General features: G+C 41.7%; 3 protein-coding genes across 3 annotated transcripts in view; all 3 read left to right on the top strand.

Annotated features, from left to right (window-relative positions):
• LOC110535716 (interferon-inducible GTPase 5-like) overlaps positions 1-5774 on the top strand; it is a 20198-nt gene extending 14424 nt beyond the window's left edge. The window contains exon 2 of the mRNA XM_036936618.1: positions 4949-5774. Within this exon, the coding sequence (XP_036792513.1) occupies positions 4949-5571 (623 nt within the window). The 3' untranslated portion in view covers positions 5572-5774. The remainder of the gene's footprint in view (positions 1-4948) is intronic.
• A 12509-nt stretch (positions 5775-18283) lies between these two features.
• Positions 18284-20744, top strand: LOC118937355 (interferon-inducible GTPase 1-like). Its single transcript, XM_036935503.1, has 2 exons — positions 18284-18901; positions 19021-20744. Exons 1-2 carry the CDS (start codon positions 18346-18348, stop codon positions 19428-19430), a joined length of 966 nt encoding a protein of 321 aa, XP_036791398.1. The 5' UTR covers positions 18284-18345; the 3' UTR covers positions 19431-20744.
• A 7066-nt stretch (positions 20745-27810) lies between these two features.
• Positions 27811-34628, top strand: LOC110535024 (immunoglobulin kappa light chain). The gene is made up of 6 exons (XM_021619906.2): positions 27811-27898; positions 28010-28377; positions 28786-28924; positions 29447-29752; positions 30134-30202; positions 33725-34628. The coding sequence occupies exons 1-6, from the start codon at positions 27862-27864 to the stop codon at positions 33859-33861; spliced, it is 1056 nt and encodes a 351-aa protein (XP_021475581.2). The 5' UTR covers positions 27811-27861; the 3' UTR covers positions 33862-34628.
• The last annotated feature ends 37461 nt before the right edge of the window (positions 34629-72089 follow it).

The raw sequence follows: 72089 nt of genomic DNA, 5'->3' as shown, positions 1-72089 counted from the left end.
AGCTGTATTCCACCTTAATAAGTAAACAAGAAAATCCTCATTAAATTAGTGACTAGATCAATCAAGAAGTGGTCAGATGAAGCAGATGCTAAGCTACAGTACTATTTTGCTAGCATAGACTGGAATATGTTCAGGGATTCCTCCAATGGCATTGAGGAATACACTACATCTGTCATTGGCTTCATCAATAAGTGCATCGATAACGTCATCACCACTGTGACCGTACGTACATAACCCAACCAGAAATCATGGATGCTGGGAGCTGCCGCTTTCAAGGAGCGGGACTCTAACCCGGAAGCTTATAAGAAATCCTGCTATTCCATCCAATGAACCATCAAACAGGCAGAGCATCAATACAGGACTAAGATCGAGTCTTACCACATCGGCTCTGACGCTCGTCAGATGTGGCAGGGCCTGCAAACCATTACAGACTTCAAAGGGAAGCACAAAAGCCCCACCACACTGCCCTTTCCCACCTGGACAAAAGGAACACCTATTTGAGAATGCTATTCATTGACTACAGCTCAATATTCAACACTACAGTGCCCTCAAAGCTCATCAATAAGCTAAGGACCCTGGGACTAAACATCTCCCTCTGCAACTGGATCTTGGACTTCCTGACAAGCCGCCCCCAGGCGGTAAGGGTAGGTAACAACAGGTCTGCCACGCTGATCCTCAACCCTGGAGACCCTCAGGGGTGCTTGATCAGCCCCCTCCTGTACTCCCTGTTCACTCAAGACTGCACGGCCAGGTACGACTCCAACACCATCATTAAATTTGCAAATGACACAACAGTGGATGTCCTGATCACCGACAACAACTAGACAGCCTATACGGACGAGGTCAGAGACCTGGCCGTGTTGTGCCAGGACAAAAACCTCTCCCTCAAAGTGATCAAGACAAAGTAGATGATTGTGGAGGACTGAGCACGCCTCCATTCTCATCGACGGGACTGCAGTGGAGCAAGTAGAGAGCTTCAAGTTCCTTAGTGTCCACATTACCAACAAACTAACATGGTCCAAGCAAACCATGACAGTCGTGAAGAGGGCACAACAAAACCTATTCCCCCTCAGGAGACTGAAACGGTTTGGCATGGGTCCTCAGATCCACAAAAGGTTCTACAGCTGTACCATTGAGAGCATGGTCCAAGCTGGTTGCAACACTGCCTGCTATGGAAACTGCTCGGCCTCCGACCGCACTGCAGAGGGTAGTGCGAACGGCCCAGTACATCGCTGGGGCCAAGCTTCCTGCCATCCAGGACCTCTATATCACGCAGTGTCAGAGGAAGATCCTAAAAATGTTCTATGTTCGTCAAGGTAGATAGGGGGCTGCTCCCTCTGCTGTTTCCTGTAGTCCACAATCATCTCTTTTGTATTGTTGACATTGAGTGTGAGGTTATTTTCCTGACACCACACTCCGAGGGCCATCACCTCCTCCCTGTAGGCCCCCTTGTCGTTGTTGGTTATCAAGCCTTCCACTGCAGTGTCGTCTGCAAACTTGATGATTAAGTTGGAGACGTACACTGCTACGCAGTCGTGGGTGAACAGGGAGTACAGGAGAGGGCTGAGAACGCACCCTTGTGGGGACCCAGTGTTGAGGATCAGCGGGATGGAGATGTTGTTACCTACCCTCACCCCCTTGGGGTTCGGCCCATCAGGAAGTCCAGGACCCAGGGTCTCGAGCTTAATGACGAGTATGGAGGGTACTATGGTGTTAAATGCTGAGCTGTAATCGATGAACAGCATTCTTACATAGGTATTCCTCTTGTCCAGATGGGTTAGGGCAGTGTGCAGTGTGATGGTGATTGCGTCGTCTGTGGACCTATTGGGGCGGAGAGCAAATTGGAGTGGGTCTAGCGTGTCAGGTAGGGTGGAGGTGATATGGTCCTTGACTAGTCTCTCAAAGCACTTCATGATGACGGAAGTGAGTGCTACAGGGCAGTAGTCATTTAGCTCAGTTACTTTAGCTTTCTAGGGAACAGGAACAATGGTGGCCCTCTTGAAGCATGTGGGGACAACAGACTGTGATAAGGATTGCCTGTAAACACACCCGCCAGCTGGTCTGCGCATGCTCTGAGGACGCGGCCAGGGATGCCGTCTGGGCCTGCAGCCTTGCAAGGGTTAACATGTTTAAATGTTTTACTCACGTTGGCTACAGTGAAGGAGAGCCCTCAGGTTTTGGTAGCAGGCCGTGTCAGTGGCACTGTATTGTCCTCAAAGCGAGCAAAAAAGTTCTTTAGTCTGTCTGGGAGCAAGGCATCGTGATCCGTGATGGGGCTGTTTTTTATTTTGTAGTCCGTGATTGACTGTAGACCCTGCCACATACCTCTCGTGTCTGAGCCGTTGAATTGCGACTCCAGTTTGTCTCTATACTGACGCTTAGCTTGTTTGATTGCCTTGCGGAGGGAATAGCTACACTGTTTGTATTTGGTCATGTTTCTGGTCACCTTACCCTGATAAAAGCAGTGTTTTGCGCGTTCAGTTTTGCGCGAATGCTGCCATCAATCCACGGTTTCTGGTTGGGGAATGTTTTAATAGACGCTGTGGGTACAACATCATCGATGTGTCTGCTTGGGGGGAATATACACGACTTATGGTTGAAGAGAATTGTCTTGGAAGATATTGCGGTCGGCATTTGATTGTGAGGAATTCTAAGTCAGGTGAAGAAAAGGACTTGAGTTCCTGTATGTTGTTATGATCACATCACGTCTCGTTAAGGCATACACCCCGCCCTCCTTCTTACCAGAGAGAGGCTTGTTTCTGTCGATTCGATGCGTGAAGAAACCAGGTGGCTGTACCAACTCAGATAGCGTGTCTCGAGTGAGCCATGTTTCCATGAAACAAAGAACGTTTCAGTCTCGGATGTCTCTCTGGAAGGCAACCCTTGCTCGGATTTTGTCTACCTTGTTGTCAAGAGACTGGACATTGTCAAGTTGCTTCAGCGATGTGCCCGTCTACGGAGCCTGGCCAGAAGGCCGCTCCGTCTGCCCCTTCTATGGCGCCGTTGTTTTGGGTCGCCGACTGGGATCTGATCCATTGTCCTGGGTGGTAGGCCAAACAGAGGATCCGCTTCGGGATCCTAATGACTCCAACCTAAGTGTATGTAAACCTCCGACCTCAACTGTACATGTACATACTACCTCAAATAACCGGTTCGCTCGAACATTGACACTGTACCGGCACCCCCCCTGTATATATTGTTATTTTTTACTGCTTCTCTTTAATTACTTGTTACTTTTATCTCTTAATCTTATGTGGTTTTTTTTAACTGCGCTGTCGGTTAGGGGCTCGTAAACCTTCTTAGGGATAGGCATCCTGTTAATGGGACAGTTGTAAATCATGCAGCGCCTTGTGTCACGATCACAGATATTAGAGAAACAACAAATGTCGATACATATAAGTGTCTTACATCGGCTGAAAGCTTAAATTCTTGTTAATATAACTGCACTGTCCAATTTACAGTAGCTATTACTTTAAAAAAATGCCATGCTATTGCTTGAAGAGAGCCCCTAACAACAAAACACTTTTTTCTATGTGATAGGTTTTATAAATTCACCTCTGAAGGTGAATTCACATTCTGAAATCTTGCTCTGGTTTACCATCCAGAGATAACATGAAGTGTCATTTTGTTAGATGAAAAAATATTTTTTTGAGTAACCCTGTATCTGTCACAAAATGTAGCTGTTAACCTTGTGCGACAGAAAACCTTTTCCTTTTGGACAAAAATTATATGAATAGGGAGAGTTGTGAAGTTGTGAAAATGAGTATATTGCAAATGTTGAACTTATAACATGGCTATTAGTACTGGAAAAGCTAAGTCAAAATCCAAGTATACAGATTTGACGATATTCTTGCAGAAAAATGTAATGTGAATGTCTCCTTCACGATTTGCCCAAAAGTACCTAGGTGACTTCACACTAAATGTCATGTAGTTGGCTCATACTTCAAGTTATTTGTCTGAAACTGCCATCTTGTGGACACCATCAGAATTACAAACAGAGTGATGGCTTGATGTGGGACCTTTTTGTTGCATTTCAAAAATGGTGGTAAAAAAAGACATTTAAACGATTGTTTTTTTTTCTTTGTATTTTCTTCTCCTACATTCAATTCACATTTGCACAAACGTCATAGTGTTTACTTTTAAATGGTACAAAAAATATGCATATTCTTGCTTCAGGGCCTGAGCTACAGGCAGTTAGATTTGGGTATGTCATTTTAGGCGAGAATTGAAGGGGGCTATCCCAAGCATTTCACTGTTGTATTCGGTGCATGTCAAATCAAAAGAAAGTTAATTTGTCACGTGCGCCGAATACTTACAGGCTCTAACCAATAGTGCAAAAAAAGGTATGAACAATAGGTAAGTAAATAAATAAAAACTCCAGTAAAAAGACAGTGAAAATGTGTCACCTGCAGAGCCTTGCTAGAAAAATGTGTCTAATAAAATGTGATTTGATTTGATGGAGTGCTGCATTAGATGACCTGGCCTCCACAACCACCCGAAATCAACCAAATTGAGATGGTTTGGGATGAGTTGGACTGCAGAGTGAAGGAAAAGCATCCAACAGGTGCTCAGCATATGTGGGAATCCCTTCAAGAAAAAGTGAAGCTGGTTGAGAGAACGCCAAGAGTGTGCGGCACTGTCATCAAGGCAAAGGGTGGCTACTTTGAAGAATCTCAAATAGAAAATATATTTTGATTTGTTTAACACTTTTTCGGTTACTATATGATTCCATATGTCTTATTTCATAGTTTTGGTGTATTCAATATTATTATACAATGTAGAAAATAGTACAAATAAAGAAAAACCCTTGAATGAGTAGGTGTGTCCAATCTTTTGACTGGTACTGTATACTAATGTTTTCTACTGCTAAACAAATACAAACAGAATTTGTTTTTTCATATTCTAGTTACTGTGTTTGTATTTGACTATACTTTGTTTTGCTCCTCAGGGCTTGAGGGTCTGGGCTCTCCTAAGGTCTTTCTCATCTCTGGTTTTGACTTAGGTCTCTACGATTTCCCTGACCTTCAGGAGACAATGGAGAAAGAGCTTCCTGACCACAAGGGGCATGTACTACTGTTGTCCATCCCTAATATAACCCTGAAAATCAACCAGAGGAAGAAGGAGGCTTTCAAAGCCAACATGTGGAGACTAGCTTTAGTATCTGGCTCTGTGGCAGTACTACCTATCCCAGGCCTTTCCATTGCTGTAGATGTAAGCATCTTGGTAAATGAGATCAAGAAGTACTATCACGCTTTCGGTCTTGATGATGAGTCCCTGCAGAGCCTTGCAAACAGAATGAATGTGTCGGTGGAGGAGCTGAAAGCAGTCCTCAAGTCACCACTGAACCAAAAAAAAATTGGCAAAGATGTGATTGTCAAGTTGCTTCAAAGTGCAGCTCTAACAGCGTTGACGACATCTGAGTACCTATTAAGTAACATTCCTGCTGCCGGCAGCATTGCTGCAGCAGTGATTTCCATTGGTACAACCTACTACATATTGATGAAGTGTCTGAACGAGCTGGCTGATGATGCACACAATGTTCTGATGAAGGCACTGAAGGCCAATGAGTGAGATGATGTTCAAGATTGAATTGCGATCTAGATCTGTGTTTGCGTTCTTTCTTGAACACTATCTTCAAACAAGGAAATGCAATCAAGGAAATACAGTTAAAAGTAGATAACTAAATTATGCAGCTTGAAAATAAATGTACAAATGTAATTGATCAAAGGGCCATTAAGGTCACAATAGTTTTAATAAAGGCAAGCATGATATAATGGTGTGGGGTTGTCTTTGTTGCATTCTGCTACCTACTGACTTTCACACTTAACAGCCTGAGCCAAGACACAGAGAGATTGGTGGGAGTAGCACTTGAGACGCCTGTCACTGAGTAGACTGATGGTCAGCCAGTAAATGTACAAATCAAATGTAATTGATCAATGGGACAGTAAGGTCACAATTGTTTTAATATAAGCTAGCATGATATACCATAATCTTACTGCATTAGATGGGAAATTCATATTGGGATATTTTTCCTCATAGTAAATTACTCTGAAAACACAGTATATACTCCAAAAATATACATCAGATTTTACCATTTAACTTCAGTATAATCTTTGTAATCCTAGACTTTTGAGAACCAAATTGGATGTGATTTGAAACTATATCATGATATTTAAACGTTGCTCCCTCTAGAAAGTGGATTTGAAAATAATCCTAGTTTAGAATGAATCAATGTTAATTGTACAAAATATTGTACAAGTTGTGGTTCTACATGGTAACATAAAAACAAAATAAATGATTGTCCAGTTCCCTAGGTGGCATCTCCTGAAACTCAGCTTTTTCTCTATTTTAGATGTATTCTGTAATCTCAGTGAATGCACATTGTAACTGTAATTACATTATCATGACATTCTCTTAGGTGCTTGATTTTAGTCCTGCATTGATGCCTGTTTAATGGTTCATCCGATGGCATAGCGACATTTCTTATAAGCGTCTGGATTAGTATCCCACTCCTTGAAAGCGGCACTGTGGGGACAACGTCGTGGATGCAGTTATTGATGAAACTGGTGGCTGAGGTGATATACTCCTCAAGCCATTGGATGAATCTCAAAACATATTCCAGTTTGTGCTAGCAAAACAATCCTGTAGCAGGGCATCCTTGTAATGTGACCACTTTCTGCTTTGGTTTTTGCTTGTAAACAGGAGGATATAATTATGGTCAGATTTGCCAAATGGAGGGCGAGGGAGAGCATTGTATGCGTCTCTGTGCGTGGATTAAAGATGGTCTAGAGTTTTTCTTCCTCTGGTTGTGTAACAGATGTAAATCGTACTCTCCTTGCGTAGTGTTTTATCCAAATAAATCACATCAGCCAGTGGTCCCAGTTGAGAATAATGTATTTATGTTGTTAAATAGGAAACAGCACGTTAGTTGTGCAGGGCTTAACGACATTGATGGCCTTCGATGGCAATATCTGTAGCATGAAGACGACTGTGTTAGCAGTGGGCTTAAGTGACCATTGCATCGGTGTATGCTAGCTAACACACTTATTTACAGCAATCATATGCCAAAGCACATCCCAGAAAGCCCCTCAATACCTAACAGGTACCATATACCCACACATGTATCAATCAGTAACGTACAGCAAACTTGTACACATTGTAAAATAGAAAAGAGAAAACAGTATTTAGAGTGTGACCTACCCCTTGCATCACACTTTCATACAGGGAAGACCTGCCGTTCGTGGTCTCCGCTTATCTGCAAGCGCGGCCAATCACAACACGCCTTATTGTCATCAGAGTTGAACCAACCAATATGAATGCTTGAACGTTAAATACACCTGTCTTTAGAGGCAAGTGGAAACATAAGCAACCCTGTTACAGTTGCACATGTGACATGCTGGTAGAAATGAGGTAAAACAGATTTAAGTTTGCCTGCATTAAAGTCCCGGGCCACAAGGAGCGCCACTTCTGGATGAGCATTTGTTTTGTTTGCTTAAGGCCTTATACAGTGCGGGGTTAGTGCCAGTATCTGTTTGTGGTGGTAAATAGACGGCTACTAAAAATATAGATAACTCTTGATAGATAGTGTGGTCTACAGCCTATCATGAGGTTCTCCACCTCAGGTGAGCAATACCGCGAGACTTCCTTAATATTAGACATTGCACACCAGCTGTTATTGACAAATAAACACACACCCCCGCCCCTCGTCTCACCAGACATAGCTGTTCTGTCCTGCCGATGCATGGAAAACACAGCCAACTGTATATTATCTGTATCTTCGTTCAGCCACGACTCGGTGAAACATAAGAGATAAAATAATTTATAAAGTTGTCACGAATACCACCGAAGGTGGCTCCCCTTCCTGCTCGGGTGGCGCTCGGCGGTCGTCGTCGCCGGTCTTTTAGCTGCCACCGATCCCTTTTTCCTTTTCGTTTGTTTTTGTCTAATTGTTTTCACCTGTTCCTTGCTGGGGTTTTGGGATGGGTGTTATTTAACCTTTCTGATCTCCCCATCCCGGATCCGGGATCGTGAATACAGACTCAAGCTCATTACCATAACGCAACGTTAACTATTCATGAAAATCGCAAATGAAATGAAATAAATATGCTAGCTCTCAAGCTTAGCCTTTTGTTAACAACACTGTCATCTCAGATTTTCAAAATATGCTTCTCAACCATTGCAAAACAAGCATTTGTGTAACAGTATTGCTGGCTAACATAGCATTTAGCGTAGCATTTAGCATTAGCATTCAGCTGGCAACATTTACACAAAAAAACAGAAAAGCATTCAAATAAAATCATTTACCTTTGAAGAACTTCAGATGTTTTCATTGAGGAGACTCTCAGATAGCAAATGTTCAGTTTTTCCTGAAAGATTATTTGTTTAGGACAAATCGCTCCGTTTTCTGCGTCACGTTTAGCTATGAAAAAACCCCTGTATCCAGGATTGTGTAAATCTATCAGCAAGCTCATTAGCATAACACAACGTTAACTATTCATGAAAATCGCAAATGAAATGAAATAAATATGCCATCTCTCAAGCTTAGCCTTTTGTAAACAACACTGTCATCTCAGATTTTCAAAATATGCTTCTCAACCATAGGAAAACAATCATTTGTGTAAAAGTAGCTAGCTAGCGTAGCATTTAGCGTTAGCATTTAGCGTTAGCATTAGCGCTAGCATCCAGCACGCAACATTTCAACAAAAACATAAAAGCCTTCAAATAAAATAATTTACCTTTGAAGAACTTCAGATGTTTTCAATGAGGAGACTCTCAGTTAGATAGCAGATGCTCAGTTTTTCCAAAAAGATTCTTTGTGTATTAGAAATTAGCTCCGTTTTGTACATCACATTTGGCTACCAAAAAAAACGAAAATTCAGTCCTCAAAACGCGAACTTTTTTCCAAATTAACTCCATAATATCGACTGAAAACATGGCAAACGTTGTTTAGAATCAATCCTCAAGGTGTTTTTCACATATCTCTTCGATGATATATCGTTTGTGGAAGTGTGCTTTCTCTCCTGAATCCCAGGAGAAAATGCCCGCACCTGAAGATTACGCACAAATTTAGACAAAGGACACCGGGCGGACCCCTGGAAAATGTAGTCTCTTATAGCCAATCTTCCAATGATATGCCTACAAATACGTCACAATGCTGCCGACATCTTGGGGAAACGGCAGAAGGTCTAAGCTTATTCCTGTCGCATTCACAGCCATATAAGGAGACATTAGAAAACAGAGCTTCAGAAATTCTGCTCATTTCCTGTTTGACGTATCATCTTGGTTTCGCCTGTAGAATGAGTTCTGGAGCACTTACAGACAAAATCTTTGCAGATTCTGAAACTTCAGAGTGTTTTCTTTCCAAAACTGCATAGGCGAGCATCTTTTCGTGACAAAATATCGCGCTTAAAACGGGAACGTTTTTTATCCAAAAATGAAATAGCGCCCCTAGAGATGCAACTGGTTAAGTTCGTTTTGCCCGCTGGTGTTTGTGCGGGCTTGTTGGTTGTTACGTTTGGTGATGTATCGTGTTTTGGTTTTGGGTTTTTCGCTGTCCAGTGTGCGTCTAGGTTTTGGGTTGGTTTAGCGCCAGTGTTTTGGGCATTCACCAATGTTTTGGACATGTTACAATTTGAAGGACATTAAAGCATTTTCCCGTTCATTTCGCTCTCTGCATCTGACTCCTCACTCATTCCACTCACCCAACGTTACAAAAGTTAAAGATATGATAGAAATAATTCTACCCGGAAACTTAACCATTAGGGGTTATGTAGCATATATAAGGAATAATTAAAATATTAAACATAAATCCAAGTAGGTTGGACTGGGGAAAAGAGGAATGTGTGTTTGTGCCTAAGGAAAACACAAAACAATTAAACTGTGTTTGAACCGACCCTGCTAGAACTATGAGAAATTTACGATAGGACAGGGAGTACCCCTCCAGGTTTCCCTAATCCCGGGGGAATGGAACTGTTGGCTGGGTAGTGATAAACCGTGGTGAGAATTCTGGAGAAGAAGATAGCTCTCCTAATGTTAGTGTGTATGTGTAAGTAAGGAGAATGGTATAAAATGAATGTCTTTGTGCATGAACTGGATGTCACGTTCTGACCTTAGTTCCTTTGTTTTTGTCTTTGTTTTAGTATGGTCAGGGCGTGAGTTGGGGTGGGCAGTCTGTTTGTTTTTCTATGTTGGGTTTTGAGTTCGGCCTAGTATGGTTCTCAATCAGAGGCAGCTGTCTATTGTTGTCCCTGATTGAGAATCATACTTAGGTAGCCTGGGTTTCACTTTTGGATTGTGGGTGTTTGTTTCCATGTGAGTGTTTCGGCCACACGGTACTGTTTCGGTTTTGTATATTCACGTCATCGTTTATTGTTTTGTATTTCGTAGTGTTCAGTTTTGTATTAAAATAAATCATTATGAACACTTACCACTCTGCGCAATGGTCCTCCGATTTTTCTCGCTACTCCTCCTCTTCTGAGAAGTAAGACAACCCTTACAGAAACACCCACCATGAAAGGACCAAGCAGCGTGGTAACAGGTAGCAGAAGCAGCGATGTCAGGACTGGACATGGGAGGACGTTTTGGACGGCAAGGGTTGCTACACATGGGAGGAGATCCTGGCTGGATGGGATTGCCTCCCATGGGAACAGGTGGAGGCAGCTAGGAGAGCAGAGGCAGCCGGAGAGAGGAGCCAGCGATACGAGGGAACACGGCTAGAAAGGAAGCCCGAGAGGCAGCCCCAAAAATGTATTGGGTAGGGGCACACGGGGAGTGTGGCACACGGGGAGTGTGGCGAAGTCAGGTAGGAGACCTGCGCCAACTCCCCATGCTTACCGTGGAGAGAGAGGGCGTTGTACTGGTCAGGCACCGTGTTATGCGGTGGAGCGCATGGGTGTCCCCAGTACGTGTGCTTAGCCCGGTGCGCTACATCCCAGCTCCCCGCATCTGCCGGGCTAGGGTGAGGATCCAGCCAGGGCGGATACCCTAATCTAACTGCCTGTAGCTCAGCCCCAGAGGCAAGGATATGCATATTCTTGGTATCATTTGAATGGAAACATTCTGAAGTTTGTGGAAATGTTAATTTAATGTAGGAGAATATAACACAGTAGATCTGGTGGAAGAAAAGAGAAAGAAAGAGCATACATTTTCTGTTTTTATCATCATCTTTCACATGTACTAGAATAGCCACACAATCAGATAGGATGCTGGATATAATTTTTTGATGGATAACACAAGAGAGCAACTGTAGGTGTGCAAAGTTTCAGAATGATAACTTCAGGAATGGGTGAGCTACATGACATTTAACATGAAGTCTCCCAGGTGTCCCACACGAGTTGCCCAAATGTGCCCAAGTGGCCGAATTGGTGAAATGACCTATAACTATATACAACAGTGCAAATAACTATATACAACATATCAAAAAGCAATTCTAACACACAAAAAAAGAATATAAAAATGTTTTTAAGGGGTAGACCCTTTGGAAGTCCTCTACACCATATTTTGCTGCCTGTGCCATGTCCCATAGCAGTCTCTTTCTGATGTAAAGCAGAGGCAAACTGTACAAGTGGTGGAGGTGATGGGGGACTTCATGCGACACAGAACACAACGACGCCTCCATGCTGTGCCCTTTTGGCCCTCAGGCACAGTCATGCCTGCAGTAATGAACTATGGCATATGAACACCACTGGAGGCAGGAGTAGAGGGGTCAGCGGTAGAGCGGGCAGCTTGGCACTGGGGGCTCCCAGTCGGAGTCACTATCATTGTGAAAGACAACATTTAAAATATATGTTTGTATTTAATGAGCCTTTTATCATCACATAAAATATACAGATATGTATTGTATAGAGCAGAGGGAACAGTCACTAAGGTGAAGTGCTGTTCCATTCAACTCCGGCCATTGTTGTGGGCCTGCCCTATCCCAACAGCACCCAATGGCTATTTCATATGGAAATGGAGAGGAGTAGCAGGCGCAGTGGCCATGTGTGTCTTTGCTGTTCTACTCCATTCCATTTGAATAAAAATTGAAAATATATATATCTGACATGGAATATATATACAGTGCCTTGCGAAATTATTTGGCCCCCTTGAACTTTGCGACCTTTTGCCACATTTCAGGCTTCAAACATAAAGATATAAAACTGTATTTGTTTGTGAAGAATCAACAACAAGTGGGATACAATCATGAAGTGGAACGACATTTATTGGATATTTCAAACTTTTTTAACAAATCAAAAACTGAACAATTGGGCGTGCAAAATTATTCAGCCCCTTTACTTTCAGTGCAGCAAACTCTCTCCAGAAGTTCAGTGAGGATCTCTGAATGATCCAATGTTGACCTAAATGACTAATGATGATAAATACAATCCACCTGTGTGTAATCAAGTCTCCGTATAAATGCACCTGCACTGTGATAGTCTCAGAGGTCCGTCAAAAGCGCAGAGAGCATCATGAAGAACAAGGAACACACCAGGCAGGTCCGAGATACTGTTGTGAAGAAGTTTAAAGCCGGATTTGGATACAAAAAGATTTCCCAAGCTTTAAACATCCCAAGAAGGACTGTGCAAGCGATAATATTGAAATGGAAGGAGTATCAGACCACTGCAAATCTACCAAGACCTGGCCGTCCCTCTAAACTTTCAGCTCATACAAGGAGAAGACTGATCAGAGATGCAGCCAAGAGGCCCATGATCACTCTGGATGAACTGCAGAGATCTACAGCTGAGGTGGGAGACTCTGTCCATAGGACAACAATCAGTCGTATATTGCACAAATCTGGCCTTTATGGAAGAGTGGCAAGAAGAAAAACATTTCTTAAAGATATCCATAAAAAGTGTTGTTTAAAGTTTGCCACTAGCCACCTGGGAGACACACCAAACATGTGGAAGAAGGTGCTCTGGTCAGATGAAACCAAAATTGAACTTTTTGGCAACAATGCACAACGTTATGTTTGGCGTAAAAGCAACACAGCTCATCAACCTGAACACACCATTCCCACTGTCAAACATGGTGGTGGCAGCATCATGGTTTGGGCCTGCTTTTCTTCAGCAGGGACAGGGAAGATGGTTAAAATTGATGGGAATATGGATGGAGCCAAATACCATTCTGGACCATTCTGGAAGAAAACCTGATGGAGTCTGCAAAAGACCTGAGACTGGGACGGAGATTTGTCTTCCAACAAGACAATGATCCAAAACATAAAGCAAAATCTACAATGGAATGGTTCAAAAATAAACATATCCAGGTGTTAGAATGGCCAAGTCAAAGTCCAGACCTGAATCCAATCGAATCTGTGGAAAGAACTGAAAACTGCTGTTCACGCAAAAACCATCAAGCATTATGATGAAACTGGCTCTCATGTGGAACGCCACAGGATTGGAAGACCCAGAGTTACCTCTGTTGCAAAGGAGAAGTTCATTAGAGTTACCAGCCTCAGATATTGCAGCCCAAATAAATGCTTCACAGTTCAAGTTCAAGCAACAGACACATCAACATAAGCTGTTCAGAGGAGCTTGTGTGAATCAGGCCGTCATGGTCAAACTGTTGCAAAGAAATCACTACTAAAGGACACAAATGATAATAAGAAACTTGCTGGTTCAAGAAACACAGCAATGGACAGTAGACTAGTTGATATTTGTCCTTTGGTCTGGAATCCAAATTTTAGATTTTTGGTTCCAATCGCCGTGTTTTTGTGAGACGTGGTGTGGGTATACGTACAGATGATCTCCACAAGTGTATTTCCCACCGTAAAGCATCCCTGTGTCCATGGGGCTCTATCTGCCTCTAGGGGTGTATATTATGTCTGGGGTGACATCAATTACCCCTGGACAAATGAACTCAATGACATATTTGAAGTCGTAATCAGCGAGTCGTCCATGACCACAGGCTTCCCCCCGCTTCCTGTGTTGTTTATATTTCACTTGACTTCCCACGTCTCCTTGAATAGTAAGGCTTGGAGTAAGTTCTCATTCACCAGCAATGAACTGGCACAAGTCATTGGGGTTAAATGTTGTTTTGAGGGTGACATTTCAACCGTAAAATTGTGTCAACGGTAAACAATATAGACAAACGTTGTCTGAAATGTGTACAATTGTGTCTTTGAAACTTTATATTAAGAAAAAAACAAATATACAAAAAAAAAAGTGAAATGTTTTATCCAAGCACACTTTCAGATGTATGAATAAAAATCGGAAATTTTCCCATTTAAACTTTATTGTGCCGGGAGAAAGTGCAGTATGACACTTTTGGGTGAGAAATAAACAAACAACCTTTAGAATATTTTATATGACATGATATGCCCAGTAAGAAGGTTGATGTCCTGAAGATGCACCTGGCAGGTGTTTGTGTGTGGAGAATGCATACTGAGGGAGAGGTTGTGTTCTGTTCACAGCAAGTGACACGATGTCATACTAATATCATGCCGATAAGTGTCTGGCAATGGACATTCTTTGGGCATAACACTAGTACGTCATCATGCCAAACACTTTGAGAATCCTAGCGCCCAGGGTGGAACCCAGTGTACTCAGAATGGGGATCAGGGAAGGTATCCCTGACTCTCCAAACACAGTAACTGGGGATGACAACTCAGTTTCCTGCACAAAGCTGCCACATCACAAACATAATTCTACGGTTGAAATGTCACCCTCAAAACAACATTCAACACCAATGACTTGTGCCAGGTCGCTGCAGGTACAGTAAATGAGAACTTACTCCAAGCCTTGCTAAACTGTGTGTAGGCAGCATGCCGGTATTCCCGGGTGTCATCTCCAGGCTCTGCTGCGTCAGCCACTGCCAGCACATCAACCCTTTACCGCCTGTACAAACATAAATATCTGTTGTCTAGGCAGTACTGGGCAAAATGTGGCAGCTGGCTTACACAGAAGGCTGGTCCCTGACCGCAACACTTCCTCTCTCTCTCTGTAGGCTTACCATTCCGTTGTCGGTAAATCTCTAGGACATCACAAACCAATCCTGGCTCTCGCTTAAATATCAGCCTCACCACCTCTGTTGTCTGCATAATCCTGCTCCCTAATGATGAATTCCTGAATGAACAGATGCACACAGCCTATTATCAGTAAGGCAGAATGTGATATTTCTCTCCACACTCAAATAAAGGTTGTTCTCCTATGTATGGTCAAGGACTACGATTCATTCAAAGCAACTACTTTCCAATGCAAATTGATGAAACTAGATCATGTTTCTACTGAAAGTAGTACGTGTCGATAAATACCAAAAACAAAAATGTATTCATCCACCAATTATTATGTTCATACAATAACTATTCAAGAGAAAGTACTTTATTTTTGATAAATATATTGGCATTTAACATAATACAAACCTGTGTGGCAGCCATTCTATCATGTCGGAGAGCAAAAAGACTCTCCTCATCCTCATTTCTGTCTCTCTACTGCCTGCCTCTGCCTGTCCGTCCTCTGCCCCTGGCTCTCCCTCTAGCCCTGCCATCATCAACGTTGTCCAATTCAACCTGTGCATACAATGAATGACGTCAGCTGGATGTCCTGCTATGTGAAATACTTTCTTAAATACATTGGCTGGGAGATGGGACTTCCTATGGGTTAAAGAAAGACCACAGAATTCCATACAGATCACAGGTGGTATCAGCCAATGAAAATATTCCATAACCGCAAGTGGCAGTAAATCGCCAACCTTGGCTTTATACCTGTTCAAACACAGTCTAGGTGGCAGTGTGAACCATTTCAGTTTGTTTGCCAACTCATAGAAGTAGTAGAACACAATTTACTTAAAATGGAGGTTGCCTCAATGCCTCTGCTGCCCGTGCAGACACCATAATGGGGCAGGTATAATGATGCGATGTCTAAGTCTATAGTCATGTAGACTAGTTCCATAAAAGATTGTTAGGTCCCGGTCATTCCCTTTTGTGTTGTCGTCATGGCGAGCAGAGGGTGACACTGACGCCTTCCCCTATCCAACAGGCAGGGAACAGCTCCTGAGTGAAGGCACGGTGGAAGTCAGCAGCTGTGTCGGCCGTCTTCATAGTACGTCAGTTTTCCAGCCTGGTAGTCCAGCAGCATTCCGATGCGGGAGTGTTGGGAGTGGCCAGCCACCATCTCCCGGCACACGTTGCGCTAGGCCCTCAGCTTGAACTCATCCAGTTGAAGGCTCCAGCGTAGACCGTTCATTCACACCATTTCCACTTTTCCATCCGGGGGATGCCCTTGAGGTCATACGGGGGAGTGATGTGGGGTTCAAAGGTTATAGTGGGAAGAGGCGCCCATAGGTTCTCCTGAGAAAGGAGCAGGTGGCTGTGCGAGGGTCAAAGGTCAGGGTTCAGCGGTCTGAGGAGGAGGGTGAGAAGACATTTCGGTATACAACTTAGTCTAAATTAACTCAAAAACAAAGGAGAGGTGATACATCACATTTAAGTTGGCAAACTTTTGAACATCATTCAGGTTAAGAGGAAGACAAACAGATATTTTAACAGATTGGAGAAGACTATCCATAAAAACAACACACAGCTCTAGATAAATATAGAGAATTTGCCTTGGCACAGTAAGACAATATGGGTGTCACACAATAAGGTTACCTTGCGTGTCCTTACACACAGCCTCCTCCTTCATACAGTGAGGTTAGGTTACCATACTTGTCCTGCCCCACAGCTGTAGACACAGCTTTCTCCAGGTCCTCAGACACAAGCTTGGAGATCCGTGACAGGAGGTCAGTCACCCCGGTGAGCCTCTCCTGCAGGTTAGCGGTCACATCCACTTCAATGTCCTTCACATGACAAACCTCCACCAGCCGAGACACCTACAGAGATGATATATTATGATTTGTGTTGACCAAGGCCCTTCTCCCCGGATTGTGCAGTTTGGCCGGGTGTCCAGGTCTAGGAAGTGTCTTGGTGGTTCCAAAACGTCTTTCTTTAAGAATGGAGGCCTCTGTGTTTTTGGTGACCTTTAATGCTGCAGGAATGTGCCTCAACACAATCCTCTCTTGGAGCTCTACGGACAATTCCTTCGAGTGCATGGCTTGGTTTTTGCTCTAACATGCACTGTCAACTATGGGACCTTATATAGACTTGTGTGTTCCTTTCCAAATCATGTACAATTAATTGAATTTATTTACCACAGGTGGACTCAAATCAAGGTATAGAATCATCTCAAGGATGATTATTGGAAACAGAATGCCCCTGAGCTCAATTTCCAGTCTCATGGCAAAGTGTCTGAATACCTATGTAAAATGAGATTTAGCAGACTAGGATTGATAATGTCAAAAGCCGCACTGAAGTCTCTGTCAAGTCATGTGTAAGTGCGTATAAAAATATTTTTGCTAGGACTATCTGGGAGTGGTCTGAGTGGGGAGGAGACAACATAAATAGCATTTGTCACCAGGCAGGCAAACAGCTCTTACACAGAACGGGCTTTATCATATTCACAATTTCAATGGTATTATTTCCAACCTCATTTTGTGGTTATATCAAAGGAAAATCATGTCTTTGATTGCACTGGGCCTTATACAGTGTCATCGGTGTAGAATTTCCTATTATGCTTAAAGAAGCTCTGCTTTTCTTTTTGGTAAAAGTGAGGTTATAGTGCGCATCGAGTTGTATACTTCAACATGGACTTTTAACACCTCACCTGTAAAACGAAGAGGAACATATTTCACTTATTTTTTAACACAATTTGTGCTGTTTGAATACAATGTCCCTTGAACAGAGTGAAATGGAATTGACCCAAGTGGCCATAATTACAGCCATACTGTAAAGGCTGTTGGAAGGAGAGGACCAAGGTGCAGCGTGATACGTGTTCATGATTTTTATTAACTGAACACTGAAATAACAAAGAGAATGAACAAAAAACAAAACAGTCCTGTCAGATGCAGAAAAACAGAAAACAACTACCCACAAACCCCATGTGGGCAAGAGCTACCTAAGTATGGTTCCCAATCAGAGACAACGATAGACAGCTGTCCCTGATTGAGAACCATACCCGGACAAAAACAAAGAAATACAAAAACATAGAAAAAAGAACATAGAATGCCCACCCTAGTCACATCCTGGCCTAACCAAAATAGAGAATAAAAGCCTCTCTATGGCCAGGGCGTGACACATACCTTGTCAATCTGACAATTCAATCTGTGTGAATGTTCATAAACATTTCCAGATGTAGAGAACAGGTCGTTATTCTTGGTCCCATACCCTGACGTACAAAGTAGACCGTAAAGATATCTTACAATGCTGCTGCCAGTTATGGGTGGGTGTGGTCTAAGACTGTCATTATACTGTCATTATATGTCCAGTTCCTAGTCTCGCCATTGTCAAACATACATACATACATTCATTCACGTGCATTTTTTTGAAATACGATTGCCATGGAGAATATTGATGAAGTTTCAGCAGTACCAAGAGAGCTTGAAGAAGCATTGAAGAACAACAGCTTGACCACAGCTGCAGGCAAGATTCAAGATTATTTGAAGGAGATTAATAATGTGGAGCTGAATATTGCTGTCACAGGAGAGACAGGCTCTGGTAAATCTACCTATGTCAATGCGTTCAGAGGCATGAAGAATAATGAAGAAGGAGCTGCTTTAACTGGTGTGGTGGAAACCACCATGGAGGCAAAGGCTTACCCCCACCCAAAATACCCAAATATGAAAGTTTGGGATCTCCCTGGTATTGGCACCGCTAACTTCAAACCAGAAGAGTACCTTCAGAAAGTTGAATTCGATCGCTTTGATTTCTTCATCATAGTCTCATCAGAGCGATTCAGAGCCAATGACATTACTCTGGCCAAGGAGATCCAGAAGATGAAGAAGAGGTTCTACTTTGTTCGCTCCAAGATAGATAACGACATGAGGGCTGAGGGGAGAAAAGAGAAGTTTGACCAGGATAAGACACTGGAAACAATCAGACAATACTGCATCAAAGGTTTGTCTACACACTATGTGCATTATGTAAATGTACTCTATTGCTAAACAAAAGGAATTTGTTTTTTCATATTGTAGTTAGTGGGGTTGTATTTGACTTTACTTTGTTTTGCTCCTCAGGGCTTGAGGATCAGGGTCTGGGCTCTCCTAAGGTCTTTCTCATCTCCAGTTTTGACCTTGGTCACTACGATTTCCATGACCTTGAGGAGACAATAGAGAAAGAGCTTCCTGACCACAAGAGGCATGTACTACTGTTGTCCATCCCTAATATAACCCTGAAAATCAACCAGAGGAAGAAGGAGGCTTTAAAAGCCAACATGTGGAGGCTAGCTTTTGGATCTGGCATTGTGGCAGCAATACCTATCCCAGGCCTTTCCTTTGCTGTAGATGTAAGCATCTTGGTAATTGAGATCAAAAAGTACTATAACGCTTTTGGTCTTGATGATGAGTCCCTGCAGAGCCTAGCTAACAGAATGAATGTGCCAGTGGAGGAGCTGAAAGCAGTCCTCAAGTCACCTCTGAACAAATAAATAAACAATGATGTGGTTGTCAAGTTCTCGCAGGGGTAACGGTGGTTGAGTACCTGTTCAGTAACATTCCTATTGTCGGCAGCTTAGCTGCCGCAGGGATTTCCTTTGGTACAACCTACTACATGTTGGGGAAATGTCTGAATGAGCTGGCTGATGATGCACACAATGTTCTAATGAAGGCACTGATGGCCAATGAGTGAGATAATGTTCAAGATTGAATTGCAAGCTAGATCTGTGTATCTCGTTCTTTCTTGAACACTGTCTTCAAACAAGGAAATGCTGATAAGTAGATAATTAAATTATGCCGCTTGAAAATAAATGTTCAAATGTAATTGATCAAAGGAAATGTAAGGTCACAATAGTTTTAATATAGGTTAGCACAATATAACCTTACTGCGTTAGATGGGATATTCATATTGGGATCTACAGCTTTTTACTCATAGTAAATTACTCTGAAAATATATATTCACAGAAAATAGACCTGCTTTTACAATTTAACTTCAGTATAATCTAATCCTAGCCTTTTGAGAACCAAATTGGATGTGCTTTGGAACAATTGCATGATATTTGAACATGACTCCCTCTAGAAAGTGGATTTGAAAAGAATCCTAGTTTAGAATGAACCAGTGTTAATTGTCTATATATAAATTGTGGTTTTACCCAACATTACTCATTCAGTACATATGTTCTACATGAGAACAAATTATTGACCAGTTTCCTGTGTTCTCTTCTGAATCACATTAATCTTTATCTAAAACCGTCACTCTTTACTTTCCCATATTAACTAGTGCAATATTGCAGTTCATGAGCAGACCGCCAGATGGTAGTATTTAGCAGTTTTAGTGTTGGTTATTCAAGGCAGTAGATGGTAATGAAAGGAAAACCTAGTCAGTTGTACAACTGAAATGTGTCTTCCGCATTTAGCCCAACCCCTCTGAATCAGTAGATGTAAACTCTAAATAAAAACACAAGGTTAAGTAATGCACATGACATATTATAGATCTGTGGACTCTAAATAGAGGGTTTTACAACATGAGCCTTACAAAAATAAATTGCTCATGTACCTGACTGAACGCAGTTTCTGATACAACCATTTAACTGACCACAGATTCACATTGTGTTGAAAACCAGCTACTATAATAGATGGTGCTCATACAGTAGATAAGAGGTTGTTGGTATGGGTTTTATAGGACGTTTCTCTGCTGTCTATGGTTGAGCCATGTGTATAATGTAGTTTTTGATGAATACTCTGACATCATATCAGCGGCGCTTTGGCCTGGATGCAGATTCATTACAGCAGTTAGCGGAACTTACAGAACCGTATCAAGTACAAAAACAGCTCTCGATCTATAACATCCCACTCAATGAACAATAGTTACACTTACTAGATGATGGCACTCCACTGTTTAATCATTACCCTCAGTCCTTTCTGGGTTGGTTTTATTATCTATTTAGTTTTCTAAGTAAACCACACTAACATAAACCCTACCTATTAATGAATGACATTGAAGGCGTTTGTCTCTCCAAAGGTAGATTTGACTAGATGATCATATTCACTTCTCCTGCTGTAAACCTTTCTCCCACACCCTGTAGGTGCTTGACGAGAGTGTACACTCCACCACTGGAAAGAAGCTGTCGGAGCTCAAAGTGCACGGTATGCTAAGTGAGACAACGTGTCCCAATGCTTGGCACTGTGGGAATGTCTTCACTACTACCTACTGCCCTCCGCACTTAACAGCCTGAGTCAGAATGTAGAAAGAGTGATGGGCGTAGCACTTGAGATACCTGACACTGAGTAGACCGATGGTCAGTTATTTAAAATATTTTACCACTCACTAAAAATACATGCAAAAGGGTTGATCTGACATCTGTTTTTTTATATTTTGCGTAATGAAATAAATGCAGGGTGACATTTACTGCTTCCGGGGTTACTTATTTACACCAGTCAATTAAGTCATTGTTATTATGATGTATTTTGTACTTTTAGTGAAGGCAATGTGTAAGTGTGATTTCATTGTTATGATTTCCTCTTTACATTGATTAAAAATAAATATTGAACACCACTGCTCACACACCCGTCGTTACTATGGCAACCAGTGTAGCCAAGTCAGCAAATGACTGCTGTCTGAACACAAACACATATCCAATTTGCTGTTTGGACAGTCAGTTTTCCAAAACATATTTTAACAACAAAACTGATTTGAGCATTAAGGCCTGCACTGTTAACAAGGCTTCAAGGAAAGGTTCACCTATTTTGAATGTAATATTGTTTTTGTGCATCTCTGAGTGATGTTCTATCAATTCCCTGGGTCACTTCATGTTTTCATGTGTATCTGAGTTACTGGCATTCAAGCATGCAGAAATCCGGCAGGTATGACGTAGCACTGTCTAAAGTAGTTTTAATATTTAATAGGAATGCGACTTTTAGATTGCGAAAATCTCTACCACACGTTACATTTCAATACTTGCCGATGTCATAACTTGGGAGGATGTCTTCTCTCGAATGAACCATTCAATATATTTTTGCGATATTCCTACCTTAAGAATACATTTTTTTTAACGAATCCAATAAAAGAATCACGCGCCACCCAGCAGACTGTCGACCAATCGTATTCACGTTGTCATGCTGCGTCACGCGGTGGTCATGCTGCGTCACGCAGTCCGTTATCAAACTCAATGTACAGTATATTTACGTGCCTATTTTCCTCGAAATAACATAATAATGTTTTGTACTTGTTGTAAAAAAATGTGTGCTAATGTTGTGTTTTTGAGCTAGCGCCCAATAGACTGCACAGAAGGTTGGTGGCACCTTAATTGGAGACGACAGGCTCGTGTTAATGCCTGGAGTGTAATAGTATTAAACACATCAAACACATGGGTTCCATTTGTTTGATGCCATTCCATTAGCTCCTTTCTAGACATTTTATGAGCCGTCCTCTCCGCAGCAACTTCCACTTATAGACTCCAATTCACTCCTTGTCCCAGAATCGCCCCAAAATGCACCGCAGAGTCCATTGACGGAGTATGGGCAACGTTTCCCATCTCCTCATAAGTATCTCTGCCATAGTGAATGTCAGACCTCACTCTGTGAAGCACATCGATCTGCAGGTTGAACATGGTGAGATTGTAGACTCCTAATTTACATGCTGATATTGTCTTTGGTATTATTGTGTGTAGCTACATTTGCTTGTTAGCTAGCTACTAAGCTAGCCAGCCAGCCCACAGAGAGAGCATTGCATTGTGGATTATGTCGTCGATTTGAGATGCAATAGATTTCCACAACAATTGTTCATGTTGCCACCAACTTTATTATAATGCCAAAATGAAACATGTGTTCATAAAAAATATTGTTCTCACACATAAGTGTTATTTAACACTGTAAATGAAAGGAATGAGTGGTTTCGGGTGGATTTGTGTAGCTCGTTGTCGTTATTTGGGATTAATTGGGTGTTCTATTTGAAAGGATGCTTCGACTGATTTTTTTTTCCCCATTCAAGGCCTCTCAAAGATAAATGCATGTCTGTGCCACAAGAGGGTGCAAGGACCTTACAGTGACAGTCTTTTTGTATGTACAGTATATACTTTAGACTTTCCTGACACACATCATTTGCTTCAAAGTCTGGCTATTTTATGACTTTCCTGACATGACTGACAGACAAATCCTAAACCTGACACATTATTTTTCAACTATTGTCCTAAGATGATCAGGAGAGAGAAATGCAAACCTTCACCATATGCTACTGACAAACTGTAACATCAAGTTTAATCATAGTGTTCCACACACAATACTTTAGCAATGCATCCTTCCTTCATGACGTTCACTATTCTTATGTATTTGAAAATGTGTAAGCGATAAAGAGTGAACTTGACATTCACTCACCCATGTCAGTAATACATTGTCAATTAAGGGCCTTACACATTAGCTGGCATTATACCCACCAGCTAGAGTCTTCTATTTACAGCATTGTGTCAGATGAATTCATTACGTTTAGGGATTTTAAAATATAAATTAAATCACCATTTAAAATACTAATTATCATTGTTTGATCTATAATGTTCAGTCGAATTGACAATTCATACGTTATATCGATACTTCACACACTTATTTTTTTATCAGGGTCTTGAAGTGAGCCAGGATAAAACCACAATTTTTGGTCGATCTGGCATCTACGGCGCGAAGGGTCCATGCGGCGCCAGAGATTATGATGCAGTTGCAGTGAACGTTGGCTGTACAGAAGATCCGTGCCTAACTCCATGCACCTCCCAAAATTGTACTGAAGACAAACAGCACATTGTGTAAACAAGTAGACTTAGATGAAACATGTCTTTAGCTCTTCTGTACCTAATCTTTCTCCTTTTTGTGGGTAAGTTTTGTGGGTTAGCTTATTCGCTTGGTGGAATTCCACTTTTTATTTATTTTAGTGCACTACTGATAATATGTCAGATCCAAAAGTTCCCTGAGAGAAGCCACAGTCAAGAATGACTTGAATTCAGTATTTGAGTTCATTGTTGCGTCATCAATTATATAGAAACGTATATTTTCCCAAATTGGTAATGCTTTTTAGTGCAAAGTGACAAGATGCGCATTTTGCATGTGAGCACTATATCTCCAAACGAGTGACAATTGGTAGCGGTTATATTCCGCAACATTTTGAGAGATGAAAGACAACTTTGACAGTATTACAAACACTTACAACATCTGGTTTCTAGTAGGCAGAATTAGAGAAGGACCTATTCATTCTCTGATTCAGTTGGCTCAAGCCTGTTTCTGTTCTGGGTTCGCGCCCAGGCTCTGTCGTAACCGGCCGCGACAGGGAGGTCCATGGGGCGACGCACAATTGGCCTAGCACCGTCCGGGTTAGGGAGGGATTGGTGGGTAGGGATCTCCTTCTCCTCCTCTCATCGCGCACCAGCGACTCCTGTGGCGGGCGCAGTGCGCGCTAGCCAAGGTTGCCAGGTGCACGGTGTAGCCGCACATTGGTGCGGCAGTACGGCTGGTTGGGTTGTGTATCGGAGGACACATGACATTCAACCTTCGTCTCTCCCGAGCCCGTACGGGAGTTGTAGCAATGAGACAAGATAGTAGCTACTATCTTGGATACCACGAAATTGGGGAGAAAGAGGGGTAAAATATAAAAAAAGAAAAAAAAGAAAGTGATTGTAGCAGTAAGCTGTTTTAATTATCCTTTATACATCTGTTATTCTTGATTTCAATATTGAAGGAAAACCAGGTACTGGTGTTTTGTATTAACTGTGTAAAGTACTTATGTACTATTTATGTAAATTTGAATCATTGTGTTATTCCTATTCCATATTTTTGTGTTCCCCAACTATCAAAGGGGGGCATGAGTGAAACATTTTGGGATTGGCTTCTCTTTGGTTTAGGGGTTAATGATAGTCAGAATAAAAACAACGAGGAAGATCAGAAAACAAGGAATGGCATGTTCAGTAGAATAGATTCGGAATAATTCCAACATCAAAGGTTTTTTTTATGGAGTCCAAAGGTATTTCAATATTATGAAGAGTGTGGGCTGCCTTGTTTATGTCTGATCATATAATTTCAGTTTTAAGTTTCTGTTTAATGGAAATCACACAAACCAAGCCTGGGCCCTCACACAATTTACCTGTATGTCATACTAAATGTGAACGTCCATACTTTATGAAATGATCTTACCGGTATGCAGGAATAAAGTTTTGTAAATCACCCATTTGAAAGAACAATTAACAATTCATTTGAACCATACGTAATAACAGCGTCATAATGTTGTAGTAATCATTCCCTAAACAAATTATCTGAATATCAAGATACAATACATTCGGAAACTGTTATGACAGCTGTTATGACATATTGGATTAAATGGTTTGCTGTAGCTAAAGTGTTAGGACACCTGTCATAACTGCGTCATAGTGAGAAGTATCATAACATTAGAAAAAAGAAAGGCCTACTCGCTGAAGTGTTTTGGGGAGTGTTTGACAGGGATGAGGGGTAGTCGTTTGACCGTGGACCCATTACGGAGGCAGGCAATGAGGCAGTGATCGCTGAGATACTGGTTGAAGACAGCAGAGGTGTATTTAGAGAGCAAGTTGGTCAGGATGATATCTATAAGGGTGCCCGTGTTTACAGATTTAGGGTTGTACCTGGTAGGTTCCTTGATAATTTGTGTGAGATTGAGGGCATCTAGCTTAGATTGTAGGACGGCTGTTCTGTTAAGCATATCCCAGTTGCGGTCACTTAACAGTACAAACTCTGAAGATAGATGTCGGGCAATCAATTCACATATGGTGTCCTGGGTACAGGTGTCCACAGGTGTCCTGTGGGCTGAGGGGGGTCTATAACAAGCGGCAACAGCGAAATACCTATTTCTGGAAAAAGAGCAATCTAAGGAATGTTGAGTGAGACTGGGGGCTCTACAGTGAAATAAAACAATAAGTACCAACCGAGACAGCAGGAGACTAGGCATATTGACATTAGAGAGAGGAATAAAGCTATCACGGGTGTTTGAGTTTGAGGCTGGGGCTGGGGCTGACAGATAAATAGTGAATAGACCAGCAGGCATCAGCTGTGTAGCGGAGTGCCTGGATACAGCCCTTAGCCGTGGTATATTTGCCACAAACCACAAACCCCATGCCTTGTTGGGTGTGCCTTATCATTTGTTTTTAACAACATATTAAAACCACCATATATCCTTCCAACAGAGGATATAGTCCGGACAAAAATAAGGTTTCTGTTTCTGTCTTCGCTAGACAAAAACATTGATCGCTCATTCGATTGGAATGGTTGCTATGAAAAACAAAAATGGTTGCTTACTTGCTTGCTAACATGCCAACAACAGCATGTTGTACTACGCATGTTCCATTTATTTGTGATGCTCGGCCATTATAAGAGAATGGAAGTTTTATGGTAGTTTTCAGTAGCTGATTGGTTTCAAGTAGGTGTTTTGCTGATACTAGATACATTTGGGACATGCCTCACATCTGATCTTATTCCCAAATTCTTCTTACACCTAAGACAATTATTGCGGCACCATAGAGCACCCAATAGCCCGTCAAACATATCAAAACAGTCTAATCACAATAAGGTAGCTAGCATAAATATGAAAATGTACTTAGTTTTACATTTTTGGACATGCAAACAAATCATCTGGTCGTCGAAGATTGTCCTGTTCGCCTAGCAAATTCACAGATGTAGCTAGCTAGAGTCATTCTTTGTGTATATCAGGGTTGTTGTCAATTCAAATTAGATGCAGTCAAATCATGTCAAATCACTTTCTAAATTGACTGCCTTCAATTCGAATTGACCCTGACCCAACCTTGGATATCCATTGCTTAAAACATTTTGTTTGAAGATGACCAGGACACACTTTATTGTGGATTAAAGGGATACTTTGAGATTATGGCAATTCCACCATTTTTCTAATTACCAAGAGTCAGATGAACTTGTGGATACTATTTCTATATCTCTATGTGTAGTATGAAGGAAGTTTGAGGTAGTTTCACGAGCCAATGCTAATTAGCGTTAGCGCAGTTAGTGGGAGTCTTGCTTTCACTGTCAGAACTCATTGGTCTCTCATCTTTGTTTTCCAACAAACTCCGCTTGTTAGATATTATGCTCATTGATAGCTTGCTTGCAAACGTCCTCGCCAACTGATTTATCAAAGTAGTAGTAGGCAATAGCACATCTAAATGATCTGAGCAAAACATGCGAGGAGAAGTGACAGGTGAAATTATCAAGTGACAAAGAGCAAGTGAACAGAGAAACAGCTTCGCTCTATCCAATTGTAGCAGCAGGATCAACCTACAGCCCAGCCCGCCCATTTCTTTACAGACAGCAGAACTAGCCAGTGGATTTATTCAGAGTGCACAGCACTTCGCACTGTTTGAGTGACGTTAGAAAGATAAATGCCTTTAAAAAAAATCACAGACAATACAAAAAACAATATCATAATCGTATTCTCCATATCCGTTACTAAACACATTTTGTGAAGAAAATAGCGTGCTCCCTGATTTTATTAATGAGGTGTAATAACCCAACAATGCTGAATAATTGAATTATAGGTGTACAGCAAGTACCATTTCGTGTAAGTTGACCAAATTCAAAGTCATGTTCAGGTACCATTGCATGTACATTTTATTTTTCATTCAACTTTTGCCGATGGTTAGCAAGTAAAGTTGACACAAAGTTAGATTGTGTACATTAATCAAATTAGGCCTGGATCACAAGCTTGGACACAGTTGTTGCCCGGTGTGCACACTTTAGTCCACGCCCACTGTGATGTGTACCACTGCCCACCTGGCGAAATGCAATGTTTTTTAGGTGTCCCATCTTGAGTTTGGTTCACTGCTTTTAGAGTCACTTCCTTCTAAAGCTTTACAAGTCGAGCACAGCATCTCACACTTGCCACATAACAGGCCAGCATATCTCAGCACAATCATGCGTCCATTGTGTCTTACCTATATCCTTTTAGTCGGTAAGTGTATCATTTGTATTTTAAGTGTCTGGTGCCGTTGATGTTAAATACTCCGTTGAAAGATACAGTATATCCACTTTACTCACACCATCTGTTCTCTCTTTTCTACAGCAGCAGCAGAAGCTGTGAATCTGCATCAGGAGCAGTTAACAGTGACCAAATCCTCGGGAAAATCCGGTGTTATTGAATGCAGAGCAACAGGCTTCAACACTGGTAACATTCACTGGTATCAGCAAAAAGACGGAGAAGCTCTGAAGTGGATTCTGTTCATGCATAAAGGTGGTGGAAAATCAACCAAGGATCCTGATTTTGAGGATTACCAAGCAGAAAAGGCCGAAAATTCTGACATATTCACACTGACAATCCCTACCCTAAAGACAGATCATGTTGCCACTTACTACTGTGCTAGCTTTGATAACCACAGTAACAACTGCAGTTCATTCCCTGTGCAGAAAACCACCTTACAGTTATCCGGTCCTTCTTAATGAGAGACCGTAGCGTCACCACGGGATGTGACATAAGCAGAGGGTTGAGAAGCTGTTAGAAACCACACCAAACCCAGGTGATGATGTTTTAACTCTCATCTTTATTTCTCCCCTATCTAACCACATTCTCTGATGCTTCATTGGGAGGTCCAATCAAATCAGCGAGAAATCACACTGAGGAATATATTTCTGACTCGCAAATAGTTTCTTGGAATACCTTTTGAATATAACGATAGTATTATATATTATCTAAATATTGTATATAATGTATTACTCCTGTATGGTCTATATTGACTATAACCATGTAAAATACAGATGAACTGAAAGCAGAAAAATTGCAATTGTGTCAATAGTGTGGGGGGGGGGGGGGGGGGGGGGAACTATCATAGCTTGACATGATAGGATTTAACTTTTAGTTCTCTAGATCTAAATGAACAAAAAGATGATACGTTTTTGTCTAGGATTTACTTGGAGTGTGATTCTGGATCTGGGACACAGGAGATTTTGCAGTTTGGATCCGGCTCAAAACTCATCATCACTGGTAAGGACCTCTACTTGATACTGTATATTATATTTGTTTATTTGACTAGATTTGACGAATGGAATTAAACAAATTTTAGATGTTGCATACATATTCCGTTAGACGCAAATGCAATGGCTTAGAATAGGGCAAAAAAACTTTGCTTTCCTATAAATAAATAAATGCTCTGTTGTGCAAACACTTTATATTAGAGAAATGTAAAACTAATTGCGTGGGGCTGGAGTCTGGTCAAGTGGTAGAGCTGATTACTCTGGATCAGGCGTACTTCCTGACGATGGGGGTTAAGGACCTTTCTGAGCTGATAGATATATAATACACTATTCTATTTTATACCATGGCATTGTTGAAATCTCGTTTCTGATGGCTAGAAAGGCTTTTTTGTTGTGCCCATGATATTTATTTATATTTTAGTACTACAATAGATTGGAAAGTGCAAAGTGTTTCCTTTTACACACAAAGGTGTTCACTTTTTTATTTTTTATTCTTATAACGTGAGTTTTGATTGTTTCACATGCAAATCAGATGAGAACCAGCTCAGGAAACCCAAAGTGACCGTGTATCTGGCGTTCAAACCTGAGCCGAATGGGAAGACCACCCTGCTATGTCTGGCTAGAGACATGTTTCCAGATTTGGTCAAGATCTCATGGAAGATGGAGGATGAAAACGGCCGAACCGTGGAGGTGCCCAAAGCAGAGATGGAACAGCTGGAGCAGAGGGAGGAAGGACAGACGACCAGTATGATCATCATGTATCAGGGAAAGGCAGACGCCAAATACATCTGTTCGGTGGAGCATGAAGCGGGCCCTGAAGAAGCTGACACATCAAAAGGTAGCCAAAGTTTGAAATATTCCACAATTTGAGTGGTATTTTCCTTCTTATTTGTTTTTGAATTACTAGTTCTCATGGCAATGTGTTAGTAATTTTCCAGATGATTTAAAAACGGTGTAATTGAAACATTGAGTTGAGACATTAGTGAACTACCTGTGATAATGAAATTATCCTCCAGAAATAATTAAAGATGTTGTGATTGGATATACAATAATATTTGGTTGAATTACACCATCTAACCAGGGTTGGGTGCTTTGAATAAAATCTAGAAAAACATTCAGTTTACATCCTGAATTGTATTCAAATTGACCCCAACCCTAACCCTCATATTGTCAATCAATGACTTATTTCTCACAAATACATGTTCTTTGTTACTTGTAGGTTTTTCATCAGAGCAAAATGTTTGCTCTCCATCTACCAATGCGATGGCACCACCCTACATACCCAATGGTGAGATTCATTTGATCATTTTATGAACTTTGAACTTCTGGTCTGCGGGCGACTAATTTCTTTATCATGCTCCTGATGCTTTTCATATTGCTCCCTCTGACTTCTTGTCTGACTCCCACCCGTTCCCACAATAACTTGTCCTGCATCCGACCACAGTCCTGAAATGTTGTTTTAGGCGCATGTGATGCAGCTCACTTGACAGTCCTGGTCACAGCAATTGCGCTACTCAAGGCAAGATCAAAATGTGCCAAAATAGCAACCCCCTAGAGTCAATGTCCGCTCCCCGTGAGAAATCCCCATCAAAATATATCTGTTTAAACTAAAGATATTAATTTTTCTGGCATGGGCTGCATCTCAATCTGCCACATCTGCCAATGGACGAGCTACAGCTGTGTTTGTCAGACCATGAGACATCCTGAAAATCAGTCTTCTCACGAAAACGTCTGTAGCGTCCGAACAGTTTGGGCTACACACTAATATGACCCCTCTATGGACAGGTGAGTTTCTCACAAACAAGTTTTGCTCCAGGACGTTCACAAACCTCACAAGACTTGTCTTTAGGTAGCTGGGTACTAGTTAAAAAAAAAATATGGAAGTATATATGGAAGTGGTTTAGTGACCAACATTTATTTTTTTATATGTCTAAAAAAAAAAAATCTATACATTTTCCTGACCTTTCGTATATCTCTCAGATTTTGGACATACACTTCAAAACAAACTTCCTTAAATGTTTTGACTATCGATTTTCCATGTATCTTTAAAAATCTCCATCAGAGATTTGAACCCGGGTCTCCCGTCCGCACGACACAGAGATTCTTTAGCTAAATAGCCCAGTACTGTACAGCCGACCGTCAAGTTATACAGCGCCATATTATCCATTCCATCCTAACAGAAACCCAGAGGGTTTTTCATTTTTCATGGAATAGAAACTTAAATTAATCAAGTACCAGTCAAAAGTTTGGACACCTATTCATTACAGGATTTTTCTATATTTTTACTATTTTCTACAATGTAGAATAATAGTGAAGCCATCACAACTGTAGCAGGTGTAGCACATCATGCAAATGGACTTTTTATAACCCGGCTACTGTTGTGAAAATCCCTCAACTTGCAATGTATTCGATGCTTAAGTACTCTAAAGTGTTATATTTCTAATTCAAAACAGCAGTACAGTATTTCTTCATCAACATCTTTATGCTTTTGTTAATCAAATAAAATAACGAGAAAAAAGACATTCAAATGCGGATGTTTATATTAACTACATTTTAGTCTCACTTCCACCCAGCTCCACGACCACAGATAAAACCTTGCTGAGATGATCAATGTATTTGTTGCATTGTTGTACCGTCAATTTCTCTCGCCAAAACCGAAGATGTTGTATGTCTTTTTATTTATATATTTTTATTTAACCTTTATTTTACTACATAAAGGTCTAGTTACTCTGCTGGCGTCTTGACCCAGTTTATGCCCTCATTTGCATTGCAAACCCGGGCGGCAGTGTGTTTTGAGTAATTTTCTGCATTTGGAAAAAATAATATTTCGCCTAACAGCCAAAATTAGGTACAATAATAGAAATGTACATAGGCCTAAACGTAACACAATATTGCTATAATCCTACCTTGAAAGAAACTATGTGTACCCAGAAACACCTCTCCTACATAGGGTCCAGCATATCTCTTGATGATTTCTTCCTCAAAGAAATCTCGAGCCATGATACCTGAAAAAGGAGGCAACAGTGAATTATTGTGGAAAAATAGAAAATGACTCAAGTTAAAGTGAAAGTCACCCAGTAAAATACTACTTGAGTAAAAGTATAAAAGTATTTGGTTTTAAATATACTTAAGTATCAGAAGTAAATGTAATTGCTAAAATGTACTTAAGTTTTGAAAGTAATAGCATAAGTATTCATAATTTTAAATTCCTTTTATTAAGCAAACCAGACGGCACATTTTTCTTGTTTTTTTTATTGACGGATAGCCAGGGGCACACTCAGACAAAATTTACAAACAAAGCATTTGTGTTTAGTGAGTCCACCAGATCAGAGGAAGTAGGGATGAGCAGGGATGTTCTCTTGATAAGTGTGTGAATTGGACCAGAGCTCAGAGCATGCGCTGACCAGCTGGCAAATGTCTTCACTGACATTTTTAATCTCTCCCTGACACAGTCTGTAATACCTACATGTTTCAAGCAGACCCTGCTCCCAAGAATGCCAAGATAACCTGTTTGAAGGACTATCGCCTCGTAGCACTCACATCTGTAGCCATGAAATGCTTTGAAAGGTTGGTAATAGCTAAAGGACTTTGACCATGAGAAACAAGATTCTATGGTCTGATAAAAAATATATTGAAATCTTTGGCCTGAATGCCAAGTGTCAAATCTGGAGGAAACCTGGCACCATCTCTACGGTGAAGCATGGTGGTGGCAGCATCATGCTGTGGGGATGGTTTTCAGCGGCAGGGACTGGGAGACTTGTCAGGATTGAGGGAAAGATGAATGGAGCAAAGTACAGAGAGATCCTTGATGAAAACCTGCTCAAGACCTCAGACTGGGTCAAAGGTTCACCATCCAACAGGACAACGACCCTAAGCACACAGCCAAGACAACACAGGAATGTCCTTGAGTGGCCCAACCAGAGCTCGGACTTCAACCCGATCGAACATCTCTGGAGAGACCTGATAATAGCTGTGCAGCGATGCTCCCCATCCAACCTGACAGAGCTTGAGAGGATCTGCAGAGAAAAATGGGAGAAACTCCGCAAATACAGGTGTGTCAAGCTTGTAGTGTCATACCCAAGACGACTTGAGGCTGTAATCACTGCCAAAGGTGCTTCAACAAAGTACTGAGTAAAGGGTCTGAATACTTATGTAAATGTGATATTTCAAATTAAATGTTTAATACATTTGCAAGAATGTATAGAAACCAGTTTTTGCTTTGTCATTATGGAGAATTGTATGTAGATTGATGAGATTAAAAAATAAAAATAAATGTTTTTGAATAAGGCTGTAATGTAACAAAATGTGTAAAAAAGTAAAGGGTTCTGAATACTTTCTGAATGCACCGAACATATCTACCTCTATTACCTCGTACCCCTGCACATCGACTCAGTACTGGTCCCCTGTGTAAATAGCCAAGTTATCTTTTACTTGTGTATTTATTCCTTGTGTTTTAATGTTTCTATAATTTCACATTTTTTTCTCTCTGCATTGTTGGGAAGGGCCCGTAAGTAAGCATTTCACTGTTAGTCTACACTTTCTTTTTTATGAAGCTTGTGACAAATAAAATTGTATTTATGTATTTGAGATATTCGTGTATTTAATTTTCTAATTTATATTAGCTACATTTTCTAAAATCACGCTTTCACTTTTTAATTATTTGGTTTTGTGTGTAGATGGGTGAGAAAACAAATATTTTCTTTGAATTCAGGCTGTAATACAACAACATTTGGAATAAGTCAAGGGGTATCAATACAATCTGAAGGCACGAGATTGAAATTAACCCATCAGTCTTCTCCCTCTTCCTCAGCAACCTTCCAGTCCATGTGCAGTCTGCGTCTGGCCTCTCTGGTTTACACAGTGATGATATTGAAGAGCATGGTGTACTGCTCTGGGCTCCCTCTCCTGCTGCACCACAGGAACATGGGAAATAGCCCCCCTACCTGAAGAAAAGCTCATCTCTTCATTATGAAGAGTTCTGAAAGAGCTCTGGGAAATAAGGAGGAAATTTCGGTTCCCATTTACGTCTTCCAATTACTCACAGTGAGAAAAAAGTACTATTACTGATATCTATGAGACGTTTTCAAACTCGTTTGAAAACATCTGTAAAAGTTACTGTTATTTTAAAGGTAAAAAAATAGTAATGGGTTGCTTGTTTCGTCACAATATTTTTTAGAGCTTTCTCTTGAGGACTGGTGGTCGACTAAAAGTTCTACTCAATGCATTCTCAATTGGCGCTGATTAATATTTAGTCTAAAGTGCATTATAATGACTGGGAAACTGATATTTCTCAAGTAGACAAATAATTAGTAGGAAAACCTTTTGTCATCATTGTGATGTCGCCAGATTCCCTTTAGCTGTAGTATAACGTTAACTAGCTATCTGAACGTGAGGGGAGAGCACCGACTGTTACCTAGCTAACATTAGTATTGCTAGATTTTTTTTTACAAACTTTACTAGCTAATGACATTGCCATCTGTCTGAAGTAAATGTGAAGACATAATAATGCTGACAAAATTGTTTCCTACTTAATATTTTCCCTGTATGGCAATATCATCGTATTTCCGAGACTCTACAGTTTAATTTAGACCAAACATGGATGCTAAGAATGACTGGGCACCGCTAGAGTTGTTGGCATCAATATCAATGATATACACCACCATTGAAAAGTTTGGGGTCACTTAGAAATATCCTTGTTTTTGAAAGAAAAGCTTTTTTTTTTGTCCATTAAAATAACATCACGTTGATCGGAAATACAGTGTAGACATTGTTAATGTTGTAAATGACTATTGTAGCTGGAATTTTTTTTATGGAATATCTACAGAGGCCCGTTATCAGCAACCATCACTCCTGTGTTCCAATGGCACGTTGTGTTAGCTAACACGAGTTTATAATTTTAAAAGGCTACTTGATCATTAGAAAACCCTTTTGCAATTATGTTAGCACAGCTGAAAACTGTTGTACTGGTTAAGGAAGCAATAAAGCTGGCCTTCTTTAGACTAGTTGAGTATCTGGAGCATCAGCATTTATGTGTTCGATTACTCAAAATAGCCAGAAACAAATAACTTTCTTCTGAAACTAGTTGAGTATCTGGAGCATCAGCATTTGTGTGTTCGATTACGCAAAACACCAGTCTCTATGTCAACAGTGAAGAGGCGACTCCAGGATGTTGGCCTTCTAGGCAGAGTAGCAAAGAAAAAGCCATATCTCAGACTGGCCATAACAAAATATTATTAAGATGGGCAAAAGAACAGACTCTGGACGGAGGAACTCTGCCTAGAAGGCCAGCATTCTGGAGTCGCCTCTTCACTGTTGACGTTGAGACTGGTGTTTTGCAGGTGCTATTTATTGAAGCTGCCAGTTGAGGACTTGTGATGCTCCAGAAACTCAACTAGTCTAAAGAAGGCCCATTTTATTGCTTCTTTAATCAGTACAGCAGTTTGCAGCCGTGCTAAAATAATTGCAAAAGGGTTTTCTAATGGTCAATTAGCCTTTTAAAATGATAAACTCGGATTCGCTAACACAACATGCCATTGGAACACAGGAGTGATGGTTGCTGATAATGGGCCTATGTATGCCTATGTAGATATTCAACAACAAATCTGTTTCCAGCTACAATAGTCACTTACAACATTAACAATGTCTGCACTGTATTTCTGATACATTTGATGTTATTTTAATGGACAAAAATTTTAGCTTTTCTTTCAAAAAACAAGGACATTTCTAAGTGACCCCAAACTATTGAACGATCATGTATATAAACCCTGAATTGCTGATGCTACGTATTGGCCAATGAGAGGCGAAACGTTTTACTTTCAGGAAAATGTTTTTATGTGTATATTTTTTTAAATGTTTAGCTCATATAATATTATTTAAAGTATGCTTTAAGGTGTCTGTAATATAATACAGGTCGCAAAAACAAATTTAGACATTAGTAAATGCACATACAGTGGGGCAAAAAAGTATTTAGTCAGCCACCAATTGTGCAAGTTCTCCCACTTAAAAAGATGAGAGGCCTGTAATTTCCATCATAGGTACACTTCAACTATGACAGACAAAATGAGAGAAAAAATCCTGAAAATTACATTGTAGGATTTTTAATGAATATATTTGCAAATTATGGTGGAAAATAAGTATTTGGTCAATAACAAAAGTTTATCTCAATTCTTTGTTATATACCCTTTGTTGGCAATGACAGAGGTCAACCGTTTTCTGTAAGACTTCACAAGGTTTTCACACACTGTTGCTGGTATTTTGACCCACTCCTCCATACAGATCTCTTCTAGAGCAGTGATTTTTGGGGCTGTTGCTGGGCAACACAGACTTTCAACTCCCTCCAAAGATTTTCAATGGGGTTGAGATCTGGAGACTGGCTAGGCCACTCCAGGACCTTGAAATGCTTCTTACGAAGCCACTCCTTCGTTACCCGGGCGGTGTGTTTGGGATCATTGTCATGCTGAAAGACCCAACCACGTTTAATTTTCAATGCCCTTGCTGATGGAAGGAGGTTTTCACTCAATACATACATGGCCCCATTCATTCTTTCCTTTGAACGGATCAGTCATCCTGGTCCCTTTGCAGAAAAACAGCCTCCCAGAGCATGATGTTTCCACCCCCATGCTTCACGGTAGGTATGGTGTTCTTTGGATGCAACTCAGCATTCTTTGTCCTCCAAACACGACGAGTTGAGTTTTTACCAAAAAGTTATATTTTGGTTTCATCTGATCATATGACATTCTCCCAATCTTCTTCTGGATCATCCAAATGCTCTCTAGCAAACTTCAGGCCTGGACATGTACTGGCTTAAGCAGGGGGACACGTCTTGCACTGCAGGATTTGAGTCCCTGGCGGCGTAGTGTATTACTGATGGTAGGCTTTGTTACTTTGGTCCCAGCTCTCTGCAGATCATTCACTAGGTCCCCCCGTTTGGTTCTGGGATTTTTGCTCACCGTTCATGTGATCATTTTGACCCCACTGGGTGAGATCTTGCGTGGAGCCCCAGATCGAGGGAGATTATCAGTGGTCTTGTATGTCTTCCATTTCCTAATCATTGATCCCACAGTTGATTTCTTCAAACCAAGCTTTTTACCTATTGCAGATTCAGTCTTCCCAGCCTGGTGCAGGTCTACAATTTTGTTTCTGGTGTCCTTTGACAGCTCTTTGGTCTTGGCCATAGTGGAGTTTGGAGTGTGACTGTTTGAGGTTGTGGACAGATGTATTTTATACTGATAACAAGTTCAAACAGGTGCCATTAATACAGGTAATGAGTGGAGGACAGAGGAGCCTCTTAAAGAAGAAGTTACAGGTCTGTGAGAGCCAGAAATATTGCTTGTTTGTAGGTGACCAAATACTTATTTTCCACCATAATTTGCAAATAAAATCATTAAAAATCCTACAATGTGATTTTCTGGATTTTTTTTCTTCTAATTTTGTCTGTCATAGTTGAAGTGTACTTATATTGAAAATTACAGGCCTCTCTCATCTTTTTAAGTGGGAGAACTGGCACAATTGGTGGCTGACTAAATACTTTTTTGCCCCACTGTATATAGCTTCCCCCCCAAAAAAATACAACGGTGGAGGAGTACCAAAATGGAGGCACGTTGGCTTCAAAACAGTCAGCCATCTAGTGTATATATAAATCATTTTTCAAAATGACGGAGTGTCTTGAGAAAGTTCAAAACTGTGCCGTGATGTGACCAAGTGATGGAGGAGGTGCAACCCATTATTTGTTCTGTGCTCAAAACTCCTGTCTATGCTTAAAGGGGCGATCTGCAGTTTCTACATCTATATCTTAAATTAAAACATTAATAATATGTACCCATTGATTCTTAAAGAATATAAATTAGAAACACCTCGTGAGCTTAGTTCAACTGTCATACCCCATCAGAAACCATAATATAAGCATGTTTTACTCCAATGTAATTTATCCAACGTTTTTACTAAAACAATGGCTGGGAGCCTGCTTTATTATTGTTTTACCAGCGGATTGCCCCTTTAAAATAAATGATGTCTTTTTTTTAAGTCTTAATGATTAGACTTAGAAACGTTTAAATTTTGTTGTTTCCCTATGTCTTTATGTGTGTTCATAAAAATGTTTTAAGTTTTCATGGTATTTGTTTTTTGTGTTAAATAAATGTTTTATTATCTTTGCAGTTATTCATTTGGGGGTTTTCATTGGTTTACATTTTAAAACACTAATGTGATTATTTGGGAACACTCAAATGAAAAACTATATTTTATTATTTTTTCTATTAGTCCACTGTTAATACATTCCCCCTCAAATTGTGCATGTCAGCAGTCAAGCTTCAAGATTAAGAATTTACAGTAGAGCAATCACTTGCCTTGAATTAGCTTATCAGATCGAACCTCCAGATGCATAGTTCACTAAACGAGCTTGTACTGGAGGTTGATCCAATGGTCCATTCAAGGCATGGTACATTTATTTTCAACCAGCCTTAACTTGGCGATATTTTTTTCATTTGAAATGCACCGGTGTCTTATGAATAGAGAATTATCAACAAAAAAAAAACATTTTTGGGGACCGATGGCCAATATTATATCATGTGAAAATGTTGATTTAAAAATCTCCCAGAGACAGCCATATGCACTCTTAGAAAAAAAGGTTCCAAAAGGGTTCTTCAGCTGTCCTCACTGGAGTACCATTTTGGTTTCAGATAGAACCCTTCTGGGTTCCATATAGAACACTCTGTGAAAAGGGTTCTACATGGAACACAAAATGGTTCTACCTGGAACCAAAAAGGTACCTAAGGTTTTATTATAAACGTTGTTTGACTTGTTTGGAAAAGTTTATTAGTAACGTTTTTATGGATATACAGAAGGACATTATCGAACAAAAGGACCATTTGTGATGTAACTGGGACCTTTTGGAGTGCCAACAGAAGAAGATCATCAAAGGTAAAGCATTTATTATATCGCTATTTCTGACTTTCGTGTCGCACCTGCCTGGTTGAAATATGTTTTTCATGGTTATGTATGCGAGGTGCTGTCCTCAGATAATCGCACGGTTTGCTTTCGCCGTAAAGCCTTTTTGAGATATGACACAGCGGCTGGATTAACAAGAAGTTAAGCTTTATTTTGATGTATTGCACTTGTGATTTTATGAAATATTTATAATTCTATAGTTTGAATTTCCCGCTCTGCAATTTCACCGGATGTTGGCCAGGTGGGACGCTACCGTCCCACCTACCCATTAGAAGTTAATGATGCCAAAGACACGACACCGCACATGACTCCAACACCATCATTAAGTTTGCCGACAACACAACGGTGTTAGGCCTGATTACCGATAATGATGAGACCGCCTATAGGGAGGAAGGCAGTGACCTGGCAGGATAATAATCTCTCCCTCAATGTCAGACTACAGGAAATGGAAGGCCAATCAAGCCCCCATCCATATCGATAGGGCTGTAGTGCAGCAGGTCAAGAACTTCAAGTTCCTCTGTGTTGACATCACTAAGGAATTAACATGGTCCACAGACAACACAGTCGTGAAGAATGCACGACAGTACATATATATCTCAATTACCTTGTAACCCCCCTTCCCCAGTTCCCCTTCACCCTCTGAATGCCACACAATTAATGTCTCAGTCTTTAATCTGTCTCCTCCCATTCATCTACACTAACTAAAGTGGATTAAAGGATTTTCGCCTAAAATTACATACCAAATCTAACTGCCTGTAGCTCAGGCCCTGGAGCAAGGATATGCATATTCTTGGTACCATTTGAAAGGAAACACTTTTCAGTTTATGGAAATGTGAAAGGAATGTAGTAGAATATAACACAATAGATCTGGTAAAAGATAATACAAAGAAAAAACTAAACGTTCTTTCATTTTTTGTACCATCATCTTTGAAATGCAAAAGAAAGGCCATAATGTATTATTACAACCCAGTTGCAATTTAGATTTTGTCCACTAGATGACATCAGTGTATGTGCAAAGTTTTAGACTGATCCAATGAACCATTGCATTTCAGTTCAAAATTTTGTATAAAGACTGCCTAATTTGTTTATTAATAACTTGTATGTTCAAAATTGTGCACTCTCCTCAAACAATATCATGGTATTCTTTCACTGTAAATTGGACAGTGCAGTTAGATTAACAAGTTTTTAAGCTTTCCGCCAATATCAGTTATGTTTATGTCCTGGAAATGTTCTTGTCACTTGCAACCTCATGCTAATCACATTAGCCTACGTTAGCTTAACTGTCCCGTGGAAGGGACACCAATCCCAAAGAAGTTTTAACAAGTGACATCAATAAGGGGTGATAGCCTTCACCTGGATTCACATGGTCAGTCGATGTCATGGAAAGAGAAGGTGTTCTTAATGCTTTGTACACTCTGTATATAGGCTAGGCTAGCATCTGAATGATGTATTAATGTATGAAATAACATATAATTAACACATCTCTCTGTCTTCACTGTTCACACATCTCCACTGGCATCACATGCTCTGCTGGCCTCTCTCTCTTCTCTCCTCTCACTATTCAACTTAGGTCTATAGCTCTTGAACGTGTAGCCTAGAACAATGTGAGTCCCAGGATTATAAATATATTTTGGTCACAACTTTTGAGTTAGAAAAAAAATAATGGGCCTATTCGAGGAGAGAAGCACCTGATCTTGCATGCTGAATATAAAATATTCTACAGTGTTGGAAATAAACTGCCTGAGAAGTTTCAGTGATGAGAGCGTGAAGCTCTGTTGTGATGTGATCAGATTGGCTGTGGGGATGAATTGATACATTGCTGCACTGGACAGACCGACACAGAGAAAACCATTCACACAACGAACCTGTCAGTGGTGGAGTGCAGACTGTCAGTGGCAGAACACGTCAAATATGGAGGATGAATTAAGATAGTACAGTCAGGTCGTTTACCGTTGGAAAGTAATTACAGTTATGGTTTGCTTAATGGAGTGGCTCTGCCATAGTCACCTTGCGATTGCAGCTGGGTCTGGTCTGTTCAGTTTATTGACGTCCATTGAACCAGAAAACGATTGTGAGTGAGATGTCTCACTTCCTCTTCCGTCTCTACAACACGTGTCTCAGAGAACAAAAATCAAACCTGTTCCGATCAAATAATTGGCGGATTACGTAAGGACGATATTTCGCAATTTATTTATTTATTTTTATTTATTTTATTTTACCTTTATTTAACCAGGTAGGCAAGTTGAGAACAAGTTCTCATTTACAATTGCGACCTGGCCAAGATAAAGCAAAGCAGTTCGACAGATACAACAACACAGAGTTACACATGGAGTAAAACAAACATACAGTCGATAATAAAGTATAAACAAGTCTATATACAATGTGAGCAAATGAGGTGAGAAGGGAGGTAAAGGCAAAAAAAGGCCTTGGTGGCAAGGTAAATACAATATAGCAAGTAAAACACTGGAATGGTAGTTTTGCAATGGAAGAATGTGCAAAGTAGAAATAAAAATAATGGGGTGCAAAGGAGCAAAATAAATAAATAAATTAAATACAGTTGGGAAAGAGGTAGTTGATAGGGCTAAATTATATGTGGGCTATGTACAGGTGCAGTAATCTGTGAGCTGCTCTGACAGTTGGTGCTTAAAGCTAGTGAGGGAGATAAGTGTTTCCAGTTTCAGAGATTTTTGTAGTTCGTTCCAGTCATTGGCAGCAGAGAACTGGAAAGAGAGGCGGCCAAAGAAAGAATTGGTTTTGGGGGTGACTAGAGAGATATACCTGCTGGAGCGTGTGCTACAGGTGGGAGATGCTATGGTGACCAGCGAGCTGAGATAAGGGGGGACTTTACCTAGCAGGGTCTTGTAGATGACATGGAGCCAGTGGGTTTGGCGACGAGTATGAAGCGAGGGCCAGCCAACGAGAGCGTACAGGTCGCAATGGTGGGTAGTGTATGGGGCTTTGGTGACAAAACGGATTGCACTGTGATAGACTGCATCCAGTTTGTTGAGTAGGGTATTGGAGGCTATTTTGTAAATTACATCGCCAAAGTCGAGGATTGGTAGGATGGTCAGTTTTACAAGGGTATGTTTGGCAGCATGAGTGAAGGATGCTTTGTTGCGAAATAGGAAGCCAATTCTAGATTTAACTTTGGATAGGAGATGTTTGATATGGGTCTGGAAGGAGAGTTTACAGTCTAACCAGACACCTAAGTATTTGTAGTTGTCCACGTATTCTAAGTCAGAGCCGTCCAGAGTAGTGATGTTGGACAGGCGGGTAGGTGCAGGTAGTGATCGGTTGAAGAGCATGCATTTAGTTTTACTTGTATTTAAGAGCAGTTGGAGGCCACGGAAGGAGAGTTGTATGGCATTGAAGCTTGCCTGGAGGGTTGTTAACACAGTGTCCAAAGAAGGGCCGGAAGTATACAGAATGGTGTCGTCTGCGTAGAGGTGGATAAGAGACTCACCAGCAGCAAGAGCGACCTCATTGATGTATACAGAGAAGAGAGTCGGTCCAAGAATTGAACCCTGTGGCACCCCCATAGAGACTGCCAGAGGTCCGGAAAACAGACCCTCAGATTTGACACACTGAACTCTATCAGAGAAGTAGTTGGTGAACCAGGCGAGGCAATCATTTGAGAAACCAAGGCTGTTGAGTCTGCCGATGAGGATGTGGTGATTGACAGAGTCGAAAGCCTTGGCCAGATCAATGAATACGGCTGCACAGTAATGTTTCTTATCGATGGCGGTTAAGATATCGTTTAGGACCTTGAGCGTGGCTGAGGTGCACCCATGACCAGCTCTGAAACCAGATTGCATAGCAGAGAAGGTATGGTGAGATTCAAAATGGTCGGTAATCTGTTTGTTGACTTGGCTTTCGAAGACCTTAGAAAGGCATGGTAGGATAGATATAGGTCTGTAGCAGTTTGGGTCAAGAGTGTCCCCCCCTTTGAAGAGGGGGATGACCGCAGCTGCTTTCCAATCTTTGGGAATCTCAGACGACACGAAAGAGAGGTTGAACAGGCTAGTAATAGGGGTGGCAACAATTTCGGCAGATAATTTTAGAAAGAAAGGGTCCAGATTGTCTAGCCCGGCTGATTTGTAGGGGTCCAGATTTTGCAGCTCTTTCAGAACATCAGCTGAATGGATTTGGGAGAAGGAGAAATGGGGAAGGCTTGGGCGAGTTGCTGTTGGGGGTGCAGTGCTGTTGACAGGGGTAGGAGTAGCCAGGTGGAAAGCATGGCCAGCAGTAGAAAAATGCTTATTGAAATTTTCAATTATGGTGGATTTATCAGTGGTGACAGTGTTTCCTATCTTCAGTGCAGTGGGCAGCTGGGAGGAGGTGTTCTTATTCTCCATGGACTTTACAGTGTCCCAGAACTTTTTTGAGTTAGTGTTGCAAGAAGCAAATTTCTGCTTGAAAAAGCTAGCCTTGGCTTTTCTAACTGCCTGTGTATAATGGTTTCTAGCTTCCCTGAACAGCTGCATATCACGGGGGCTGTTCGATGCTAATGCAGAACGCCATAGGACGTTTTTGTGTTGATTAAGGGCAGTCAGGTCTGGGGAGAACCAAGGGCTATATCTGTTCCTGGTTCTAAATTTCTTGAATGGGGCATGTTTATTTAAGATGGTTAGGAAGGCATTTTTAAAAAATATCCAGGCATCCTCTACTGACGGGATGAGGTCAATATCCTTCCAGGATACCCCGGCCAGGTCGATTAGAAAGGCCTGCTCGCTGAAGTGTTTCAGGGAGCGTTTTACAGTGATGAGAGGAGGTCGTTTGACCGCTGACCCATTACGGATGCAGGCAATGAGGCAGTGATCGCTGAGATCTTGGTTGAAGACAGCAGAGGTGTATTTAGAGGGGAAGTTGGTTAGGATGATATCTATGAGGGTGCCCGTGTTTAAGGCTTTGGGGAGGTACCTGGTAGGTTCATTGATAATTTGTGTGAGATTGAGGGCATCAAGTTTAGATTGTAGGATGGCTGGGGTGTTAAGCATGTTCCAGTTTAGGTCGCCTAGCAGCACGAGCTCTGAAGATAGATGGGGGGCAATCAGTTCACATATGGTGTCCAGAGCACAGCTGGGGGCAGAGGGTGGTCTATAGCAGGCGGCAACGGTGAGAGACTTGTTTTTAGAAAGGTGGATTTTTAAAAGTAGAAGTTCAAATTGTTTGGGTACAGACCTGGATAGTAGGACAGAACTCTGCAGGCTATCTTTGCAGTAAATTGCAACACCGCCCCCTTTGGCAGTTCTATCTTGTCTGAAAATGTTGTAGTTTGGAATTAAAATGTCTGAATTTTTGGTGGTCTTCCTAAGCCAGGATTCAGACACAGCTAGAACATCCGGGTTGGCAGAGTGTGCTAAAGCAGTGAATAGAACAAACTTAGGGAGGAGGCTTCTAATGTTAACATGCATGAAACCAAGGCTATTACGGTTACAGAAGTCGTCAAAAGAGAGCGCCTGGGGAATAGGAGTGGAGCTAGGCACTGCAGGGCCTGGATTCACCTCTACATCGCCAGAGGAACATAGGAGGAGTAGAATAAGGGTGCGACTAAAAGCAATAAGAATTGGTCGTCTAGAACGTCTGGAACAGAGAGTAAAAGGAGGTTTCTGGGGGCGATAAAATAGCATCAAGGTATAATGTACAGACAAAGGTAAGGTAGGATGTGAATACAGTGGAGGTAAACCTAGGTATTGAGTGATGAAGAGAGAGATATTGTCTCTAGAAACATCATTGAAACCAGGAGATGTCATTGCATGTGTGGGTGGTGGAACTAATAGGTTGGATAAGGTATAGTGAGCAGGACTAGAGGCTCTACAGTGAAATAAGCCAATAAACACTAACCAGAACAGCAATGGACAAGACATATTGACATTAAGGAGAGGCATGCTTAGTCGAGTGATCAAAAGGGTCCAGTGAGTGGAGAGGTTGGTTTAGGGTCACGGCGATTTAGACAGCTAGCCAAGCCAACCGGTAGCAAGCTAGCATAGGATGGAGTCTGTTGTTAGCCACCTCTTGCGTTCGGTCAGTAGATTAGTGGGGTTCCGTGTGGTAGAGGGGATTAATCCAAATCACACAACAACAAAAATAAGAACAATAGATATAGTTATAGAGGCCCGAGAAGAAAACATAATAATTCAAATAAATAAATTGTCCGATTGTCTATTCAGATAGCAGCCGGAAAGACAGCTAACGGTTAGCGGGCCGCAGATGGGCGTTCCGGTAACGTCGCGACAGAGGAGCCAGCCGGATCTCCTTCAGGTAGATAACGTCGGCAGTCCGGTTGTGAAGGCCCGGTGGGGCTCCGCGTAGGCAGTGAAACGGGTCCGGATAGGTGACTGCAGCCCAGGAGTGAATGATGGAACTCAGGCGTGATTGACGGAGCTGGCTAGCACCGGAACAATCGATGTTTGCTCCGGAATCGACGAAAGCCGACTGTCACACGGATAGCAGCTAGCTAGCTGTGAGATCCGGGTATGAATGTCCAGAGAGCAGTTGAAATCCAGGGACATGGAGAGAAAAATTGGTCCGGTATGTTCCGCTCCGAGCCGCGCTGCGCCGCACAAAACTGCCGATAGATCCTCGATAGATTTTCGAACTAAAGGACAGCCGATGACCACAAACCGTGGTTAGCTTCTGATTAGCTTCTGGGCTAGCTCCTGGCTAGCTTCTGGCTAGTTTCTGGCCAGCCTCCTGGAGTTTCTGGCTAGCTTCCTGAAGGATTGCAGATCTGAGGTAAATAATACTTTTTTATAAATATAAATTGGTGAGGCTGGTTGCAGGAGAGTGTTTAGAAGATGAGTTGATGGAAAATAAAAATAAAATGTATGTGAAAAAAGTTGTAAATATATATATATACAGGACACGACAAGACGAGGACAAAAGACGTCTGAACTGCTATGCGATCTTGGAATTGGTGAAAGGCGGCATAAAGAAGACGTGCCCGTATTTAACGGACTAGGTGAGAAAGCACCTTTAGCCTTGCTCAACTTTTTTTACCTTAAAAAACACGACCTCTGAGGTCCGGGCCAAACCAGAAGCGGCAGGTGGGATCCAATCATAAAAATATGACTTGAGTAGCACTCTGTGGTGTAAAGACACAGAAAGCCAGTAGCTGCCTGACACTTTACGGTGGGATTTTCCACCCCTATCAATCAAGCCTTCCTCTGCTCAGACACTTCATTGCGCAGTCGCAGCTGCCCATCCCTCGCATGCCTGCCTCATCTGGGACAAGTTTTTCTACAGTCAAAAGACTACAATAGCCACAAGGCTGTTGATAACCAAAGCAAACATTACTGCAGTTGCAACTTCTTGACGCTACCCATCCCTTAAGATGGACAATTGTCATCAGCAACCGCTGAATAGCATAGCACCCCAGTCAAATAATATTACTAAAAATATTAATATTCATGAAATCACAAGTGCAATCTTGCAAAACACAGCTTAGCCTTTTGTTAATCCATCTGTAGTCTCAGATTTTAAAATTATGCTTTACAGCGAAAGCAATCCAAGCGTTTGTGTAAGTTTATCGATCGCATGACAAAACATTAATTACACTTAGCATCAGGTAGATTGCCTTTCTGATTTTCGTGACCAATCAAATTAATCGTTTACCTTTGATCTTCGGATGTTTTCACTCACGAGACCCAGTTACACAACAAATGTTCCTTTTGTTCCATAAAGATTATTTTTATATCCAAAATACCACAGGATAGAGCGGTCACGACAACGCAGACAAATTCCAAATAATATCCGTAATGTCCACAGAAACATGTCAAACGTTTTTCATAATCAATCCTTAGGTTGTTTTTAAAATATATAATCGATAATATATGAACCGCAACGTTCATGTTCAGTAGGAGAGGGAAAGGAAATGGCTGTCCGAACTCTGTTGTGCGAGCAAAACTCATGTGACCACCTGACGCGATGTTATCTTTCTGGCTCATTTTTGAAAAATAAAAGCCTGAACCTATGTCTGAAGACTGTTGACACATTGAGGAAGCGATAGGAAAAAGAATATGGTTGATATCCCTTTAAATGGAGCAATGGGAGGCTATGGAACATGGAGTTTTCAAAATAGAAACCACATCTTGGTTGTTTTTTTCTCAGGGTTTCGCCTGCAATATCAGTTCTGTTATACTCACAGACAATATTTTGACAGTTTTGGAAACTTTAGAGTGTTTTATATCCTAATCTGTCAATTATATGCATATTCTAGTATCTGGTCATGAGAAATAGGCCGTTTACTTTGGGAACATTATTTTTCCAAACAGAAAAATAGTGCCCCCTAGCTTCAAGAGGTTATTAATTAACATAGCAGTCAATCTATAGTCTCAAAATAATACAACTTTTTTTGTTTCATGTAATAAAGTATATTTTCGACTTCAAATGAAGCACACTTTGTTATTAACATGGATTGAATCATATTAAATGATGTCACTAAAATAAGTTGACTCACCGACATAAGTATGTATACGTGTGTAACCGGTGTGAAATGGCTAGCTAGTTAGCAGCGCATGCTAGAAGTGTTTCAATTGGTGACATCACTCAATCTGAGACCTTGAAGTAGTTGTTCCCTTGCTCTGCAAGAACTGAGGCTTTTGTGGAACGATAGGTGACAATGCTTTGTGGGTGACTGTTCTTGATGTGTTCAGAGGGTCCTTGGTTTGAGTCCAGGTTGGGTCAAGGAGAGGGAAGGAAGCACAACTGTTACACCTGGATGCACGTGTATCAACTTTTAAGCATAGTTTCTTTGTTTGGGCTAATGGCTAGACTAATGTGGCTTCTAACTGAGCACATGGCAGATGGCAATAGCCTGCAGTTCACACCTTCCATGTAGATGTCTAAAATTTTCAAAACTCTCAGTGCTCGGCTCCTCATTTCCACCAAACATTCCTTTGTTCATTGAGCAGCTTTGCTGTGTGAACTAGGCGGTGGAGACCAGCTACAGCGCTGCACAATTAGCTGCCATTTCACTGACCCAGGCGGTGACTGTACTTCCATCGGCTGCTTTTTTTTCTGTACTGCATACACGCTTTTTCTGCCTATGAACCCAGCATGAACCGGCAGAGTTCGCCCATTGGTTGTTGCGTCGCCTGGCCTGAACAGAGGAACACACCCAAATTCATCATAGTATATTATTGAAGGGGTCAAATTGACCTGTCTCTAATATTGGGGGTGTCATGATCCCCCAGTACCCCCTGCAAGTTATGTGCATGCACAGAGAAGGAGTCAAAGAGAGGACTGACTTTTGCAGTAGGGTCTGGTTGGTTGGTCTCCTGACCCCTCCTGTCTCAGCTTCCAGTATTTATGCTGCAGTAGTTTGTGTCGGGGGGCTAGGGTCAGTTTGTTATATCTGGAGTACTTCTCCTGTCCTATTCGGTGTCCTGTGTGAATCTAAGTGTGCGTTCTCTAATTCTCTTCTTCTCTCTTTCTTTCTCTCTCTCGGAGGACCTGAGCCCTAGGACCATGCCCCAGGACTACCTGACATGATGACTCCTTGCTGTCCCCAGTCCACCTGACCGTGCTGCTGCTCCAGTTTCAACTGTTCTGCCTTATTATTATTCGACCATGCTGGTCATTTATGAACATTTGAACATCTTGGCCATGTTCTGTTATAATCTCCACCTGGCACAGCCAGAAGAGGACTGGCCACCCCACATAGCCTGGTTCCTCTCTAGGTTTCTTCCTAGGTTTTGGCCTTTCTAGGGATTTTTTCCTAGCCACCGTGCTTCTACACCTGCATTGCTTTCTGTTTGGGGTTTTAGGCTGGGTTTCTGTACAGCACTTTCAGATATCAGCTGATGTACGAAGGGCTATATAAATACATTTGATTTGATTTGATTTGTCTGGCAGATACCTCCTCAAGGCACAAACACTGTGAGACGTGAACTGAAACAGGATTTGGAATGGTGCCAGACAGGATGGTGTGTTACCGTCACCAACAGCACAGGTAGTAAAATTACATAGAAGTAGCTACTTGCCAGGTAGCAACTAGCTATGCCCTGGACCAAATCTAGTGCAGACCAGAACTAGCTAGCTACTAGCTACTACCTGGACCAGAACTGGTTAATGCAGACCAGAGTTAGTGCGGACCAGAGCTAACTAGCTACGCACTAGACTAGAGCTAGTACAGACCAGCTAGTGCGAACAGGTGTGTGTGCAGCACACTAAAACCCTGGACCAGATCTAGTGACATTATAGCTAGGGGAGAAAGTATGCAATGTGTGTGTAACCTTGTTTTCTTGTCCTTTCTGCTCCTCAGGTCGAGGGCACAATATGTTGAAAGCGGGGAGTGTTCCCAATCACTGCTACTTGAAGTGCATATCCCAAAGTAGTCACAATTATGGCAATGCTACCATATGCCAGCACTGCTTAATAACATTCTGTATTTTCAACAAATTTTTCCATCTATCAACAGTCTCAGTAAAATAAAAAAACATATTTATTAAATATAAAATAGTTGATATAAATACACTGAGAATACAAAACATTAAGGACACCTCTTTCCATGACATTGACTGACTAGGTGAATCCAGGAGGAAGCTATGATCACTTATTGATGTCACTTGTTAAATCCATTAATGAAGGATTTTTAAGTCTTGAGACAACTGAGACATGGATGGTGTATGTGTGCCATTCAGAGGGTGAATGGACAAGACAAAAGATTGAAGTGACTTTGAACGGGGTGTGGCAGTAGGTGCTCGAGGCACCGGTTGCAACTCAATATTCGGAAGGTGTTCCTAATGTTTGGTGTACTCAGTGTAGTATGACGGAAGTGAAGTGAATCGTCAGTTTGGTAGAACAATAATACAACTGCATGTTTGCTATTGGCAGGCCACCTTGGTTTTTAGGCCTTTGAAGGTAAACTACGTAGGCGCAGGGTTTTCTTATTCTGAATAAAAGAGGGAATACATTGATCTAGATTTTTTTAAGAAGGATTTTGATAGAATAACTGGAACACATTGAAATCGGTAGATAAACCTTGGCAAAACATTCATATTCGCAGTATTTATGTGCCTGTAGAGAAAAGGGGACAATGTTTTTATTGAATCTGCTAGTATACTTAAACATGTTTGCTTTCTCTTGTAAAGGCTTTAAAAAATATATTAAACAAATGGTTTGCCGTTGGCTACATCAGAGAACGTTTATGAACATGATTCATCATGATGATAACAAAGAGTAGACTATAACCATCATGTACCGTTTAACTGCTAGAGTTAGCAAACAGGTGCAAAGCAAGCCATATTGTGACGAAACCATAGTGGTGGAAAATGTGGTAAAGATGTTTAGATGGTTTCCATCAGCGGGGTTTCTGAGACAGAGTTGACTGGAAATGAAGCGGCTTAGCCACAGATTGATTGACAGCTTTTTAGTTACATGTTTTTCTCACACATCAACCCTTGCTAATGTCAATAATGGTCGTGGCATTTCTGTTGTTTGATCAGTGACAGATACACGTTTCCAGTAAAGAGGGAACGGCCTAATTTAATCTGCAACAGCGTTCCACGAAACAAGTCCCTTTTGCATCCCTTTGATATTTTAAGTATAAATTGCGCACCAATATTGGATTTTAAACGCCTTTTATATTAAATGAAGTGCCCTTTAATATAGACCACACGGGAAATGCAATAAATCTGATTTTTTTTTATATGAATGAAGAATTCAGCATTTTAACCCACTTAACCCAAAGCCCTAGTTATTTTGTTTCTTTGACAATGTCATTCCTGAAGATTATTATTATTTATTTCCTGTGATTAGTGATTCATGAAAAAAACAAATAATAAGAAAGATTAGTGAATAATATTAAGGTAAAAAAAAAGAATACAATCCCTGTCACACCTTGACCTCAGAGATCCTTTTTATGTCTCTATTTTGGTTTGGTCAGGGTGTGAGTTGGGGTGGGCATTCTATGTTTTGTGTTTCTATGATTTTCTATTTCTAGGTTTTGGCCGGGTATGGTTCTCAATCAAGGACAGCTGTCTATTGTTGTCTCTGATTGGGAACCATACTTAGGTACCCTTTTTCCCACCTGTGTTTGTGGGAAGTTAACTTTGTTTGATGGCACATAGCCTTAAGCGGCACGGTTTGTATTGTTTATTGTTTTGTCTGCGTTATTTCGAATAAAAGAGAAAATGTACGCTCACCACACTGCTCTTCGGTCCAGTTCTTTTGACAGCCCCTCTCCTGACAATCCCTCTCCTGAAAATGTTATTTATCTTTAAAAAGAAAATGTGTCTGGATATGCCGCTAATATTCTCAACTCCAAATCATTTGAAAAACACTCATATTTCCTGTAAGATAATAGCACTTTCTTTCTCTTGGAAATGAAATGTTTTTAAATAACATTTCCATCTCTCCAGTGAGGGTTGACTAATCTACCAGCTCTACCAGTTTATACGGTGCAATAGACAAACCATGCAAAGCGCATGTTGAGGTTTTATTTTTAAGTATCACACAAACACAACAAATCATTAAGATTGTCGAGACTGTTCGGTCTCTATTTTTATTTTGTATCAAACAGAAGAACATATTGAGATTAGCAAATCTCTTTTTCAAAGTATACTTGAGTAGGCTTATAGGCTATCTACAGTATGATGAAAAGGCCTATCATGAAAAGGAAAAGATCACAAAGTTTTGAAATAATGAGAAGTAGGCTAAAACATCACAGAAATGCAACAGATCATTTATGATAATGTCCAGTCTTGATCTTCTTCAATTCTAGGTTCTACGGAGCATTGACCTGAACCAAAAGCATTTTTCCCTGATGGATTTTCTTTGATGCTTGTTTATCATAGAAGTTAGGCTACTGTTTGTCATATCTATAATAAATCGAGGCTTTCATTTTGGCTAGTATATCATATTTGTAGGCTATAGCGTAATTCTTCGGGTAAATGTCTTGTCTGTGATCAACTTTGGTCGTAGCCATGGGAAACCTTTCTGAAACACAAACAAGAAAATAAACAAAAATACAAAACACAGTGGCCAGTGCGTCTTTTGAGCCAAAATGTAAAACAAAATGATTGGAGGTGATCCCCCACAGTTATGTGGCTTACGTTATTATAATATAAATAAATGAGCCCAAAAATATAAGCTTGATTTACTATGATTAAAACAAAAGAATGTACATCGATGGATCGTATGGTAAGTCCTTGCACCCATTGCTCTGTCTATGAATTTGAGACACTGTAAAATGGCCTGTTTCTGAGTGTGTACGTGTAAGTCAGAATATCTTTAATATTAAGAAGTAGAAGTAGAAGCTCAGTATTGAGATGTCAGAATAAAAACAGAGCTTGGCCAGTCTTGATTAGTCAGAAGGGTCATGGGTCTTTACACATGCTAGCCCCTAACTCCTTCTCTTCATTGTCCTCATATCATGCCCCAGTTCAGTAGGCAATATACTCCAAAAATGTATTTAGCAGGCCTATAACCTAGTTCATACATAAAAAAATGTCTTAATAAGAATGATGGACTATAAAGTTAATGGAGTCTATATTAATACAATCATCAATTAAAGATCCAATATAAAATCACACTTCAATTCAAACTTTATTTGAAGTGCATATAAAATAGCAATACACTTAAAGCAATAAAATCAAAAAAACAAGGTCGGCAATAAAATAGATAAAATGTTATCAAAGAACATAAAACACAAAGGCGTCATTGATTAAAGGCCAAGCTAAAAAAAGGCTGGTTGACAAATGGGATTTTAACACCTCAAGCAGTTTCACAGTACAATGCAAAGTTCCATATAAAAAAATGGACAACGCTGATCAGATCCTTATTCTTACTCTGATCATACTGGGGCATAGTCAAAAACACATTTCTTCAAGTGGCTATGTAGGTGCATGTCTGGTGTGCAATACTGTTTTCCATACAACCTTGCAAAGGTATCTCAGAACTGTTGCAAGTGGCGATGAACCTCTCCAACTTGCTCTTGAGAAACATCTTACACTTAAGATGGTACAGTCTTTGATAAAAGTCCCTTAATACATTTTACTGCATTGGGCTAAATCAGGGTCACAGAGTGTTTCTTGGTAGTCTTAAACAAATCTACTTCTGAAACAAAAGTATACACCTCACAGACATGGTTATGAGCTTACAAAAAAGAAGGCACCTGTACAAATGTTATTAGTCACATGCGCCGAATACAACCTTACAGTTAAATGCTTACTTACGAGCGCCTAACCAACAATGCAGTTTAAAAAAAATACAGATAAGAATAAGAGATAAAAGTAACAAGTAATTAAAGAGCAGCAGGAAAAAAACAGCGAGACTATATACAGGGTGGTACCGATACAGAGTCAATGTGCGGGGGCACCGGTTAGTTGAGGTAGTATGTACATGTAGGTAGAGTTATTAAAGTGACTATGCATAGAGGACAACCGAGAGTAGCAGTGGTGTAAAGAGGGGGTGAGAGGGGGGTGGGCACTGCAAATAGTCTCGGTATCCATTTGACTAGATGTTCAGGAGTTTTATGGCTTGTGGGTAGAAGCTGTTTAGAAGCCTCTTGGACCCCGACTTGGCGCTCTAGTACCGCTTGCCGTGCGGTAGCAGAGTGGACAGGCTATTACTAGGGCAGCTGTAGAACCTTTTGAGAATCTGAGGACCCATGCCAAATCTTTTCAATTTCCTAAGGGGGAATAGGTTTTGTTGTGCCCTCTTCACGACTGTCTTGGTGTACTTGGACCATGTTAGTTTGTTGGTGATGTGAACACCGAGGAACTTGAAGCTCTCAATGTGCTCTACTGCAGCCCTTTTTCCTGTAGTCCACAATCATCTCCTTTGTCTTGATCATGTTGAGGGAGAGGTTGTTGTCCTGGCACCACACGGCCAGGTATCTGACCTCCTCCCTATAGGCTGTCTAGTCGTTGTTGGTGATCAGGCCACTGTTGTGTCAATGGTAAATGTAATGATGGTGTTGGAGTCGTGTCTGGCCTTGCAGTCGAGTGAACAGGGAGTACAGGAGGGGGCTGAGCACGCACCCCTGAGAGGTCCCTGTGTTGATGATCAGCGTGGCGGATGTGTTGTTACCTATCCTTACCACCTGTGGGCGGCCAGTCAGGAAGTCCAGGATCCAAGAGCAGAGGGAGGTATTTAGTCCCAGGGTCCTTCGCTTAGTGATGGGCTTTGAGGGCACTGTGGTGTTGAACTGAGCTGTAGTCAATGAATAGCATTCTCACATAGGTGTTCCTTATGTCCAGGTGGGAAAGGGCAGTGTGGAGTGCATCATCTGTGGATCTGTTGGGCGGTATGCAAATAGGAGTGGGTCTCGGGTTTCTGGGATGATGGTGTTGATATGAGCCATGGCCAGCCTTTTAAAGCACTTCATGTCTACAGGAGTGAGTGCTATGGTTCGGTAGTCATTTTGGCAGGTTACCTAGTGTCCTTGGGCACAGGTACTATGGTGATCTGCTTAAAACATGTTGGTATTACAGACTGGGAGAGGTTGAAAATATCAGTGAAGACACTTGCCAGTTGGTCAGCGCATGCTCACAGTACACGTCCTGGTAATCCGTCTGACCCTGCAGTGAATGTTGACCTGTTTAAAGGTCTTACTCACATTGGCTGCGGAGAGGGTGATCACACAGTCGTCCGGAACAGCTGGTGCTCTTATGCATGTTTTATTGTTACTTACATCGTAATTTAGCTTGTCTGGTAGGCTTGTGTCAATGGGCAGCTCTCGGCTGTGCTTCCGTTTGTAGTCTGTCATGGTTTGCAAGCCCTGCCACATCAGACTAGCATCAGAGCCGGTGTAGTACTATTCGATCTTAGTCCTGTATTGATGCTTTGCCTTTTTGATGGTTCGTCGGAGGGCATAGCGGGATTTCTTATAAGCTTCTGGGTTAAAGTCCCGCTCCTTGAAAGAGGCAGCTCTAGCCTTTAGGTCAGTGCAGATTCTGCCTGTAATCCATGGCTTTAGTTGGGTTACGTACGGTCACAGTGGGGACGACGTCATCAATGCACTTATTGATGAAGCCAATGACTGATGTTGTGTACTCCTCAATGACATCGGAGGAAACCCGGAACATATTCCAATTTGTGCTAACAAAACAGTCCTGTAGCTTAGCATCTGCTTCCTCTGACCACTGTTTTATTGATCTAGTCACTTGTGCTTCCTGCATTAATTTTTGCTTGTAAGCAGGAATCAGGAGGATCGAATAATGATCAGATTTGCCAAAGGGAGGGCGAGGTTAGAGCTTTGTATGCGTTTCTGTGTGTGGAGTATAGGTGGTCCAGAGGTAAATTTTCCTCTGCTTGCACATGTAACATGCTGATAGAAATTTGGTAAAACGGATTTAAGTTTCCCTGCATTAAAGTCCCCGGCTACTAGGACCGCCGCCTCTAGGTGAGCGTTTTCTTTTTTGCTTATGGTAAGATACAGCTCATTCAATGCTGTCTTTGTGCCAGCCTCTGACTGTAGTGGTATGTAAACAGCTGCAAAGAATACAGACAAAAACTCTCTCCGTATGTAGTGTGGTCTACAGCTTATCATGAGATACTCTACCTCAGGCTTCCTTAGCTATTCCTTAGCTATCGTGCACCAGCTGTTGTTTACAATAATACATAGACCGCCACCCCTTGTCTTACCAGACGCCTCTGTTCTATTCTGCCAGTATATCGTATAACCAGCCAGCTGTATGTTGATGTTGTCGTCGTTCAGCCACGACTCTGTGAAGCATAAGATGTTACAGTTTTTAATGTCCCGTTGGTAGTTTAATCTTCAGTGTAACTCATCGATTTCATTGTCCAAAGGTTGCACGTTTTCTAGCAGAATGGAAGTAAGTGGGGGTTTATTTGATCACCTACGAATTCTCAGAAGGCAGCCCGACCTTTGCCCTCTCTTTCTCCGCCTCCTCTTTATGCAGATTACAGGGAACGGGGCCTGTTCCCGAGAAAGCAGTGTATACTTGGCATCGGGCTCGTCAAGTTGTGAAAAGATTCAAAAGGATTCTGCTAGTCCATGGTGAGAAATCTCAGTCCTTATGTCTGGAAGTTATTTTCGGTCATAAGAGACGGTAGCGGCAACATTATGTACAAAATAAGTCAAATATAACTTACAAACAACACAAATAAACTAACAAAAAAACACAATCGGCTGGTGGCACATAAAATGTCTGCCATGTTCTCCGGCGCCATCTTACACAGAGTTGAAATGTTTTGGGTTTTTTTGCTTCCCAATGTTACACATTTTGACAGAAGACTGAATGATAACAAATAGAAACACACCATATTTTCAGCATTATTTGATTTTGTATGATTAGTTATGAAATTATGCAAATTATTAATAACATTCCGCCCATGAAGCCACTAGGTCATTTGACTGCAAGAAAGGGATATGAGCGAATAAGGAGTAAATGCATGTCCAATTTTTCTGTTCTTGTGCATTGAAAATAAAAAACCCTGATGAGATTTTAGAGAGGAGACACAAACAACTCCGTAATAACAAACATACACGTACCATGTTCATCCTGCCAAAATAACTCCTGGTTCTGTTCTTGCTGCGATGGCAATTTTATTTAAAGCTACTTAAAGCTGAAATATGAAACTTTTTGGGCGACCTGACCAAATTCACATAGGAATGTGAGGTATAGATATGTCATTATAATTGAAAGCAAGTCTGCAGCTCCGTGGCAGGCTGATAGATCTATGTCTGTTATTTCTATGCTTCCCGTTAAGTTTAGTTTTTGTATCTTTTACTTTCGGTTTTGTACACCAGCTTCAAAATGCTGAAAATGCAAACAGCACTTTTGATGGTACAATGATTTTCTACACTATACTTGCTTGTTTTGTCACCACTGAAAGTAGGCAAACTATTTGCTAATGGCGGTTAATTTGCTAATGATGTTCTTTTAATAGCGGGCAGTAAGGGATATACAAATTAATTCTGGTGAGGTGGACAAATATAAGTCACAAGAATTTGAATTTGTCCAAATATTGGTTATTTTAGCACTCAAATATGTCACCTGAAATAGTGGTGCGAATATCATGCGTAAAATGTATTTCATGTTTTTGTTTTGACATGTCATCGGAAGAAGAGTCTGCACAACAGCAGTGTACTATCTGCTGGTTAGTCAGCTGAGATGAAGGTGCAGAGATGGAGAGTGGAGCATGGAGAGTTTGAAGGTGAGTGGTCTCATAAAGATACTCACACTTACTGTGACATAGTTCTAAATCTTACAATTTTGTCAATGATGTTGTTATTGGACGGAAAGAGAGAGGTATAAATTGTGGGACACCCTAGACATACCAAAGGAATGGGACAACTGATGACAAAATGTCTGATGTGGAGACAGACCCAGAGGAAACGGAAGCATTTTTAATAATGTCCCAACCCTGGCGCTGACCTGAGATTGAAGACCTGATAGCACCAGCAGACTGGAAAGAAAAGGCCAAGGGAGTTTATGGGGAGAATAAGCGCAGTCAGAACGAAAACCAGAGAAACCATCCACTTCCACAGCAGCGCTACCCAAAACATTTGATTGTTCAATATACCAGTGGTACTCAAACTTGTTCACTCAGCTTGAGTGTGTTCACTTGGTTGTGTGTTGCGTTGGAGAGTACATTGGTTAGTTTCCAGGCCCCTGCCCAGGCTGCAAACTCTTGCTCTAGTCGCTGTTGGGACATCAGTCTGAGGTGAATACAATCTGCTGTGTACCTCAGTGGGAGATATGAGTAGGGTAGTGTCATTTGCTACCTGGAGTTATAGCCTTTCTTTTTTTCCCTTGTTAGGCTGATTGACGTGTTTCCCTTTGGAATACGTTGGGCATGGTTATTTTTGTGTGGTGTCCATGGACAGAGCAGTTGTCTCGGTGCCACATAATGGGGGGGGGGTTCCTTGCCAGCGGGTTACAGTGTGTATTTGCCCACCCCCACCGCAAATCCACACAACGACTAGGGTTGAGTAATTGTAGGATTTGGGAAAGGCTCCATTGATATCATCTCTCTTCTGTGGTGTCCAGTGTGATTGGTATTTCTCTTGTTGTGGTCTGGTTTGCTCAGCAGAGGAAAAGAGCGAGATAATGTTTTTGGGGTATTTACTTGTGACCATGGTGTCTAATGTAGACGAGTTCATCCTCTCTCCATCAGAGGAACTGTTAGAACTATGTACTAAAGAACAACTTGTTGAAGATCGCTGATCACTACCAGGTTGAAATTAGTGATGAACGTCAAAATAATTCTGTTAGGGTGATATTGAAGGCCAATCTGATGGAGAGTGGTATTCTTGAAGTTAAATCTGGGGCAGCCCTTGTCGGATTCGCCATCTACCCGTTTTGTTAGCCCTAGTAGTCTTTATTTTGAACAACAGAAAGAATTGCTTCCACTGGAGCAGGATCGTGAGAATGCTTGTGTTAAGCTGAAGCTAGAGCATGATCGTGTAAAGTATGAAAAAGATTTGGCATTTGAACAGGATTTGAAGCATGCTAAAATCAATTCGCAACAAGAGCAGATAGAGTTGTTCAGGGAAGGAAAGCTCTCAGGGGAGATTTTGCTCTCAGAAGGTGACCCAGATTTATCTAGGGGTCGGTCCTCTCTCGGTCGTGCCCCGGACTCATTTAATATTGTTTGACACTTACGGTTGTTGCCAAACTTTAATGAGAATGACCCTGAGATGTTCTCCTCATTGTTTGAGCATGTTGCTGATGCTAGGAGCTGGCCTGATTCTGATTGTGCTTAAAAATTGGTTTACTCCCCTGTGCAACAAGATCCTGCAATGGACCTGAACACCAGATAATTAAAGGCTAGATACCCCATGGTAATTTACAGTAAATGTAGACTTCAAACCGTATTTCCACAAGCCAATGTCACAAGCAAATGACCGCACTGGATGACCAATGAACAGTCTACATCGCCACACTGTCTTACATGTTTGTCATTTGAGAGGTTTTGCACAACAGCTGATTATTTTTTTTTTTGTTTAATTTTGACTTGGTGCTTCTAACTCACAGGATATGTATATTTTGATATCCATCAAGGCTTAAAAGAGAGCACACTCAAGCTGACACTTCTACACTCTTATAAAAAAGGGTTATTTGGCTCTCCCCAACTTTTTGGTTCCAGGTAGAACCCTTTTGGGTTCCATGTAGCCCCATCTGTGAAAAGGGTTCTACCTGGAACCAAAAAGGGTTCTCCTATACGGACAGACGAAGAACCCTTTAATATATAAAAAAAAAAGGTGCAAAGACTCTCCTACTGCAGAAATAGCCTATCCCAGAATATAAAGGCTTTATATTTCCAGGAGGATGCTAGTCCTCATTTGACCTCCCTCTTGAGAAGAAAAAAGACATGCAAAAGGTAGGTTGTGTAGTCTTTACCGTAGGGATCAAATAACTCTCTCCTTAATGACAAACAGCCTCTACCCACCTCTTACCCAATGGAAGTCTTGTTTGACATGTGTTTGAAATAAATACAGCATTGCACACCATCTTCGACAGGGGACTTTCCCGTAACATGACCAGATGTATAATTCAAGCTGTAAACCTCTCTCTCTCTCTCTTTAAAACAGGATGTCAGTAAATCGGTTAATTTGTTTATCTTGACATTTACAAATCTGTCCATTAGTTTACTCGATTGAGGTGAGTCATGTTTACCTCTGTCATGAGATCTGGCAAGGATGTCGAGTACTGATGAAGGATTGTATATTACATCTTTGTTTTGTATTGCTCTAGACATAAAATTGAAAATGTTAGTATTTTATTCAAGGTGTATCAATACCATTTGCTGGGTTCAAAGGTGCCTGTCATTACCACTAGAAACCACTAGATATGGGTTTCATGTGACAAACATTTCCTGTCATTTTAGCTCGCTTATCTTTTCATTACTAACTTTTGCACGGCGTAGGGCTCGATTTAATCCATTATGCAGAAGATTTGTGCTGTAGCATGGTTTACATTTTTGAAAGGTAATTTCCGATTGAGCCGACGTATGCAATGTTTACTGTAAGGACCGATGCTGGAGTAGAGAAGCAGGTACAGAGAGTCAAACATTTTAGTTCTAGTTTTTAGTTCAGTCCTCCCAAACCCGATCTGGTCCAATCTGAAATGGGGAATTCCTTGTTCAGAGATGTGCCATAAAAGAGTCTAAAAAGGCAGCATAATCAGGAAAGGTCTCATTAAGTACTCCCTAAGTAATGTTGTGTCTCCTTCCTACAAAAGGTGAGCAAAACGGTCACTGATAAAGGATATGTTGATGTTTCTTGCTGATACAAAGCAGGCCTATGCGTAAATTAACAACTTGTGGATTTGTTTTTTTAAATCTGTGAGTCAATCAACATGAAATAGCTAGGCCTGCAATGCTTCAAAACAAGGCCAAGAGGATTTCTAATACACTATATGTGACGAGCGGCTCAAATTGGTCTTATGTAGCAAAATTTGAAATAGTGTTTTTTACATTGGATAAAAGTGGAGACTCAAAATGGTAAACCATTAAACACTACTACGCTATCTGCAGTGAACTGAAAAGAGGAGCGACCCAGGGATGTGTGTGCTTTGGGGACCCTTAACAGAGGGTGACTGGCAGACCAGATGTTGGATGCGAAGGATGAGGGCTGCAGTAGGTATCTCAGATAGGGGTGAGAGGGTTTTATAAATAAGCATCAACCAGTGGGTCTTGCGACAGGTATACAGAGATGACCAGTTTACAGAGGAGTATAGAGTGCAGGGGTGACAAATCTGATGGACGTATGGTAAAGAACATCTAGCCGCTCTGTAATCTAGCATGGGTAAAATGGTAATCTGAATCAGGGTTAGTTTGGCAGCTGGGGTGAAAGAGGAGCGATTACAATAGAGGAAACCAAGTCTAGATTTAACCGTATCCTGCAGCTTAGATATGTGCTGAGAGAAGGACAGTCCACTGTCTAGCCATACTCCCAAGTACTTGTAAGAGGTGACTACTTCAAGCTCTAAACCCTCAGAGGAAGTAGGGGAGAGGGCCATTATTCTTACCAAACCACATGACCTTTGCTTTGGAGGTGTTAACAATGTTAAGGGCAGAGAAAGCTTGTTGGACACTGAGAAAGTTTTGTTGTATAGCGTTTAATGCAAAATCCAGGTAGGGGCCAGTGTAAGTATAAGTATAAGATTTTTACTGCCTGAGCTATGTTGATGTAAATTGAGAAGAGCGTCAGGCCTAGGATTGAGCCTTGGGGTACATTATCAAAAGCTTTGGCCAAGTCAATAAAAATAGCAGCACAACATTGCTTCGAATCAAGGGCATTGCTGACATCATTGATGACCTTTAAGGTTGATGACACATCCATAACCTGAGCGGAAGCCAGATTGCATACCAGAGAGAATACTATAGACATCAAGAAAGCCAGTCAGTTATTAAGAAGTTTTCCAACAATTTTGTTAAACAGGGCAAAATAGAAATAGGCCTATAACAGTTAGGATCAGCTTGATCTCCCCATTTAAAAAAAAGAAGGCACTTTGGCAGCCTTCCAAGCAATGGGAACCTCCCCAGAGATGAGAGACAGGCTTGGCGATAAAAGAGGCAGCAATCTTAAAGAAGAAAGAGTCTAAACCATCTGACCCAGATGTTTTTTGGGGGTCAAGTTTAGAGAGGATCTTTAGCACCTCGGACTCAGTGACCGCCGACGGGGAGAAACTTTGTAGCGCGGCAGGGGGAAAAGAGTGAAGAGCAACGGGGCTAGTCATATTAGAAGGGCTTGGAGAAGAGGAAATGTTGGAGGTGCAAGGAGGCATGGCTGAGTCAAATAGGAATCTGACTTAATGAAGTGGTGACTAAAGAGCTCAGCCATGTGCTCCTTGTCAGTAACAACCATCAACATGAAGTAACTAACGTTGGCCTTCCGGATAGCCTGAGTGCACGTATTTCTCATTTGCCTGAACGAGAACCAGTCAGCCAGAGCATGCGTGTGCAGAGCCTTTCGGCAAATGGAATTCTTGAGGTGGAGTAACTTTGCAAGATCACTGTCGAACCAGGGGCTGAAACTGTTTAAAATTCTCCTTTTCTTTATGGGGCGTGTTTGTACATCTCCTTAGCCCCTTCAAGACTGTTGGAGAGCATTCCAGGTGAAGCTGATTGAGAGAATGCCAAGAGTGTGCAAAGCTGTCATCAAGGCAAAGGCTGGCTATTTGAACATTCTCAAATATAAAATATATTTTGATTTGTTTAACACTTTTTGGGTTACCACATGATTCCATATGTTTTATTACATAGTTTTGATGTATTCACGATTAAAATAAAGAAAAACCCTGAGTAAGTGTTCTAAAACAGTAGTAACCAGTAGTGTATGTTAACATGGGTAAACGGCATTTTAATTAGCCGTAATCTCCCAGTGGTTTTCTTTTCATTTAGGCTGCATTTACTTATGGAGTCAGAGAGGAATTCAGGACAGCCTGCTAAGGCTGAGTCCAGGAAGAGTCTGTACAAAACAGCAGGAGAAACACAGAGCCTTTCTCTTCCCTTTAAGCCTTGAGACAAAAGAGACATGGATTGTGTATGTGTGCCATTCCTAGGGTGAATGGGCAAGACAATATATTTAAGTGGCTTTGGATGGGGTATGGTAGTAGGTGCCAAGCACACTGGTTTGAGTGTGTCATGAACTGCAACGCTGCTGGCTCTTTCACACTTGACAGTTTCCTGTGTGTATCAAGAATGGTTCAACATCCAAAGGACATCCAGCCAACTTGACACTACGGCGGGAAGCATTGGAGTCAACATGGGCCAGCATTCCTGTGGAACACTTTCGACACCTTGTAGAGTCCATGCACAAATTAATTAAGGCTGTTCGGAGGGCAAAAGGGGGTGCAACTCAAAATGAATATTTTGTACACTCAGTGCACTGTATGCAGCAATTTCCTTGCATAGAATTTAATTCCATTTCCTGAACAAAGGCAGTGACAGAAAGGAATAGACAGAAATAATAATAACCAAAATGGAGAGGCAGAGTCAAAAGGCTAATAGGGATAAATTGCTCAGGTAAATAGGATTAGTCACAGGTCAGATCCTGACAAAAGCCACTCTGACCCAGCCCATCAGCATGATGGCCATAATGTGAAACACATTTAAATATCAACAATACTGCCACAGCAGAATATAATTTGAGTAGCACTTGATATACTGTACATCATCATCATCAATATTCGGTCTGGTTGGCAGAGAGAGGCAGAAAGAAATAGAGAGGAGCGGCTGTATCAACGATACTCCGACTCAACTTCATGCTTTCTTCAGTCGGGAGTTACACAGGTAGTCTAAACCTTAGCTAACTACCATATACTAAAATATCCACACAAGCCACTAGCCAGGAAACCATATATTAGTTAAAGGATTATTAATATTATTTAAGGATTTAAGAGCATTGAAAATCACAATCATTTTGAGCAGCTGCGCCCTGAAAGGTCTGTGCACAACCCTGGTCTGGACTGATACAAAAATCACCAAAATCAACAAATGTCACTTCTGACAGAGGAAATAAGAACACTTTACATAGATATTTTTTACTTCAGAACTAAGTCTAACCCATACACTGACATTCTCTGTCAGTAACCCTACATTTCTCCACCAGCTACTGTACAATTAAGTCGTTTTGACCAAAGTTTACCTCATGAAAGCCAATGCTTTATCGCCATCCAGTGGTTTTGATGGGAACCTCAGTCTGTTCCCATCTCCATGGACACTGCTATATCAAAGATGGTTTAGTAATAAGATATGTAGAAACTGTTTTAAGGACGTCATACCAAGCATCCTTTGATATTTGATTTTAAGACCCCTTTAAGTATTACAAGAATATATGAAACAATTATGATTATTATGATTATATATTTTTTATCTATATTTTTTTACCCAATTTAATGGTATATGTAGTTACAGTCTTGTCCCATCACTGCAACTCCCGAACGGACTCGGGGGAGGCGAAGGTCGAGAGCCATGCGTCCTCCGAAACACGACCTTGCCAAGCCGCACTGCCTCTTGACACACTGCTCGCTCAATCCAGAAGCCAGTCACGCCAGTGTTTCGGAGGAAACACTGTACAACTGGCGACAAGCGTGCATGTGCCCCGCCCACCACAAGGAGTTGCTAGAGCGTGATGGGACAAAGACATCCCGGCTGTCCAAACCCTCCCCTAACGACACTGGGCAAATTGTGAGCCGGCTGCGACACAACCTGGGATCGAACCCGGATCTGTCGTGATGCATCTAGCACTGTGACGCAGTGTCTTAGACCGCTGTGCCACTCGGGAGTCATTTTTGTCACTAAACAGTCTCCAAATACACTACCGTTCAAAAGTTTGGGCTCACTTAGAAATGTCCTTGTTTTTGAAACATTTTCCAAAATGTCAATATGCCTTGGATACTGTTTTTTAGCGTCGCTCTTATTGTTTTGTTTTTCTGCAGAACCCCTAGTCCCGCTCTACATGCCTCGGTTAGCTCCCTTGCCCCACCCCACACACATGCAGAGACCGGACCTAGCTAAACTGGCGCCTCCAGAGATGCAGCCTCTTTCATTGTCACTCAATGCCCAGGTTTACCTACACTGTACTCGCACCCTACCATGCCTTTGTCTGTGCATTATGCCCTGAATCTATCCTACCACGCCCAGAAGTCTGCTCCTTTTACTCTCTGTTCCGAACGCACTAGACGACCAGTACTTATAGCCTTTAGCCGTACCCTTATCCTACTCTTCGTCTGTCCCTCTGGTGGTGTAGAGGTTAACCCAGGCCCTGTGTGTCCCCAGGCGCTCTCATGTCAACATCAGAAGCCTCCTCCCTAAGTTAGCTTTATTCCCTGCTTTAGCACACTCCGCCAACCCTGATGTCCTAGCCGTGTCCGAATCCTCCCTTAGGAAGACCACCAAAAATGCAGAAATGTCCATCCCAATTACAACATTTTCCGTCAAGATAGAACTGCTAAAGGGGGCGGAGTTGCAATCTACTGTAGAGATAGACCTGGATAGTAGGACAGAACTCTGCAGGCTATGTCCAAACAGTTCGAGCTACTACTTTTAAAAATCTCTCTCTCCAGAAATAATTCTCTAACTGTTGCCGCTTGTTATAGACCCCCCTCAGCTCCCTGCTGTGTCCTGGACACCATATGTGAATTAATTGCCCCCATCTATCGTCAGAGTTTGCACTGTTAGGAGACATGCTTAACACACAGGCCGTCTTACTATCGAAGCTAGATACCCTCAATCTCACAAAAATATAAATGAACCTACTAGGTACAACCCCAAATCTGTAAACATCCTGACCAACTTTCCCTCTAAATACACCACTGCTGTTTTCAACCAGGATCTCAGCGATCACTGCCTCATTGCCTGCATCCGTTATGGGTCCGCGGTCAAACGACCACCTCTCATCACTGTCAAACTCTCCCTAAAAAACTTCTGCGAGCAGGACTTTCTAATCCACCTGGCCTGGGTATCCTGGAAGGATATTGACCTCATCCCGTCAGTAGAGGATGCCTGGTTGTTCTTCAAAAGTGCCTTCCTCACCATCTTAAATAAGCATGCCCCTATCAAAAACTAAGAGAACTAAGAACAGATATAGCCCTTGGTTCACTCCAGACTTGACTGCCCTTGGCCAGCACAAAAACATCCTGTGGTGCACTGCACTAGCTTCGAATAGTCCCTGCGATATGCAACTTTCCAGTGAAGTCAGGAACCAATATACAGTCAGTTAGGAAAGCAAAGGCAAGCTTTTTCAAACAGAAATTTGCATCCTGCAGCACTAATCCCAAAAGGTCTTGGGACACTGTAAAGTCCATGGAGAATAAGAGCACCTCCTCTCAGCTGCCCACTGCACTGAGATTAGGAAACACTGTCACCACTGATAAATCCCCTATAATCGAGAATTTCAGTAAGCATTTCTCCACGTCTGATCACGCTTTCCACCTGGCAACCCCAAACCCTGGCCAACTGCTCTGCACCCCTCGCAGCAACTGGCTGGTCACGGGTGCACCTCAGCCACACTCAAGGTCCTAAATGATATCATAACCTCCATCAATAAAAGCCATATTAATCGACCTGGTCAAGGGATTTGACTCTGTCAGTCTTATCGGCAGACTCAACAGCCTTGGTTTCTCTAATGACTGCCTAGCCTGGTTCACCAACTACTCCTCAGATATTCAGTGTGTCAAATCGGAGGTCCTGTTGTCCAGACCTCTGGCAGTCTCTATGGGGGTGCCACAGGGTTCAATTCTCAGGCCGACTCTTTTCTCTGTATATATCAACGATGTTGCTCTTGCTGCAGGTGTTTCTCTGATCCACCTCTACGCATACGACACCATTCTGTATACATCTGGCCCTTCTTTGGACACTGTGTTAATAAACCTCCAAACAAGCTTCAATGCCATACAACACTCCTTCCAGACTCACATTAAGCATCTCCAATCCAAAATTAAATCTAGAATCAGCTTCCTATTTCGCAACAAAGCCCCCTTCACTCATGCTGCCAAACATACCCTCGTAAAACTTACTATCCTGCCGATCCTTGACTTCGGCGTTGTCATTTTCAAGTCAGCCTCCAACACTCTACTCAGCAAATTGGATGCAGCCTATCACAGTGCCATCCGTTTTGTCACCAAAGCCCCAAATACTACCCATCATTGTGACCTGTATGCTCTCGTTGGCTGGTCCTCACTACATATTCATTGCCAAACCCACTGGCTCCAGGTCATCTATAAGTCTTTACTAGGTAAAGCCCCGTCTTATCTCAGCTCACTGGTCAACATAGCAACACCCACCCATAGCACGTGCTCCAGCAGGTATATTTCACTGGTCATCCCCAAAGCCAACACCAAAGCCTTTCCTTCCAGTTCTCTGCTGCCAAAGAATGGAACGAATTGTAAATGTCAAATTTGAATAATTTCGTTGCTCCTGTTGCTCTATATCATTCCAACATTGATCAATTACACAATGTACTTTTAATGTAATCTCATCTGCAATCCAGGTCATTTGGTTATGAGATGAAGTACAGTGATAAGATATGTTTTATAAAAAAAACAAAATATCTGACATTGCATTATTTTAAATGACTGAATGCATAGTGATAGACATTTGTGTGACAACTAAACCAACATTCTGACAATTTTTCTATTGGAATGTGGTTGTTTTCAGATGGTTGAAATTAAAGTGATTACACATTGGAAATTCAATTTTGGCTGTCTTTTTGAGTGAGTGAATAGGTTGTAATCTCATTGATCTACCTGTCAATCAAATATTAGCCCATTATCCACGTTCAAGTGACTTTATTTTCCCATTAGGTCCCTTCCCCCACATTAGGACTCATTACAAAAAAAAAATACATTAAGATATCCTATGGAAACCAGTACAGTATATGTTGTTGCTCAACAAATATCTAGGCTACTCATAAGACATGTTCAATTGTTCAAAGACAATGTAGCCAATTCTGAAACCAACCTGTAATATTTAGGTGTGGCCAGAAGAACATTCTTGTAATATTAAATACCACTAGAAATAATGATTCTATAAGTGTTATATGATGAATGATATGAAAGTAGGCTAAACCACACATCAGCTAATAGTTAGGCCTACAGTGCAATGGAAATAGTCAGGCAAAATTCACTCAGAAATACTCCCCTCTATGAGTGAAGAATAGGGACTGGCCACATTCAAACAATATAAGAGGGACGGACTAACTTCCCACAGTAGCCTACGGGACTGCAGGTTCGTGAGTGAACTATTCTAATATAATAAATTATTGGGGTATATCCAGTACATAGAGGGGTATGTCATGTAGAACCAAACGCTATGCACCTTCACCAGACAATAATATCATGGCGAACTAATCGATTTCGTACGCATGTAATAACAACCTACAAATACGCAAAGTTGCCACCCAGTGACTGTAAATGTAATGTTTATTATGTAGGCTACAAATTCAACATTATTTATACATCATAATACAAACAAACAGTTTATTTACAAATAGGAACCCTTTGCATAAACTATATTGTGAGTTTGTTTCCTTTCCTCCGTGTCCCCGGAGGTGGGTATCCAGCTACTGATAGTGGTGAATACAACTGCAAGAAGCCATCTGCGAGCCTAGTGAACTAGCAACCCCACCAGCTGCAGCCGCAAAACGCCAGACAAAGCAGGACATGCATGCAGCTTCTCATGTCTGCAGCCACACTTCGCTACAAAGCGTAGAATACCCAAGAGCAGAAACAGTGAGATTCAAGTTTATAAAATTTGCATGATTTAAAGACCAGCAAGTTTTATAAAGACATCATCTCAAATACACAAAGACTCATGCAGGGACAGTTCTATATCCCCCGACATGGCGGCAAGAAAAAGGAGAGAGCTATTTACTATTTTGGAAACTAGCACGGACAAAGAAACCACCACAAAGATTCTCCCCTTAATCTTGATGAGGACTGCACTTCTCCTGACTTCTGGGGCAAACCTGATCAGGTCATTTCTATTGAGACATTTTCCCGCTGTCAGTGGCCCACAGCATTCTATGGGAGACGATGCTGACACTTGTGACTATTTCCGGTTACTCTTCACAGATTCTCTTTTTGAACACGTGGTAGAACAAACAAACGGTTACGCCCTCTATCGGAAAAAGAGGAGTGGAAAGTCAGACCCCCACTGGCATCCCACTGACCTAAGAGAGATAAAAGCTTACATAGGACTGAACATTCTCATGGGCATCAACCAGCTTCCTGATGCTGACATGTACTAGGCCAGTGACATTTCCATAGGCAATACATGCTTTAAAAAGAAATTTGACAGCTCTACGCTTTGAAAAACTCACCCAAATTCTACATCTATATGACCATGAGTCGGAGCCTGTGCGTGGCGAGATATGGTATGATGGCCTCTTCAAAGTACTTGAACTGCTGGACGTTGTTGAGAGCACCATGTGGGATTCGTACACACCCAAATGCTGCCTGACAATCGACCAAGGCACCTTGGCCGTGAAGGGATGTTTCTCCGCTTCCCAGTACATGCCCTCTAAGCCCCTAAAAGAAAGGACTCAAAGTGTGGATGCTGTGTGATTGGGGTTCTGGCTACTGCCACCGTGCCAGGATTTATGTGGGTAAGGCCAGTGAGGAGGTGGCAGTGGCTTCCCTGGGCTACAGAGGGGTGATGCCACTGGTGAGAGGTCTGGAGGGGAAGCGTCACCACCTCTTCATGTACAGCTTCTTCTCTTCTGTGCCCCTCCTGCAGAGGCTACTCCGGGACGGCTTCTACGCCTGTGGGACCACCCAGCCCAGTCGGCGTGGTTACCCCAATGTCTTCCGCCCGCACAACTTCAGCAAGCTGTCGCCTGGTGAGTTTTAGGGGGATAGTGAGTATTAGCCTAGGCAGGCAGCAGCAGCGTGAGGGTGAGGAGGATGGTACGGACACGCCAGAAGAAGGAGGGGTGTCTTTTGAGGTTCCAAACCCCCTCCCACTGCTGCTGTACCAGGAAAACATGAGACCGGCTAAGGGAGTGTTTTCAAGTGGGTCGCCCCTTTAAGAAGTGGTAGTGCTACTTCCTGTGGTTCTACGTCAACCTCTGCATCATCAACGCCTACATCATCCTACGGGAGAGCCACGAGGGCACCCCTCTGGCCGGCTGCAATGGCAAGCAATTCACCCAGCGCCACTTCCGTGTCTGCCTGGCACAGCAGCTCATCGGGGAATACCAGGGGGCATGGAGCGGGCAGCATGCAAACGCCATGCAGACTTAACCAGTGAGTACGGGCATGGGCTGAGTGGTCCTGCACGAACAAGGGGTTACGACATGAGAGCGTGTTTGGCTGCAAGATATGCAACGTTCACCTGTGCACTACCTACCTCTCTTTGAAATTGCTTTGACTAAAGATAAAATTGACTAAAGCTACAGTACAATAAGCTGAAGCCTGTGTGTAATCAGTGATGGAGCCTGTTTTCATAGTTCAGAACACCAGACCCCTGTGTGTCCTACTCCTGGGGTTTTGGTCTCTGGCTCTCCCGCTCCCTCTCTCTCTCACTGCTGCTTCCCAGCTGGGAGAGGGTTAGTCAACTGGAAGCCCCTTCCGCTAATCCACGGTAGTCCTGTGAGGAGTCACCACGGCAACCCCGATTGGCGAAGACAGAGAGTCCCCAGCAGGTCCGTGTGGTTGTCATGGGTACTCTCTCTGGCTATGGGGTTGGCAGGCGCCGAGGCCACACCTTCTCAACCCCTTACCAAACCCAGGCAGGGCTGAAGCACACACTGTAGGCCTACACACTGCACATGGCTGACTGTCTGTTTCTGATGTAGCTAGCTCCTACCATATCATCCAGGTTGCATGTCTGTTTCTGGTCTAGCCTTTTGAGAGATGATGCTGAAAGGAGAGGCTAAATCGCCAATTCATTTAGGTGGTGCTGCTTTATCCAAACGCACCTTTGTAGGCAAAGAAAGACACAAAATAATACTGGGTAGAATGTCTGCATATTCATCCTTTAAAGGGGCAATCAGCAGTTGCTACATACATTTTTGGACTTATAAATGAATAATAGAGTACCCATTACTCTTAAAGAATAGGACTTATAAATGAATAATGGAGTACCCATTACTCTTAAAGAATAGGACGTATAAATAAATAATAGAGTACCCATTACTCTTAAAGAATAGGACTTATGATTGAATAATAGAGTACCCATTACTCTTAAAGAATAGGACTTATAAATGCCTCATGACCTTAGTTCAACTGTGGTCCAGCATCGTAACCCAAATTATAAACATGTTTTACTCCAATATCTGGAAGCAAAATAAATGTAAACAAATACTATATAGCCTCAAAACATGGTTAAAACGACAGTATAATGCTGATATCCTGGATGGTCAGTCCTTGCATCCATAGCTCTGTCTATGAATTTGAGTGGTTACATTTCTCCAACCCCATCCCTTTTTTTTTTACAGAAACAGTGGCTTGGAGTACGATTTGTTATTGTTTCTACTGCTGATTGCTGTTTTAAGCATGCCTTTGTTATCCATAGATGTCATGTTCTGAGGAACCGCAAACGCCCCACTTTCAGCATAACATTTCTACCTGGACCATATTACTGTACCTTATAATACACAGGTTGAGGTTCATTGTTTTGTTTTTTCAGTGGTGTGTGATTTACTATGGTGTTTCTTCCCACTTGGTTCTCATCCTGTCCCTACTAGTTCAATTTACATACTGTTTGGTGGCACATACAATGCAAGCAAAAATAATTGATGTATGAATGAGATTTCAATATGATCTATGGCCTAAGTAATATTATACTGTAGGACGCTGTAGACTGTCTAATGTAACTGTCAAATCACTAAAAAGTTTGAGCTTACTTAGAACAATACCATTGTTCAGTGTTTTTTCATTTCACCCCCTTCAGTCTTACAAGCTAAAAACACAAGATTAGCCTTGAAGATTAGACATTATTTGAAAACATGGAAATGTCCAGGTTTTGTAGCACAAATATTCTCTCTCCCTCTCTCCCTCTCGCTCACTTGCTTGCACGCACACACACACACACACACACACACACACACACACACACACACACACACACACACACACACCTCAGCTGAGGTGAACTTGAGAAAGAGGTACTGTAAATCTTTCTGCCGAGTCAGAACCCATGGAGCACTGAAGCCTGCGTGGTGTCCAAATTGCCAGATCTGAAGGTTTCAATATGCATCTCTGTCAAGAGCATGGGCATGGTTTCACTTAAGAGCTATGTGATTGGGGAACACATGAACTTTAAAATCATGAATCTGGTCCTTTTTTGCAGTTTTATTTTTCATCTGAAAGCATAGACGAGGTACGAGCATGGACATTTCACAGAACAGAACTCTATGGCCCATTGGTTATGTTTTAAGGCTCTTGCCTGTTTGACGGATGCATACTCCCAAACCTAAAAGTAGCTTGCTTTAGAGGAGATGATTCTTAGGGAGGCAGGTAGCCTAGCGGTTAGAGCATTGGGCCAGTAACCAAAAGGTCGCTGGTTCGAATACCTGAGCCGTCAAGGTGAAAAATCTGTCCCTTGAGCCCTTGAGCAAGGCACTTAACCCTAATTTGCTAAAGGGATGCCGTACTACTATGGTTGACCATGTAAAACAACACATTTCACTGCACCTATTTGGGGTATGTGACAAAACAAAACCATGTTTCTCTCTCCTAAGACAATATATCAAATATCTGTCTGAACTCTAGTAACACAGCCAAGATGTGACCCTCAACTGCTGAAAAGTTATGATGAGCCTAAATGTTGGTGATCCTGCACTCTTATGATAGGCAATGGTTCTCGATTGT

This window comes from Oncorhynchus mykiss, chromosome 11 (assembly GCF_013265735.2).
Source record: "Oncorhynchus mykiss isolate Arlee chromosome 11, USDA_OmykA_1.1, whole genome shotgun sequence".
Taxonomy (NCBI): domain Eukaryota; kingdom Metazoa; phylum Chordata; class Actinopteri; order Salmoniformes; family Salmonidae; genus Oncorhynchus; species Oncorhynchus mykiss.
This window is presented reverse-complemented; position numbering and strand designations above follow the sequence as displayed.

Excerpts from the sequence above, each read along its gene's own strand:
- LOC118937355 (XM_036935503.1), top strand. The coding sequence starts at position 18,346 with ATGGAGAATATTGATGAAGTTTCAGCAGTACCAAGAGAGCTTGAAGAA. Across the intron at positions 18,902-19,020 it reads CAGACAATACTGCATCAAAG|GGCTTGAGGATCAGGGTCTG; the intron begins GTTTGTCTACAC and ends TTTGCTCCTCAG.
- LOC110535024 (XM_021619906.2), top strand. The coding sequence starts at position 27,862 with ATGCGTCCATTGTGTCTTACCTATATCCTTTTAGTCG. Across the intron at positions 28,378-28,785 it reads CCTTACAGTTATCCGGTCCT|GATTTAACTTTTAGTTCTCT; the intron begins TCTTAATGAGAG and ends TTGACATGATAG. Across the intron at positions 28,925-29,446 it reads CTCAAAACTCATCATCACTG|ATGAGAACCAGCTCAGGAAA; the intron begins GTAAGGACCTCT and ends CATGCAAATCAG.